General features: G+C 36.3%; 4 protein-coding genes and 1 pseudogene across 6 annotated transcripts in view; 1 reads left to right on the forward strand and 4 right to left on the reverse strand.

Annotated features, from left to right (window-relative positions):
• Positions 1-6,675, reverse strand: part of LOC141659469 (ankyrin repeat protein SKIP35-like) — a 6,819-nt gene extending 144 nt beyond the window's left edge. Inside the window, exons 1-4 of one of the 3 annotated variants that reach the window (XM_074466354.1) lie at positions 6,543-6,675; positions 5,285-6,102; positions 3,415-3,847; positions 1-786 (exon numbers count right to left, since the gene is read on the reverse strand). The exon at positions 1-786 is cut by the window's left edge and continues 144 nt beyond it. In XM_074466354.1, coding sequence (XP_074322455.1) covers positions 1-786; positions 3,415-3,847; positions 5,285-5,904 — 1,839 coding nt within the window. In that variant the 5' untranslated portion in view covers positions 5,905-6,102; positions 6,543-6,675. Of the gene's footprint in view, positions 787-3,414; positions 3,848-5,284; positions 6,103-6,244; positions 6,492-6,542 lie in introns of those variants that run through there. The other 2 variants (XM_074466356.1, XM_074466355.1) reach the window with 2 other exon arrangements.
• A 1,155-nt stretch (positions 6,676-7,830) lies between these two features.
• On the reverse strand, positions 7,831-13,680 carry LOC141659470 (ankyrin repeat protein SKIP35-like; annotated as a pseudogene).
• LOC141659471 (uncharacterized) lies at positions 7,831-18,293 on the reverse strand. Its single transcript, XM_074466357.1, has 6 exons — positions 17,777-18,293; positions 17,225-17,431; positions 14,170-15,610; positions 13,024-13,892; positions 11,219-11,651; positions 7,831-8,804 (listed from the first exon to the last, which is right to left on the reverse strand). The coding sequence occupies exons 1-3, from the start codon at positions 18,242-18,244 to the stop codon at positions 15,467-15,469; spliced, it is 819 nt and encodes a 272-aa protein (XP_074322458.1). The 5' UTR covers positions 18,245-18,293; the 3' UTR covers positions 7,831-8,804; positions 11,219-11,651; positions 13,024-13,892; positions 14,170-15,466.
• Positions 18,294-21,314: 3,021 nt separating this feature from the next.
• On the reverse strand, positions 21,315-29,103 carry LOC141659472 (T-complex protein 1 subunit eta). The gene is made up of 14 exons (XM_074466358.1): positions 28,934-29,103; positions 27,686-27,946; positions 26,814-26,939; positions 26,519-26,722; positions 25,099-25,268; positions 24,884-25,019; positions 24,453-24,569; positions 24,176-24,295; positions 23,994-24,092; positions 23,812-23,901; positions 22,880-22,967; positions 22,305-22,393; positions 22,125-22,199; positions 21,315-21,659 (listed from the first exon to the last, which is right to left on the reverse strand). The coding sequence occupies exons 1-14, from the start codon at positions 28,946-28,948 to the stop codon at positions 21,573-21,575; spliced, it is 1,677 nt and encodes a 558-aa protein (XP_074322459.1). The 5' UTR covers positions 28,949-29,103; the 3' UTR covers positions 21,315-21,572.
• An 18,889-nt stretch (positions 29,104-47,992) lies between these two features.
• On the forward strand, positions 47,993-67,394 carry LOC141659473 (brefeldin A-inhibited guanine nucleotide-exchange protein 5-like). Its single transcript, XM_074466359.1, has 33 exons — positions 47,993-48,194; positions 48,547-48,691; positions 49,371-49,440; positions 50,038-50,287; positions 50,536-50,657; positions 50,741-50,799; positions 51,721-51,778; positions 51,860-51,944; positions 52,074-52,253; positions 53,167-53,225; positions 53,331-53,400; positions 53,483-53,551; positions 54,215-54,337; positions 54,433-54,486; positions 54,580-54,668; positions 54,881-54,977; positions 55,091-55,189; positions 55,276-55,464; positions 55,760-55,935; positions 57,542-58,168; positions 58,648-59,065; positions 60,000-60,239; positions 60,337-60,460; positions 60,755-60,903; positions 62,209-62,565; positions 63,536-63,702; positions 63,815-64,062; positions 64,205-64,377; positions 64,899-65,021; positions 65,166-65,302; positions 65,413-65,704; positions 66,304-66,399; positions 66,961-67,394. Exons 2-33 carry the CDS (start codon positions 48,580-48,582, stop codon positions 67,021-67,023), a joined length of 5,175 nt encoding a protein of 1,724 aa, XP_074322460.1. The 5' UTR covers positions 47,993-48,194; positions 48,547-48,579; the 3' UTR covers positions 67,024-67,394.
• The last annotated feature ends 4,695 nt before the right edge of the window (positions 67,395-72,089 follow it).

The following is a 72,089-nucleotide window of genomic DNA, read 5'->3' on the forward strand; positions in this document are numbered from 1 at the left end:
CAAAAAAAATTGAGGAAGATGATGCTCCAAAACGGCCAAGAGTTCTTTTTCCTGTCCAGCTTCGTCCGATATTTTACCTCCCAGTCTTCTTGCGGCTTCCATGAGTTGTCCCCTCAGTCTCTGCGATAACAAACAGCCTCCGGCCTTAACACACACCCTATACAATGGCAGGTACGCTATAGCCACCCTCAGAGCTGAAGGAAGATCTGGTAAACAAATCGGAGATTCACCCCACTTGAAAATCCTGGCTAGATTTAAGTAGTTATCTTGACCTTCTCTCAACCCGTCCAAGAAAGCACTTTCTGACCAGTGTTCCCGGAGAAAGTCCCTGAGCTGAGGTGCAACTCCGTCATCATCAGATTTAGAAATATTCTCAGCCACTGCGTATGTATCCTTAGCATCGCCAAGAAAATTAGACTTGAGGAGAAATTCTACCCCGTCAAGCGACCCACTGCTTCTTTCACCAGCAGCCTTTAAAATTTCAACACCAAGAGCATCGAGCACATTATGCGGGACATGAGGAAGGAGATAGGCAGCAATCTCAACTTGACTACTGGAAGTGGCAGCTGTGAGAGCAAGACAAAGTTCCATGTCTCGGCACCCTCTCTTAACAAACCATTGAACAACCAGCAGACAACCCCTCTCAGCTGCCCTCATTAAAGGACCCAGAAATGTCATCGCGTTACCTTCTTCAACCAGACATTCCATAGTTCCAATCTTGCCATAATGGGAAGCAAAGCCTAAAGCCAGGTCAACATCAACATCCAAACTATTCCTTTGAGCAATCTACCAAATAGAACATCAACCAAACATCAGGCAAAATATTCAACAGAGAGAAAAGGAACAAAAACAAAACGAGTGCAAACATTTTTTCTTTTATTTTTGCTAAATAGTGCCCACAATTTAAATGTTTAAATACTAAACTCGTCAATATCCTTAACCTAAAAAATAAAATGACAGACTCTTATGATCTTATCCTTATATATTGCATATAACATCTGGCCAGGCACCTTCATTACCAAAAAAGGGTCAAAACAATCTTAGATTTTGTGCAGGGTGACAAACTGTGGACCTCTTTTGGGGGATGATTAAGCTATATCAATGATACTTTTCATATTTGGCCATGATAACTGTAATCACGAGAAAGAGTAACACAACAGTGGATATCACACAACAGAATTACTTGAAAAAAATGAAAGTGCACTCCATCCTAAATTCTCATTTGCACTCTCTGCATTTGGTCTGAAGCCGCTTCAACCAAGGTGTTTCTTCACCAATAAGTTTAGAGATGGCAGCCTAAAGTAAATCATTTTTCTACTTTTTTGTGATTTTTTTCTATTTAACTATTTGGTAAAGGGCACTACAGAATTTTAACACTCAAGCACCCTATGTCAACTGAGATTCGACCTCTTGAAGGGAAAAGTGGTCAATTACAAAAATTCAACCACTCACGCATGATGCACCCTACATCTACTGAGATTAGAATCCTCAACCTATTGTAACAAAGGGAAGAGGGATATGAAGTATCCACTGGCCTAAAGTGATACTCTATAAAGCAATTACTTGTAATCCAGGAATAAGGAAGAAAAAGCAAAGTATGTACATAACTGTCAGAATAGCTACAGGGCAGTAGTAGCAATCATTAGTAGTGTTGCAGACAGGGGTACTATTTATTAGTTGTAGTCTTTCAGTCCGTTAGTTTTATTACTAGTATTAAATAGTATGAGAGTCTGTATTTTTGGGTATGTTTAAACTATTAACAGATAATGGAAGTTTTTTACCAATACTTTCTGTCTCTTGTTTATCTCTCGATAACTGAATTTTTTTCTTCTTCAAGCTACTTCTCTCTATTCATTTCCATCTCGAAACACACTAATCTCTGTTAATCTCTTCATTTCTAGCTTAGATCTACTGTTTCCTCTCATAAAAAAACACCAAAAATACTTGCATTTACATTTCTGCATATTAAGTTCATAGTTCCTGACAATAACGTACCACCATAATTACAGCTATCTAATTTCCACTATTAGACAAGGTTCATGACACAAATTGAAAAGTCACTCTGCCTTGTCATGATATTTATGCAAGAAAAATAATACCGTTGACTTGTTCTCTAGCAGGTTCAAAGCATGCAAGATACCAAGAGATCATGTAGACAAACAGTACAAAGAAAATTTAAGTTGTCCTAATTGCTTCTATATAATGAAGGTTATCCTCCAATCCATGCTCAAATATTTTAAAGTACTGCTCTTTTCCACTTTTTCCATCAAACATTAGAACTTTGTTTTAGTTCCTACCATCAGTAAGAGGAAAAACTTTATGTAATCGACTGATAATCAAATTTGCTACTTAATTGATAGTGCCAGAACACAGGTTGCTCTAGTTAGTTGTTAAAGGATTTACCAATTACCATAATGTCGCATCACTTTTAGCAATGAGGAAAACATCACAAGACTAGACATGGCTAAAAAATCAGATTGAATAATACAAGAAATGGATTAAAACTTGACAGGACAAACAAGAAGTTGATTTCCTTGTAATTACTAATGGTGTAAGGAGAATAAAGTTCCTGAGGTTGCCTCAGTAAATTTACTTGAGGTGATATCAAAAATTTAATAAAAACATGACACATGTCGATAGGTACACTCAAATGTATTTGTTCCAAGAAAAAAGGGAATAATTAAATGTATGTACTATGGAAAGTGAATAATTATTTAACTAAATATGTACACACAATTACCAAATATAAGATGATTTGATTGTGTACCTAAGATAAATTTCCTGAGGTAATCTAAGGAACTTCATTCTCATTTAAAAGTATTATACTTTCAACATCTCACTCACTTTCTAGTACTAGATTTCATATGTAATTTGTAATCTGATAAAGTGCCACAATCAAGGTCAGTAAAGTGAAGAAAGAAGTCCATCGTTCTCAAATTGCAGGAAGCTACGTTAGTTGCCCTCTGTCAAGGGCATAAAAAGACCTCCAAATAGGTGGTAATTGGTATTATATGTTGACCATTCAGCCCGCAATTGCTACAGTTAATATCTCATAATCTCCCGTTCAATACTGTCTCGAATATTAAAAGTTTAAATAACTGCAGATGCATGCAAAATGTAGATAAAATATGACATGGTTTAAGCAACAGAAAAATACAATGCTTGTGCTTTTATAGTGAAACTTTATTCTTGTTCTCAAACCTCGAATATAATGTGTATAGGACATTACCCAAAGACTTCATTTTTTTCAAAGAGGGAAAAAATGATTTGGCATTTTCCAATTCTGTATTACCAGCTGAAGGGGACTAAATAAAAGATCTAAATTCGACTTCAAGAAGAATTTCTTATTAAACTTCGAAAGTATTAAAAAAAATACAAAAAACACACTTTCGAGAGCCTGAGAAGAATGCATACCTGCAACAGGATGCGGACAAGTTCTGTACTCCCAAAACGTGAGGCTTCAAGAAAACATTGATTGACATTGTCTGCACCCCCATCTACCAACATGCTCAGCAACCCTTGGATGGCAGTCGCTGATATACCTGATGCCCAACCAGGATCAAATGAACTAGAGAACAGAGTAAGAGGGAAACAAGCTGCATCAAAGGCTTCTGTGAAGTCCTTTCCAGAAAGATTGTTTCCCGCCAGATCAAGAAAAATTTTGAATGCAGATAACTGCAGTTGAATCTGAACGGGTGAGTTTTGACAGATGTCGTCTCCACTACCCTGGCAACGAGAATGAAAACCTATACATTTCAGAGCCCATTCAGTGAACTTCTGGACCTTCGCACCAGCCTCAGCTTTCAAAACCTCATCTCCGTTACATTCCTGGAGACGTTCGTGCAACCTATTAAATAGGAAGACAACCTTGCACATTAACTTTTAACCATAAACTTTCATTAAAAATTACAACTAAAAAATCTTTATCTACATAACAAGAGCTGGTAACAAGCATGTGCATTCAAACAGCTTTATTATTGAAGTAGCATTACATGACATAACTAAAGGACTGCTAGATGAAACTATATAACTAAAACATTCAATTAAACGACTACCTAGTTTGGGAATTTTGTTAGGTGGTTCAACAAAGGAAAAAACAATCTTCAATTTTTTATGTCTTCTTTCAGAGTAAGGAATATGTGGATTCTAGAAATTGAATTGTGGATTCAGTTTCCTCCCATGATCCACTACTAAACAGAGAATTACTGAGAGAATGTTGGTGTTCCGCCAATTACTCTAGAGACAGATATTGAGAGTATAGGAGCTATATAGAATCAAATGTGTTGATAATTACTCTAGGTGCATTTAGTTGATGGTAAATGAACAACGGGAATCAGCATCTTAATCCCATGTGCTAGGGATTGGATTAGCAATTTGATTACTTGGAATAGGAACATCATTACCATTAACTGGGTAACTCATCTAATTCATGAGCCAGAGAATAAAGACACTACATAAGGTGGAAAGTCATGATAAATTGTGTTGATAAATTATAAAATAACCACCCACCTTAACTTGGGAACCAAGGAGAAAACACAAATTGGTAGAATAAATGATAGTATCATGAACGGATCTAAAATTAACCAATTAGATTTTCTAAAAGCTTGTTGTGAAAAAGTGACAAGACTACATGCTACTTGTATCAAGCGAGTTCAAGAAATTTAATACCATGGAAACTATCTAAGACCTCAAACCTATCATATCTTATATATTGAAATCTTGTTAATATGACAGTTCCTTTAATGGTATTGTTTATATAATTAAAGTGCCAACCAACTGGGCAGGCATTAACTGCTTAGTGCTTAAAAATCTCTAAAGGATTTAAGGAACATTTGGTTTTAGGTAATGGATCCGATAGCCAAAAATATTTGGTTAACGGTTCGAGTTATTCTACAAAAATTTAAATTATGTGACCACATCACTAAAATCATCACCCAAATTTATTCCCATTAATGACAGATTGGTGTTTGGTTGAGCAATTTTTAATTCAAACGGGTAATATGTTCCTATGTTGAGTAATTTGGTTCAAAGTAATGTGTTTACTTGTATCGGGTAATAATTTCAACACAAATAGAAGTTTAGTGTCATTTACAAGATCAGATCATATTCTTATTGCACAAAATTCATTTCCTCATATGTATTAGTATCTAGTCAAAGTAAATTTATTGTCAAAAAACCACCATTTGATACGACGAAAAACAGACAAAAGGGCTAAAGTTTCCTGAGAAGCTAATTGTATCGGAACAAAAGGCAGAAAAAGTAACATATATTTAAATTTTATTACCGTTCTGCCATCACAGAAACAGTATCAGCCAGGCTCATTGTTCGACTTTGGCAAGCAGAAACACATGACGCAAGGAACGATGTTCTGAGAGCCGCTCTACTAAAGTCATAAGCACCATTAGCAATAACTTTTTTAATTATTCCTGTTATGCCAAACAGTTCGTCCTCTGTACTCAAAAACCAAACTGAATCAAGCGAAATGCACAAAGAATCATTAAGTGTCTGCGGATCAGCCAACAATATCAGACTTTCAGCATGTTCCCAGTCACGACAACTCACAGCAGCCTGAAACATTTTCCCCAGCTCAATCCTGTCTTGCCTGCTGAGTTTCTTCTCAGCCACACCATTATCTGTACCTCCAGGTTCAGAATCTGAAGTCGCCAGTCTAGATTTCATCTTTTTGGATGCTCCGCAAGTACAACTATCTTCAACCATTCCCATCTGTTCATCACTTGCCAGCGGACCTTCCCTCGAGAAAACTACATCGCCATCACTCGCCTCTCCTTCTTCATTATTCATCCTACCATTATCATTCTCATCAACTTCCATGTCAGTACATTCATCAAGAGGCATTAATTCATTTCTCAAATCAAGCTCCATCAAGGCTTTCTTATCCTCCATTCCGGAACCGTCCCAAATCAAAATACTCAGTTCTTCCCAAGTACAATAATCAGATCTCCAAAGTCAAAATCTTTGTGCCAGACCAAAAAAATATCCAAAAAAAACAACACAACCACCTAAAATCTTCAAATTATCCTCTTCACCCGAAAAACGCAACAAACCCCCCACCACTATCAATTCACAAACAAGCCCTTGAATCTGAAACAACAAAATACCCATAAGTAAAACAATACAAAACAAAGAAATCAAGAAAATAAGCTTGAATTGCTCTATATCAAAATCAACAAAAATCACACAAATTCACAAATGGGTATTCAAATTAACACAAAAATCAACATACCCACCAAGAAAAAAAGATCAAAATCCAATCTTTATCTATGCATACACATGTTCATACATACATAACTGCTGAAACCCTAAAACCCCAAAATGAAATTGGGAATTAAACAAGACCCAAGAACAGCAATTACATACATACAAACATGATGCAGCTACAGATTCAACAAACCCATATGACAAATTAATGAAATTTATTTAAAAAAATCAAGAAAAAAAAGGACTAAAAAAAGAAAAGTAGTAAAAAAAAGGATGTAATAAATATAGGAAGTGTAATGAAAGGAGAGGAAGAGAAAGCAAACCTGTTGAGAGACGAATTAGTGGGGGAGAAAGGTGCTGGTGGTGTATTGAGTGAGAGACAAAAATGAGACCCACAATGTCTTCTATGTCCCTCTCTGGCCCTGATTAGAGTATTTTGTCATCTAAATTTATTTCTCCTCCTCTCCCTTTTCGGGTTACCGAAATCGGAAATAATCGGCTACGGATTTATAATTTAGAAAATTTATCAAATTTATTTATATTTTTAAAATTATTTACAAAAATATAATCAATGTTATAAATAAGCTTATAGAGAAAATTACTCGAAATTGTATAAAAGATTGCAAATATTACTGGGAAGGAAATTGTTACGAGGTTGGAAGTGTTTGAGATCGTATTTTTGAAAATGTTTTACGTGATATGGATATTTTAGAAAAAGACCCCTATAATTTACCAGTGTATATTGATAATTAATTTGTTCATTTTAAAAAAAAAAATTGACCAATTTTAATAATTGTGCATATATGTCGTAATATAATATATTTGATTTGGGACAATTGTAAGTAATAATGAATTTAATAAAATAATTTTATTTGTTTCGATGATAGTTATTAAATATGAATAGCTAATATTTCGCACCTAATATTAAGTTAATATTTTGCGCCAATTATTTTAGGTTATTAAGTGCGGATAATTAATATGTTGCTTTTGTTATTTTTCATCACCGATTATATGTAATAGCGACTTTTAAAATGATTTTATTAATATCAATAGTTAGTGAACGTTAATAATTAATATTTCCCGCTTGTTATTTTTCAATAGTTAAGCTCGAATATTTAATATGTTATATTTGTTATTTTTCACATTTGGACAAATTTGCCTAGTTAAAAGAACGTTTGTACATTTGTAGTATGTAATTTGTTTTAAATGATGTTGATAATTATTTATGTAACTCAATTATATCTTAAATACTATTAATAAAGCTTATATTTTTTTTGGTTTGTAAATCAATTTTAGTATTATTGTTATTGACGGGCCGATTATTTATATTTAGTTCGACTTTGATAAAATTCTAGCATTATATGTAAATCAAACAAAACAAATACGGGCACAAGGACTTTTATGTTCTCGGAATTTTTTAAGAACAATTAATTTATGTAAAAATAAAATAGAAAATTAAATTTAAGATACTGTTTTATTCCTATGCCAGGTAATGCAGAATAGAAAAAACACAAAAATAACTATTTTTTTTTAAAATTAACAAAAATAAATATTCCAAAGAAATGGTCAATTGTTCCAATTTATAAAAAAAATTGGCAAATTTTAACAAACTTTTAAGAAAATGATCATTTTTATTAATTTTATATAAAAAAATAGGCTAGATTTATTTTTCACCTAAGCAAGTTACAAAAACATGAAGTTTACTTGTATTCACAACATGTGAAGCATTTACATCAAGCTTAAGAAAATTACAGCAGTGAAGTCATTTTTTCATTTTTCGTGCATCACTAGCAAGATATATGCACACCGGGTATCGATTCTTTAGACAAAAATCAGTTTCATGTGTTCTTCTGCAATTTGATCTGCAGGATGGGGTTGAGCAGGTGGCAATGTTTTTATCAGAAGGTTATGTAGAGTTCTTCTGCTCTGATCGGAAACGTCTCGGGCTCTGGTCGACGAATGCAAAGCTTCATCCAATCTTATACCTCAATCTCTGTGATACAAACAGCCTCCGGCCTTGACACACTACCTATACAATGGCAGGTATACTATAGCCACCCTCAGAGCTGAAGGAAGATCTGATAAACAAATTGGAGATTCATCCCACTTAAAAATGTTAGCTAGATTTAAGTAGGTATCTTGTCCTTCCCTCAACCCGTCCAAGAAAGCACTTTCTGACCAGTGTTCCCGGAGAAAGTCCCTGAGCTGAGGTGCAATGTCGTCAGATTTAGAAATGCTCTAAGCCACTGCGTATGTAGCCCTGGCATCTCCAAGAAAATTAGAGTTGAGGAGAAATGCTACCCCGTCCAGCGACTTACTGCTTCTTTCACCAGCAGCGTTTAGAATTTCAATGCTAAGAGCAGCAAGTATATGATGCGGGACGCGAGGAAGGAGATAAGCAGCAATCGCAACAATCATTGAACAACCATTGAACAACCCCTCTCAGCTGCCCTCATTAAAGGACCCAAAAAAGTCTTCGCATTCCCTTCTTCGACTAGACATTCCATAGTTTCAATTTTGCCACAATGGGAAGCAAATTCCAAAGCTAGATCAACATCAACATCCAAACTATTCCTTTGAGAAATCTACCAAATACAACACCAACCAAACATAAGTCTAGTAATCTAACAGGGAAAAAAAAGCAAAAACTGAACTAGCACAAACATATGTTTTTTTTGCTATGTATTGTGCACATTTACACACTAAACTCGTCAATAACCTTAACATCAAAAATAAAAAGGCATACTCTTATGATCTTATCCTTATATATTGCATATAACATCTACACAGGCACCTTCATTACCGAAAAAGGTCAAAACAATCTTAGATTTTATGCAGGGTGACGAATTGCAGTTACTCCTTTGGGAGATGATTAAACTATATCACCGATACGTTTTACATTTGGGCATGATAACAGTAATCACGAGAAAAAGCAACACGACAGTGGATATCACATAACAGAATTACTTCAAAAAATGTAAGTGCACACTTTATCCTAGATTCACATTTTGCACTCACTGCATTTGGTCGAAGGCCTTCTCATTAAGGTGCTTCTTCATCCAAAAGTTTAGAGATGACAGGCAAAAGTAAATTCTTTTTTCTTTTTTTTTTGTATTCTTTCTTTCTCTATTAATTTATTAAATCATGGTCAATTACAGAATTTAAACACTCACGCACTACATCAACTGAGGTTCGTATCCTTGGAGGGAAGAGTGGTCAATTATAGAAATTTAAACACTCACGCATGACGCAGCCTACATCAACTGAGATTCGAATTCTGAAGTTATATTCTACAAAGCAATTACTTGTAATCCAGGAATAAGGAAGAAAAAACAAAGAACGTACATAACATACAAAATAATAACTATCTAATTTCCACTAATAGATGTAGAAGAGGACCCAATTGTTCATGACACAAAATTTAAAAGTCGCCACTGCCTTGGATGTCATGAAAAATTATGAAAGAAAAAAAATACTGTTGACTTGTTCTCTATCAGGTTCAAAGCCATGCAAGATACCAAGAGCTCACGTGTACAAACTTGGATACGTGGATCATATCATAGGAAAAAGAGAATAGAAATTCTCCAGCCAAACCCGTAACCACAAAAAGAGAATAGAAGACCGCCAGCCAACCCATAACCACATTGTAAACCTTAAAACAGTCGAAAATCATTTAGCAAAAAACAGTCGAAAATCTTTTAAATTGTAAAAGTAGCTACAAAGTGGAAAGTATAATACTTCCTAATAGAAAAGGCTTTCTTACAGCTACTTAATGACCTGGAAACATGGTTAAAAAAATAGATAAAATGGCCTCATGCAGTGAGGAGCTGACCTCTATATGCGCAACTATAAGATTGAAGTGTTCATTTACTGTTTCTATGACATCAATATACAAAATTTCGCATATTTATATTATCTAGCTGAGGTACTTTTTAATAGCAAATGATACAAAGAAAATTTAAATTGTCCCAATTGCTTTTATAATCTATATAATGAAGGTTATCCTACATGCTCAAATATTTTAAAGTATTGCTCTTATCTACTTTTTCAATCAAACATCAAAATTTTGTTTCAGTTCCTCCCATCATTAAGAGGAAAAACTAAATTTAATCGACAGAAAACCAAATTGGCTGCCTAATTGATAGTGTCCAGAACACATGTTGCTTTGGTTGGTTGGCTAGATTTACGATAATGTCACATCACTTTTGGCAATGAGGAAAACAACACAAACTAGACAAGGCTACAAAATCAGATTGGAATTTGGATAATACAAGAATTGGATTAAAAACTTGACAGACAAACAACAAGTTCTTGCCTTGCAATTATTGATGCAGTAAAAATACATCGCCTACACAATTTTCAATGTTTTACTTCCAACATCTCACTCACTTTTTATTACTAGATTTCATGTGTAATTTGAAATCGGATAAAGTGCCACAATCAAGGTCATTAAATTGAAGAAAGAAGTTCATTCTCAAATTGAAGGAATCAACGTTGGTTGCTGTCTGTCAAGAACATAAGAAGACCTCTGAACAGGTGGTATTATATGTTGTTGACCATTCAGCCCACAATTGCTACAGTTTTCTATCTCATAATATTTATTGACCCGTTTAAAATTGTCTCCAATACTTAAAGTTTAAATTACTACAGATGCATGCTAAATGGAGATTAAATATGACATGATTTAAGCAATAGGGAAATACCACGCTTGTGCTTTTAATGTCTAGTGAAACTTTATTCTTGATCTTACACCTCGAATATAATGTGCACTGGACATTATACAAAGACTAATATTTTTTAATTGGAAATTTCCAATTGTGTTTTAGAAGACATTATACAAAGACTAATATTTTTTAATTGGAAATTTCCACTAAATAAAATATTTAAATTCAACTACAAGAAGAATTACTTATTTAACTTCAAAAGAAATAAAAAATATACAAATATAATTAATACAAATAAAAAAACACACTTTCGATGGCCTGAGAAGAATGCATACCTGCAACAGGATGCGGACAAGTTCTGTACTCCCAAAACGTGAGGCTTCAAGAAAACATTGATTGACATTGTTTGCACCCCCATCTACCAACATGCTCAGCAAACCTTGGATGACAATCGTTGATATACCTGATGCCCAACCGGGATCATATGAACTAGAAAACAGAGTAAGGGGGAAACAAGCTGCATCAAAGGCTTCTGTGAAGTCCTTTCCAGAGAGATTGCTTCCCGCCAGATAAAGAAACATCTTGAACGCAGATAACTGCAGTTGAATCTGAACAGGTGAGTTTTGATAGATGTGATCTCCATTACCCTGGAAACAAGAATGAAAAACTATACAGTTCAGAGCCCATTCAGTGAACTTCTGGACCTTGGCACCAGCCTCAGCTTTCAAAACCTCATATCCACTACATTCCTGGAGATGTTCGTGCAACCTATTAAATAGGAAGACAACATCGCGCATCAACTTTTAAACATAAACTATTATTAAAAAATTACACCTACAAGATCTTTATTTACAGAACAAGAGCTGGTAACAGGCATGTTCACTCAAACAGCTTTATTATTAAAGTAGCATTGCATCACATAACTAAAGAACTGCTATAGATGAAACTATATATCTAACTAAGACATACAATTGAAAGACCAGATAGACGGGGAATTTTGGTAGGTGGTTTAATTAAGGAAAAACAATTTTCAATTTCATATATCTTCACTCTTCTTTCAGAGTAAGGAACGTGGGTTCTAATATGTGAACAGTGGCCTCAGCTTCCACCTATGATTCACTACTAAACAGACAATCATTGAGGGAATGTTGGTCTTCCACCGACAACTATATAGACATAAATTGACAGAAGAAACGCTATATGGAATAAAATGTGTTAATAATTATAACTAAGGGGGCGTTTCGTTCTTGGATGACCAATTTGATTAACTGGAATAGGAACCTCATTACCGTTAACCGGCCCAATCAACCCCTTGGAATCACACTCTAATTCGCGAGCCAGAAAATAAAGACACTACACTACATGGAACGACAGGACAAATTGTGTTGATAAATTATAAATATAACCACCCTACCTTAACTTTGGATCCAAGGACAAAACATAAATAATAAAATCAAAGAAAGTATCATGAACGAATCTAAAAGTACCCATTAAATTTTCCACAAAAAATTGTTGTGGAAAGGGAAATAAGGCTACATTCTACTTGCATCTAAGCAACTTCACGAAATTTAGTACCATCGCAAATTGTCTACGGAGTACAGCCTCAAACCTATCATATATTATATATTGAGATCTTGTTTTAATATGACAGTCTTCCTTAACTGGTATTAATTAAAGATTTAAAGTGCCAACCAACTGGGCTGGCAATTGGCATATACCGCCTAGAGTTTTCCAGAGGATTTAAGGCGCGTTTGGTTTAAGGTTAATGGATCCAGTTAACAGGAATTGAAATCTTATTCCGATGAACGATTAATTGGACAATTTTTTTTAATTCAAATGGGTAATGTGTTCCTATTTGTTGAGTGATTTGGTTCAAAGTAATGTGTTCCTATGTATCTGGTAATGACTTCTATATTAATAGAATTTTGTTGTCATTTAAAGGATCAAATAATATATTAATATTGCAGATAAATCATTCCCTTGCAACGTCGTATGTAAGTATCTACTCAAAGTGATTACTCTTGTTAAAAAAACACCATTTGATATGACAAAAAAAATATAAAACAAGGGGTCAAGTTTCCTCAAGAGGTAATTGTATCAGAACAAGAGCGGAAAAGAATTATAGATTAACTTTTATTACCGTTCTGCCATTACAGAAACAGTATCCGCTAGGCTCATTGTTAGACTTTGGCAAGCAGAAACACAGGATGCAAGGAACGAAGTTCTGAGAGCTGCTCTAGTAAAGTCATAAGCACCATAAGCAATAACTTTTTTTAATTACTCCTTTTATACCAAACAGCTCGTCCTCTGTAGTAAAAAACCAAACTGAATTAAGCGAAATGCACAAAGAATCATTAAGTGTCTGGGGATCAGCCAACAATATCAGACTTTCAGCAAGTTCCCAGTCACGACAACTCACAGCAGCCTGAAACAATATCAGACTTTCAGCAAGTTCCCAGTCACGACAACTCACAGCAGCCTGAAACCTTCTACCAAGTTTCTTCTCAGCCACACCATTATCAGTATGTCCAGGTTCAGAATCTGAAGTCACCAGTCTAGATTTCATCTTTTGGGATGCTCCGCAAGTACAACCATCTTCAACCATTCCCGTCTTTTTTTCATTTGCCAGCGAACCTTCCCACGAGAAAACTACATCACCATCACTCACCTCTCCTTCTTCGTTATTCATCCCACCATTATCACTCTCATCAATATTTATGTCAGTACATTCATCAAGAGGCATAGATTCATTTCTCAAATCAAGCTCCATCAAGGCTTTCTCATCATCCATTTCCATTCCTTTCTAACTTCGGCAACCATCCCAAATCAAAATACTCAGTTCTTCCCAAGTACAATAATCAGATCTCCAAAGTCAAAATCTTTTGCCAGACCAAAAAAAATAACTATCCAAAAAAAAACCACAACCACCTAAAATCTTGTAATTATCCTCTTTAACCGAAAAACACAACAAACCCCCACCACAAACAATTCAAAAATAAAGCCTTCAATCTGAAAAAACAAAATAACTATAAATAAAACAATAAACAACAACGAAATCAAGAAAATAATCTTGATTGAATGATTGCTACGTAACAATAAAAATCACACAAATTCACAAATGGGTATTCAAATTAACATGAAAATCAACATACCCATCAAGAAAAAAGATCAAAATCCAATCTTTATCAATGCATACACATGTCTATACATATATAAGTTCTGAAACCCAAAAACCCCTAAATGAAATTAGAAATTAAGCATGAAAGGAGAGGAAGAAAAAGCAAACCTGTTGAGTGAGAAAGAAAAATGACACCCACAATGTCTCCCTCTGGACCTGTTTAGAGTATTTTGTCATCTAAACTCATTTCTCCTCCTCTCCCTTTCCTTTCCTCCTTTTTCCTTCATACATACATGTAAATATGTAATAATACACTTTGTGATAAATTCTACTATTATATAGAAATCATGCAAAATATGGGTATGTGTAGTTTTACACCATCTATAATTATATGTATAACAAAAAGGGAAATTAAATTGAAGAAATGTAGGACTCTAGACATTACAAAATCTTCAGTTAACTTGTTTTCAGAGCATGTAAAGCACTGACATCTAGCTAAAAAAATTGAAGTCGTTTTGCATTTTCCGTGCATCACAAGCAAGATATATGCACATTTGGTATATATTCTTTAGACAAGATCAGTTTCATGTGTTGTTCTACAGGTTGATCAGCAGGATGGGGTTGTCCATGTGACAATATTAATCAGAAGGTTTATGTAGAGTCTTCTGCTCTGATCAGAAGTTTTGGGTTCACAAATGCAGAGCTTTCTCATCGCTGACATATATGGATTTGGATCAAGAAGGGGGCAGGGTTTCTAACATCGGAACACTGATCTGAATATTGTAACATAGGGTGTCTTTCAACATATTTCCACCTATATCGTGTGGAAGGAAACAGAGTGTACTGCAAACTACGCATGAAGTATTAGTATTACTTACTCATCATTCTTAAGTGGTTAGCTATCCTCGGACTTTTTTTACTACATTCTGAAGGCAGGGATCGCTATAAAGACAAAGTATAAAGAGTGTACTCTTTTCAATAGCATCTAGGAAGCAAAAGCTGGAGAGGAATAGCGTCTAAAAAGGAAGAGCTGGAGTGTTGCATGGAACTGAAATTGATAAATGTTACCCAAAAAAGGAGTACAAGTCGCTGTAAAGTCATTAATAAATGGACCAGCATATTAGCACATGGAAATTTAAGTAAATCTGATTATACGACAAACAAAATGATTGTACAGTGCACACACTAGACAGCACAGAGCTTCAAACAGAGTTCGACCATTGGAAGCTATTGAAAAATATTTTATTTCATTATTACCAATGTAACCAAAATATGGAAAACATTTGGAACAGTACTTGACAAGCATGACAAGCATGACGAGCAGAACAACCACAACCATGTTTCTGAATACTTCACAAAAAAAAACTTTTATCCTGTAAAAATACGGTAATACATTCTAAAAGAACCTCGATGTGGCAATATGTTCAAAACTAATAATGAGGGTGTTACATGATCAGGAAATTGATCAGGATATATTTGCGTTCTTTAAAGATCCAGTTTCAACAACACCTGCAGATGAGCGCATCAAATGAATGCCCAGTGTAGCAACACAAGAAGCATCTGACTTCAGATGGGGCTGCACTGATTCCCAGATCTTTTTCTTTTGAATCTGTATTCGGTAATATATAAATATATATCAGAAGGGAACCTGGGGAAGGAAGACTTAAGCAAACAGTAAAAATTATCAAGACAAGTACATATCTTTATTTCTTAGGGAAGAAAGCATAAAAAGAAATTAGATAGAGGAGCATTCTGTACTTGAAAATGGCAGGTCTCAGAGGCACACACAACATAAATAGAGCCTTAAGGAGACCTAGTTGCTCTCTAAAGTGGTATATAGATGAGAGAACCTACTTTATCGAAAAGAATCAGATATAAATAAACTGATAGGAGATGCCAGTTTTTGCCGCCTGTAGGTTTACAAATTGCTTAAAACTAGAATAGCATTTAAGCTTATGTCCACGCATTAAAACTCGGACCATAGATTTCAGAACACCATTCAATGACACTACAACAATTTCTTTTAATATCAATGCATCCCATTCCCATAAGCTTAATTTGGTTGCACTCAGTAGATTGAAATAATTTATTGTTGAACTAAGAAGCAATATTATAACCGCATACTCCAAAGTCCAAACCCACCGACCCAAGCATAAAGTAGACCCACATTCCCTAAAGATCCGCCATAGAATTCAGACACCCTTCAGTGACACTGCAATAATTTTTTTATATATATCATTGCATCCCCTTAAGCTTAATTTAGTTATACTCAGTACATTAACATTACTTATTATTTAACTTAAGAGTAATGCTTCAAACATATACTCCAAAGTAGACCAACATTCCCTACAGTTCCTCCACTAGGTAGCAATTGACCTTGTTCCAAATCATTTTGGAATTTGATTAGATTTTCCAACTCCAGCAACCCAAAAATGAAATTATTTTTTTTTAAAAAAAGAGAAAGATGAAGAAAGAGAATATGGGAAAAAATATCACAGGTTAATCCAAAAGAAAGAAAAAGCTTTAAATTTGGGGATATAAAGCTAGAAACTCTAGATCAAATCTGTAAAAAAAGTTTGGAAACACACAAGGTGGGTGATGCCTCGGTTTCGGTGCTTGGACTATATAATTCATCACTAAAAAGGTTTAAAGACACAGCAGGGAGATGGTAAGCTATCTAAGGTTGTGACTCATACACTAAGTCTCGCATACATTGATTGATTAATTAGATGTGCCAATTAATGTACTCTTACTAAGAAAAATATGCATATATTTAATTTAGCTTCACTGGCATATTGATTGTACTCTGCTTTGGTTGAGAAGGATGAAATGAGGTAGCAATAGAATGAGAAACTACATAAAAATTAAAGGTGGAAAATGGAGGATTAGAGAGTGAAGAGTAAAAAGGGATTGTGAAAAGAATGAATAAGAAGCAGAATGGATCATTCATTCTCAAATCAGCAGGTTTGAGCTCTAGGTTGAATTGGTTGGGATGGATTGATCAAAAAGAATGAAACTTGCAAATACTTCTCTAAAAAAAAAGTTCCATTCCCATTCCATCCGATATGATTGCTCCCAATCAAACGGAACATAAAGGTACTCCTACGGAAATGTGACCAATATAAAGTGTGATCCACCTAACCATTAGCATACTATCAAACAACATTACTAAAAATCATCATGGTATAGCATTAAAACGTAAACTCTAGAAAGAACAAAAGACCTGATTAGGCGAGGCAGCATCAGGCAAATTCTCAACCTCGTCTTCAGAACCAAACCAAACACGATCGCCTGGAACTGAACCCTCGGGAGGGACAAGAAGCTCCACATTCTCATGTAAAGCATCAGAAGCAGCCATAAGCATTCCAGACGACTTGACACCGCGCATATTCCTCGGTTTCAAATTAGCAAGCACAACAACCTTTCTATTCTGCAACTCACCACACACCCACAACACAAATTAGCAACAAACACACACAAACAGATAAAAAGACAAGGCTAAATATCAAATTTGCCACTACTTAACTAGCAAAATATCAAATTTACCACCGATAAATTCAGGACCTCAAAGTTACCACTTTTCAGGCAACATTACTGATGATTTTATTGTCTGACCAATTTGAGACAACACGACTTTAAAGTGACTAATTTGAGACCCCGAACTTATAATCCCCAAATTTGAAACTTTGTTAATTATACATTTGCAAACTTGATTAATAATCCTAAAAACAGTAAAACACACACGAAACTACTAAACAAGAAAATGTGGAAAAACCTCGAGATTTTCGAGAGGAATGTACTTGACAAGGCCACTACAAATGATTCTTGGTTCAGCTTCACCAACATCAACTTCCTCAACATAAAGAGAATCAGCCTCTTCATGTCTCCAAATCTTGATAATTTGGCCTACTCTTATGTCCAAAATGTTACCCAACCCCTTCAACTTATCATCCTCGGAAACAACATCATCAGAATCAGGAGCCTTAGACACAACATTGTTATCAGTAACAGGAGCTGAGCCTGAGGTTGTGCAAAAACACACTTTACTAATAGTCCTAATAGTATTAGGATTAGTAGTAGTAGTTGTGGTCTTTAAATGGGGAAAGTTGAAGTGACCCTTTTGAGTGGGGAGGGAATAGGAGAGACCCTTTTGACGGCGGAGCGAAATGGCGGCGGTGGCGCCGCCGCGGCTTAGGTAAGATAGGAGTAGAGTTCTGGATAGATTTGCTGCAGCAACTGCCATTGTGATTATATGTGTTATTATGGATTTTTTTAGAGGTTTGGTGGGTTTTGTTATTTCCAGAGTTTTGTTTTTAAACTCATTGTGTATTTTTTTTATTTGAGAAGATTATTAATTTATCGAGATTAAAAAAGTACTACTTGTATTATTAGTTGGATAAAGTAATATATTTTGATAAATAATTCGCTTATCAAATATTTATTTATCGAAATTTACTGTGTAGAAACTATTTTGATGATTTGAAGATTAAATTTGTTATTCTTCGGCACGGTTGGATAATTAAAGTAGTTAAAATTTATCCTCTATCATGTCTCACGTCCTAGATTCTATCATCGCTCATCCCAGAAATTTATGATTTATGAGAATAAATACTCAATTGTAAGATTATAAGCCATATTTGAAAAAAAATATATTATTCCCCAACTTCTGCAAGGATATTGTTGAAGGAAAATAAAAGATATTCAAATTATAATTTTTCCAAATTTAAAGCAGATTTCATTAATGACCTGAAAAAGATTCAATCGGACTTTGTGGCGGCGTCAGAAGCACGCCGATATGGAGAAGGGCTTTGTCGGATAGACACGTGGGGTGACTTCAAACAGGAGCTTAAAAGGCAATTCTACCCTGAGAACGTGATTTACATGACAAGGAAAAAGTTAAGGGAGCTCAAACATCGGGGCAATATAAGGGACTACGTGAATGAGTTCACTGCCTTGATGTTGCAAATTCCAAGCATGTCGGGTGAAGATTTCTTGTTCTACTTTGTGGACGGACTACAAAACTGGGCCAAACAAGAGCTTCAACGAAGGAACGTCAAGGATGTAGATGAGGTTGTAACCGTGGCGGAGTCCTTGGTGGAGTTTCAAAGGGAGCCTTCCAAATCAAATACGCTTCAGGAGGAGAGCGACGAGGGAAGTGATGAGGAAGATGTTGGTTCAAGGAGTGGAAGTCCATGAAGGAGGCGTGACGCGGGGGCATCATCAAGCCATGGCCCAAGCGAGGGAAAGCCTAAGGGCTATGTGTCGAAAAAGGGTTGCTACGTATGCGAGGGGCCACACGTGATGGCGAAGTGTCCGAAGTTGGGGTCATTGAGCGCAGTGATCCAACGTGAGGAAGAGGAGTCGAGGAGGTAAGGGAGGAATCACCACCGGTATCTCCAACAAAAGTCGAGGGGCGACGCGAGGTGAAGGAAATACTTGGTGAGCGACTCGTTAAAATCAAGGGATTAGCACCGAGTAGGCAATACTTGGTGAGGTGGAAGGGTGCGGCACCAAGCAATGCAACGTGGGAACTGGAGCGGAACTTGGAGCAACACCAAGAGGCGTTGGAACGTTATTGGGAGTCGACGGCGTCGACGAGGGCGTCGACGAATTTGGTAGGGGAGAGTGTCACGCCCCGCCAAAATTCAGTCTCTTTGTGCGCGGAAGATTTTAGAGAAGACCGGAATTGTCCAGATGACTCTATAATATAGTGGAATATTATGAAAGTTTTTGGAAGGCGCTTGGAATTTCAAGAAGGATCTGGAAGATGGAGGAGTTTGGTGGAACTTGGTGGAACCTTCCGGAACCTTCAAGACTTGGGAGCTTTCTAGAGATTTCCTAGGAATACTTGTGTATATTCTAGATAGGTAGATTATAGAATAATCTTGTATAGGTAGTTAGTGGAATAATCTAGAAGCATGTGGGATGCACATGTTCTAGAATTCTCTCTAAGTGGTGGAGGAGACTATAAATAGGTGAGACCCCTCATTTGGAGAGGCATAGAGAGAAATAGAGGAAGTGATGACAAAGTGAGAGCATTCAAGAGTAAGGCAAGAGGGATTGTCTACTGAGGGTGAGTGCTAAACTTTGTAATACTAGTAAGGGGCTAGTGTGTGGATCAAGGGGATCCAACTTTGTAATATTGGGTTATTAATAAAGAAAGGGTCTTTTTTAGTAAATTTGTGTGTGCCTTCTCTTACTTCACTTATATCCGCTGCATAAGTGTTAGGGAGACACTTGAGGAAGGCTGGTCTAGTAGTTCGTTTTGAGGGAACCAGGTTGAAAAACAAATAGAGATAAATAATTAGCCGTTTTGTTTCCAGATTGCTTAACAAATTGAATACAAATATTCTGAAAATTAAAAATGAAGGTAATGGTTTCCCGAACAATCCAGCACGCATATCCCCCGAAAACAGTAGCTTCACAATTGACCCTCACATTAATTCGATTGATATTGCAATGTTCAGAGGACTCAGTTGCAACAACTGAGTTTAGAGGCCTCATATTACGAACAAATATTTTTTGTGAGAGGTGAGCACATGTGATTTTCACCACCGTTCCAAACGCACCCCAGCTATCTACCTGCCGGATACCAACTATAAACATGTCGAAAGTGTTGTTGATGCGAGATATCTATATCTCCCAATACACCATTCAATTGATTTTCAACACAACCACCACATCGCACAAAGCGAGACACATCGCATAAAACGAGACAATCAAACACAAAAATAATAACTTAAACAGAACAATACGAAAAAAACCTAAAATTCAAAAATCTCAGAATAACACCAAATTGTAATATGTTGTTAGACCAAAGATTTTGAATTCAAAAACTGAATTTTATTATAAAATTCAAGCTCTTACCTTAGTAGGTCTGAAAACTAAAGTGAAGAACTGTAATGGATATTTCGAGTTTTATAAAACGAATCTCGATTTTATTAAAAAAAAGTGAATAAAAGGAAAAGATGAAGATGAATATGGAGATAGAGATGGGTAGAAATGGTGAAAAAGAAGGTAGAGCGGCTAGGATAAGCTGAAGTTAGGTTAGGGCGGACGACTCTCATGCGAGAGAGAATTGTAAAGATATTCAAATTATAGTGATACATCAATTAACAAATGAAAAGAATAAAATGTTGGGTGAAATGATAATAACCCGCAACACTATTAAAATTATATAACTCTTTTTTGCTACGTAAATTATATTATTTATGTGTTCCACATAATTCTTGATATTTAAGGTTGAACTATTTTTCTTTTTTCAACTGATAATATGATTGGTCAAGCCAGTCCACAACTCCGCACAATATGAGTATGCAAATTAAAATGTTCAACTTTTAACAATCAAAATTGGCTGAAGGCATACAAGTATTAAAACATCATAACCAAAAGTGGACTACTAGGAGATAAATCACAATAACAATATAACAAAGACTTGAATCTCTAATTAGAATACAAAAGGATAAATAACAAGAAAAATACAAATGGTTGAACTCTCAAACAGTCGTGCCGAGGAGCTTAGAACAGTAAACCAACCAACCAGCGAGTAAGTAAATATACATCTAAGAAACCTATCTTCTGCGCATCCCTCTTCCACGACCGCCGCCACGCCCTCTGCCCATTGCACTTGCAGCAGCTTCACCCTGTGCACTCTCAGACTGCATAGTGAATGTTGTCAGAAGCCATCAGAAGTACAGCAACACACAATTAAGGGTAACAAATAAAGAAGCGTGATTTTGATGTTAAACTAAGTTTGAAAGTGTGGTAGATACCAATGGCATTCTTAATGCCACCTATAAAACACTACACTATTTTATCTTAAAACCAAGACAAATAACAACTACATTACTTTTTGGCACGCTTTTCAATGCTCCTTTAAAGCATAATTCTACAATATTTTTTTTTAAAAAAAAATTCTGAATAAAAGTTTTATGTTTAAACTTTTATTCAAAAAAAAAATTAAAAAAAAATATTATGAAACTATATTTTATAGAAGCCTCGAAGTACGTGTAAATTGTAAACATATACTACCTACCGGGACGGAGGTAGTATGATACTAAGTAGTTTGTTTTTTTAATTCTAACAGTCTACTATTAACTATGACTGCGATTCAAGTCCATTACCTTTGGGTTCTTTACTGTTTCATCCACACTTAGAATTAGACAAGCTGCCTCTGTAGCTGCATTTATCGCATTGATCTGGAGAGGGATAATTTTAAAATGATACATTAAATAATCGTACTTGCAAGCAATGAAACAGAACAAATTATTTAATTCAAGCAGTATGTGAAAACTTTAATATACCTTCACAACAGCTGGCTCCCACACAAAGTTCGCGTACGAATCAGCAATTCCACCGGTATTAATATCTACTCCATAAAGTGCACCTTCACCTACACATAATTTTTCAACAGCGTTAATAGAGTTACAACCACAAATATCATAACCCAACGACTAACGGTTGGTAACATCAAAACCAAAAAGACAAGGAAATCCATCTTTGATCTTAAACTAGTTCTTTTGAGAAGGGGTGCATACAGCAACGAATAATAGAGCTAATCAATCTCAAAATGGACAATTTAATCCAGGGCACGACATATAGTATACAAGTGTCCAAGATTTGGTGAAAGGACAGATCCACCGCTTACAGTCCAGTGAAAATATATGCAGGACCCAAACCAATACACTCACACACACACACCACTCTTTGCATATCCACCTAAACTTTAGGTACACAAGTACATCTAAAGCATATAAAGAAACGAGCACCTAGATTTTGAGAAAAGATATTAATTCCAAATGCCAACATGTAAATGGCCAAGAATCTAAATGATGCTACAAATATACATGTATAGAAATAAAACAGAAAAGCAGCTAACCTGATGCTAACGCATGTTTCTGCCTCAGCTTGTTCAGCACATCAGTTGCATCAAATCCAGCATTGTCACAAAGTTGACGAGGGATAACCTGTAACATAATATTTACAGATATAAAAGTAGAACATATATATATATATTGATTACCACATAATATTTACAGATATAAAAGTAGAACATATATATATATATATATATTGATTACCATCTTAGATGTAAAAAATTACCGTGTCATATAGGAGAAGAATAAAAAAGCAGCTTATAAAATTAAGACTAATTGGCTATATCCTAATTCACATTATGTAACTTGGATTTAGGTTGTCAAAGATGACTTGGATTTACTGTTATACAGGAAGGGTGGTTCATGCAATGGAAATTTCTAATAGGAATTAATCCCCCTAGGATTTAAGTCTGGACTGCACAGCAACTGTAATCAACGAGCAACTTCACTGGTTGATACCGAGATTTTCACTAAAAGCTAGCAACTGAATTGTTTGCATATATTCCACCGGCACATTAATAGTAGAATGTAACTGCTTGCACTGATTTTTCAAAAAACAAGGAACTATAATAATTATCCAGAAGGTACATCCAATAAAGTTCAATCTTCATGACTTATGTCAAAGATGCATAGCATTGGAGGATTTCTACCCTAAAATATACATGCCACAGGTTAAACCGTGTCTCAATCTTTAAATAATAAATGAAAGACTTCTGATTCGAACAATCAATTCATACTCCAAGTATCTGATGAATACTCAGTACTACCGCACACAAAAAAGGGGAAGTAAAACTGGATATAAACAAGTGGAAAACAAAATTGCGAATGCACTTGCTCCTAACAGTAAATTGTACTCGCTCTATTGGTTCGAAGGATGACCTTACTTTCGCAAAAAAAAATGCAGATAACCTTCTTGGAAATCTTGAGATCATACCTCGAGAGCTTTGGCGTACGAGTTTATAAATAGCTGGGACTTTCCAGCTATTGTGCGTGCATGCTGCCTCAAGTATCGGCTTATCTCCATCTATGAAACAACAAAACATTACAAGTCATAAAGGTGTTATGATACATGCAACAACAAAACAATAGTATGAGTACAAAAAGACGAATTCATACATCGATAGCACCCCCACCAGCAACTACAGTAGAGTTCTTCATAGCCCTCCGGACAATCATAATGGCATCATGTAAGCTGCGCTCTGCTTCCTCAATGAACTGATAGAGACCATTAAATCTTTTTGTCAACAATGTAATAGCTAAACATATCAAATAATATGTCAACGTTAATAAATAAAAACCTGGTCAGCTCCCCCACGGAGAACAATGGTGGCTGTCTGGCCAGAAGGGCATCCACTAAATATATTAAAACGCTCATTTCCAACTTGCTTCTCCTCGAAAATTTCACAGGATCCAAGAACCTATTTGACAGACCAATCTTAACAACTTTGCCAAATGAAAAGGACAAAAGAATTTAACCTAATAAAGTATCATATATTTCTAATTTCTAATGTTGCTTGTACCGATACATTTAAACAATAATGGCAAATATATTTTGAGCAAATTTAAAGAAGATACCTCATCAATGACATTGTTGACTGATGTCTGTACAGTTCCACCGGTGGCTGCAGCAACCCTCTGCAAATCCTCTTCAGCAACACGGCCAGCACAAAAGATATCTCGGTCTGCAAAATACTGAAGAAAAAAAGCAACTTACTAGATGATAATTGTCAATTAGTTATTTATAATAGCAATTCTTAAATGTTACTCATGTTAAAGAACAAACCAAATAGTCTAAACTGCAGTACTAAGCACAAGAAATGTCTCAATACTGCATATTATACCAAGCAGACAACTTAGATTGGCATCAATAACTTGCACGATAAAACTATCAATGAACTAATAAAAGACTTCAAGCAACTATAAGTACTTCTTCAGGCCATCAAGTTAAATTAGGTATAGAAATATTTTGGTTGTCAATGCTCAAAATAAGTGAAAGAAGATGTCACCTGTGTTCCTAGATCACCAATAGCCAAACGTGACAAAACAATCTTGGCTCCACTATTCACACATTTATCCAATTTATCGTAAATAATATTCCATTCTGCATCAACAATTGACTGATACTGCAATGGGTCTGATAGCCTGTGGTGTACGAGAGCAATATTTTAGTAAGGTATGTACTGCTTAAAATATGTTTTTCTAAGACCCTAACTAATCTAACCTTATTTCAGCATTCTCTTTTTCTGATTTCAGCTCCAATTCAATGTTAAGTAATAGTATCTTAGGATTCTCAAATTTCTTTGGTTGCTGTTCAAAACCAGCATATGAGAATGTCTTTTTAAACGCAACACCATTCACGAGAAAAGAGTCGCGCATTGTACCTCCGGGAACCTGTAAAATTAGTTTAAGGGGATAAATCGTCAAGTAACTTAAACATATAATAGTCTGATCGATACATATGCACATTAATCAAGCTTATTCAATGGGCCAATAACCAATTATTACCTCGAGATGTTTTATTTCTTTCTAATAATCTATTGATGATCACCGTTACCTAGTTTTTAACATATATAAGTGCAGTTTTTAGACAACTAAACTTTAACTTAAAAGTTCTCTATTTTCGTCAATATATTCCCGACACTTGTGCTCATGAGTGTAACCGAAAAAGTAATAAATTACCAAGCATAGTAGAATTGTAAGGATTAGCTAAACCGCCAAAATCTTACAAGCACATGTTAAAAAATGAATTTGTTTATCCAAACTATGTATTACTTACAACCAACAGGAATCTAATAACTGATAAGGTCCGCAAAACAATAAACCGGTCTTTTATTGACACAATACGGTGCTTTAAACCAGCTTTCTAGATCATTACACTGAAAAAGTAACTCCGGCTCGACATTACCTTCATAACCGTTTCTATGGTTGTATATATTGTTGTTACATGTGACCAGAAAAATGTATATATAAAGACAGTAAGAAGAGTAAGTATCCTGTACAAAAACTTGTTTACTTTTGTGCTTCAGAGTTGAGAAGATATGAAAGAAAACAAAGCATAATTATTCTCTCCTGGTTGTGCCATGAAGAGCAAAACAAATTTTATGAGTTAAAAAGAGTGAGAAAGTAAAATAAGGGTGAAGAAGTTATCTAGTGACCGTAATTTTCATTTCCTCCAATCCTGCCCTTTCCTTTTTCTCCTAAACAAGATCAGATCAAGAACACGAGAATCATTTTTCCTTGCTCCGCTAAGCAAAACAAGGGATTGGGAAAAACAACATGCCACGTCCAAGATACGTGTTGACAAGATGTGCCCCTTCAAATATTAGTATAAGCATAGAATAACTAAACAAAGTAACACATAAAAAAGAAAAAAAAAACGCACGCACAAGTGTTGCAATAATCTTGCTAAGGACCATAGTCAATGTCAATGCAAGGCTATCAAGCAATAATCTTGCTAAGGATTATATAGAGTCATCTACGTAAAGAAGTCAAGATACAAGGTTATTATGCAATAAACATGGTTCAATCATCAGTCACTTGTCGTCTGAGGTATGGTCTGTATGGTATACACCAATGTCCATGTGACAGAATCACTCCAGATAGCTTAAAAATACCTAAAATTTGGTACTGCATAGGTTTACCTTCTTTATTCCAATCATGTTTAGCCTATCATCATTTCCAATTGCAAGGACAGAATCAACAACCATTGATGCAAAGAACTCCTTCTCTCCGCCTATGAGCTTTGATGAGAGGGTGGTAGCAGCACATTTAGCTAATAGACTTTTCTTTTCTTCTAAACTTTTCCCCTCTATGCTAACTGCTAATTCTTTAATCTTCTCGATTGCCTGTTAAAAAGAACATATTACCAAATACCAAGGCTTAATGCAACAGAATAAAAGAAGGCACAAACATTACAAAAAAGCTCAGATCCTCTACCAAATAGGAAGCAGTTCGATAACTGCGAATAAGATTTTGTGGGTGGACACCATCTTCAATGAAAGGCTTTGCCTCCTTTAAAAACTCTCCTGCGAGCAAAACCACTGTAGTGGTTCCATCACCCACCTGTTAAATTATGAGGAGTCAAGACAAAAAGTTTCACAGTTAAACAGCAGCTTGACCATTTGACGAGTGATCCAGAGGGTATGACATAACTATTCTTTTTCAAACACTCTGTGACAAACTGACAACTACTAGTTGCTAAATTACATTTTCTCACGTCCAGAAACATGATGCTTTATGCAACAAGCATACAGATTTCACTTTATGCAACAAGCATACAGATTTCACATGTTTTATAATGTTTCACTTTGAAAAATAAATCTCTAACACTTGGCAAATGCATTTTTAATGATCACAAAATTGGAGCCCCGGTAGACTTCTATTAAGCAAGAACTTAATATAAAACCAACAAAACACAGATGGAGAAGAGCTTTTGATGATCAGACTGTTTTCTTTCCAAACTACAAACCAATAATGTATCATTTCCACAGTAAGTCATATTTTCAGCATGATGAGATGAAACTTATCTAAACCTAGGGTCATTTAAACACACTGACAATTCTACCTTGGCTGAAAAAAATCAAACTACTACTGCAGGATAGTTCCTAATATCAATTGCTCTTGTTAGTAAAAATCAGTGTATTAAGCCAATTCTCTCCTATTTAAGAGAAAATCGGGCGGCTAATTCCATACAATTTACAGGGCTAATAGAATAAATCTGGAAATTCTGACCACGTTATATAATCTTTGAAGGTACATAATAGTTTAAATGGACATAGAGAAAAATCAAAAAAGACAAACAAACTCACCTCGGAGTCTTGTGACTTGGCAATATCAACAAGGATCTTAGCTGCGGGATGGACAATGTCAAGAAGCTTCATAATCGTTGCACCGTCATTAGAAATAGTGGTGTTTCCCTTATCATCATGGATCAACTTGTCCATACCCCTTGGTCCAAGAGTAGTACGCACCACATCCGCCACAGCCATAACTGCATTAATGTTGCTCACCAACTGCGCCTTGCCTTGAGACGTATCTGTCCCTTCTTTCAGCAATATAATCTGTGGTTGCTGTTTTCCCAAAAACAAATCGCATTTTTCAACCAAACAAATCAAAACAATCACAACTTAAAAAACTAGAATCTGAAAACAAAACCTACAAAAACACCATAAATCACAATCATAAACATAAACACAAAGTTTAGTCAGCACTCGAAATAGGTTACTGTTAGTGTTATTATCTAAACATAAACTAGCTGGAACTTAACAGCAAAAACTCCTACTAGTTAAAAAAATTAAATAAATCGGTTCTCTTCAGAATATAATCAATCGACAAACAAATGAAATTTGAGTACAAGCAATGAGGTAACTACTATGATCTATGTATAATTACACATCTCTACATATATCACAAACTTAAAAACACAAATAAATGATTAAAATTAATATTAGGTCACTCCTGTTCTCAGTCTGAGCAATTCGTTAAAAACAAAAAGTCAGCATTCGAAATACGCTAGTGTTAGTGTTTTTATCAAAACATAAACTAGCTGGAACTTAACAACAAACTCCTACTAGTTAATTTTTTAAATATATCGGTTCTCTTCGGAATATAATCAATTGCAATTAAATCGAGTTTCCGTAAGGCAACAAGGCAAATAGTCCGATCTATGTATAATTACACATCTATGCATATATATATTACAAACTTAAAAACACAATTACATAATTATAATTATAATTAGGTCAGTGTTGTTTTTCAGCTTGAGCAATTAGTTAGTTACAAACACTAACAAAATGTAAAGGGGAGGGAGGGAGGGAGGGGGGGAGAGAGAGAGGGAGAGAGAGAGAGAGAGAGAGAGAACGAGAGAGAGGGGGGAGAGAGAGAGAGAGGGAGGGAGGGAGAGAGAGAGGGAGAGAGAGAGAGAGGGAGGGAGAGAGAGGGAGAGAGAGGGAGAGAGAACGAGAGAGAGAGGGGGAGAGAGAGAGGGGGAGAGAGAGAGGGGGAGAGAGGGGGAGAGAGAGGGGGGGGAGGGAGGGAGAGAGAGAGAGAGAGGTTACCATCATAGTAGACATCGTGAATAGCGACGCGTATGAATATGTGTGTGTGAAGATTAGAGAAATGGAAGCTTGGGTAGTGTGTGTATAGGCAGGAAGGAACTAGGGTTTTAGAAAGATTAACACTCTTCTTCTCGCGCTACTCACTTCACAACAATGTGCGACTGTTTTTAATAGATCTCTCTTATTCTTTTTCATCTCGTTATTGTTTTTTATTACCTAAATAAAGTAAATAAACCTTAATCAATTATCAATATATCAGTTTATTAATTTTAGACAAAAATAAACTAATTTTGTACCCGTGGCAGGGATGTTTTATAAATTATCTTATCTTTTATTTTCTCATTTTTTAAAACATTTAACCTTTTTCTAAAATATTATTTTTAATGTTATTCGAGTGTCAAATTATATTAGTTTTTTTTTACCAATGATACTAAACTAATGTTTTGTATCCACGAAAACACAAACATTAATGCATTTGTTTAACAAAAATGTTAAATCTAGAGCTTATATTTAATTTTCAGAGCAAATTTTTCTAATAAAACCAATTTGCCCTTTGATAACTCCGGTGAGCGGGCGGCTCCGTCCGACGGCGTTCATGGACCTTCTGTGCGTGGGTGAGGTGTAGCTGCTGGTTGGGCGCCTGCAAAACAACACCGGAAGGGGGGTTTGACTCCCACGGCGCCTCCAGTGTGAGAATAAGAACAGAATTTGGAGAAGATGAAGGTATGTATATTTATGTAATTTAGAGGCTGCTGTGTGTGCGTGTGTATATGTGATGGCTGCTGCGTGTTTTTGAATGTATGGGAGTGTGTAAGAGTGAATATTTTCCAACCCCTAAACCCTTCGGTCTTGGGGGTATATATAGCCCCAAAGTAGGGTTTAGGGGTAGTTACCTCTAAATATGGGTCGTTGGATCTTGGGAGCGGAGGACGATTGGCTTGGGCGGATTGCTTACACGTGTCCAGAGGAGGACCACCTCCAGAGTGTCCTAACGGCCTCTGACACGCGCCGTGCTTGTCTGGCGTGTTGGTTGTTGATAGCTATCATAGTCACGTACCCTTCCTTGGCGGGTTGTGGGATGTGCATGTGCTTGCTGGGACCCCCCTCATGGTGGTTTGAGTCCAGATCCGGATCCGGGTAGGCATTAGGTCCGGGCTCCGGGCTGGATCCGGATCCAGGTCATTGGATGGGTCTGGGCCTGGTCTCTCCATTTGATTGTTTTGGGAGAGGGAGGTCTCGGTCCATCAATCGAGCCTAGAATCCTTTAGATCCAAGTTGAATCCTAGTCGGGTCTCTTACACCCTATCATTTGTCCCCCACTCCCTTATGCAGATTTTCTGGATGAGGGAGTAGATTAGAATTACGTAGTTGTCTTGGAGAAAAATTTATGCTCCTGGTTGGCCCCCGATCCGGATCTGGTGTAACGGTTACCAATCCGGATTAAGGAAGAATAGTTGCTTTAGAAAAATTTCTGCTCCTGGTTGCCCCCCAATCCGGATCTGGTATAATGGATACCAATCCAGATTAAGGTTGAATAGTTGTTTCAGAAAAATTTCTGCTCCCGGTTGCCCCCCAATCCGGATCTGGTGTAATGGATACCAATCTGGATTAAGGTAGAATAGTTGCTTCAGAAAAATTTCTGCTCCTGGTTGCCCCCCAATCCGGATCTGGTATAATGGATACCAATCCGGATTAAGGTTGAATAGTTGCTTCAGAAAAAATTCTGCTCCTGGTTGCCCCCCAATCCGGGTTAAGGTTGATGGTTGCTTTAAAAAATGTATCTAGCTGACAATGATCCGGAGCAGGGCTAGTGATCCGGGTCTTGGGCTGTGGAATTCGAAAGGTTTGGGAATTCAAACGGTTTTGCTCTTTTTCCCCCTTCGAATTTGAATTTTGGGCAGTTATTTTGCTTGATAATCGGACCATAATGATGATTTGATTTAAATGTGGTTAATGTATATATATTAATATACGTATATATATATATGTATTTTTTATAACTGCTGGGATAACCAACCCCTGGCTGCCACGTGGCAGGGGTGGTTTCTCTTCCTCTTCTCCTATAAAAGTCGCAGCCCCCTTTCTTTTTCTTTTTTATTCTCCCAAAAAACGAAAAGGCACTTCTTCTTTTTTTTTCTCTCTGAATTCCACCGGGGCTTTGGGGTTTTTTCTGCTCGATTCCTCATCACTGTTCCTTCTTTCCTTGCTCTCGTGTTGACAAATTTGTAAGCCTTTCTCTTCTTTCTTTATATTTTTCGATTTATTGCGCTTTAATTTCGAGTTTTTGCATGTTTCGATTTGGTGGTGGAGTTTTTGTTTCTGATTTGTTTATGTGGTGGGAATGTTTGTTTTGCGGTTTAGTGTGTTTAGATCTGTAAATGTTTGGGTATTTTGGTACGTTTTTGGTTTGATTTTTGCTGTTTTTGTTCGGAGTTTTTTGGGATTGATGGGTTGTTCTTCTTGTTCTTGATAGAATATAATTGTGTTTATATGTAAAAAGGGTGGATTTTGCTGTTTGATTCTTGTGATAAATGTTTATGGGTAATTGTTTTGATTTTGGCCCGGGTTGGGGTTTTAGGATCCGGATTTGGGGGAGGTTTATGGTAGGATTGTATGACTTAGGTTTTTTAATCTGTTTAATCTGTTTTTGGTTGCATTTGATCCGGGTATGGGTGTTTGCTGTGAGGATAAGGGTGTATGGGTGACTTTGAGTTTTTGGCTGCTATGGATCCGGATTCGGGTATTTGCCACCAAGATCCGGGTCCAAGGTTGCTTTGTTGTTTATTTGTAGTTAACATGATCCGGATCGTTGATGTTTTTCCGGGTTGGACTTGCATTGGTGGTCCGGATCATTAGGTTATGGTACAACTAACATAACGTACCTGATCCGGACCGCTTAGTGAGACAAATAAAATCTGTAGGACCCAGGCTAACTGACCTTCATTTTAATAGGTATATGGTCCGGACCAAGGAGCGAGCTAGGAAAGTCTATAATCGCTATCCCAACTTTTCTGACGAGGAGATTGATCCGGATTCGTCTGGTAGAGAACAGATCCGGGGCGAGATGGTGAGAAAGGGGTCCGGGTCTGTGGGAACGATTACGAGCTTCCGGTTCAAGAGGCTTCCGGAGAATTTGGTTATCTTCACTCCGGACGGCCGTTGGTCCGATATTAAGTATCACTTCGTTAGGAAGCCACCCGGGTTTGAAGATAGCATTTATTATACCCGTGTCAGATATGAGAGGCACGAGGACGGCCACCCGGGCGTTTATGATCAAGGCGCCCTGGAGGCAGCTTTTGCTTCGTTTGGTATCAGCATGGATCATTACCAGTTGAAGGATTTTTATGCCGAAGCTAATCCGGGTGATATGGACAAGGCAATCCGGGCTGCTTTTCAGTTGACTCCTGATATCGCTTGGAGGTGGCCCGAGCCGCATGAGAGGATTTTTTATCGTCCCGCTGATGGTTTTGTTCCAGTCTGGCTGGAGCATCTGAGGTCCGAGTGGAGCCCCCGCTGCCATATTTTTATTAAGCACCTGTGCAAGTACGTCTACATGATATCCCCCATGCAGATAAGCCCGAACGGAATCAAGTCTATGACCTGGTTCATAGCTTGCTGCAACAAGGCGAGGCTCATGCCTACCTTCAAGTTGTTCCACCAGATATTTTATCTTTCTAGGTCAAGCCAGAAGCCTTTTTATGAGCTGAGGTTCCGGGCAGCAGAGTGTGGATTTGGTCCGGGTAGGTCCAAACCGGTTATGCACCAGACCTCTTTGAAACATTAGAATGAGGAGATATTGATGCTGAAGGGGTACGATCTGGAGTATCTCCCTTACTTCACAGCTGGGGAAGTTAAGACGAAGTTCAACCCGAAGATCTTAGAGGGGGAGGCTGTAGACCAAATTAGGAAATTTTGTGGTAGTCTCGGGTTCCAGCCGACCCGGGATACCTTTATGAACCATAAACTCCTGTTCCAACTTGGCTGTAAGTTCTTCTTAACATATTTTGTTAGTGATCCGGGTCCCCATCCCCGCTTGGAGATCCGGATTATGTTCCTTTTCCTTTTAACTTGTAATTTTTGGGAAACTCTGTTTGGTCTTTGATCCGGGTCTCTCTGTTTTTCCTGATGATCCAGATCAACGTCTATTTTTCTTTTTTACTTGTAGCTAATTTGCATAAAACGTCTTTCCATGATCCGGGCTTACTGCAGTATTTTATTTCCGGATTTGGTAGTCTTTGCATATATATCAATCCTGTGATGATAGTTTTCTTTTCCAATTTTTCAGGTTTGCCGCATTAAAACCCTGCATCCCGAGCGATAATGTCTTCTTCAGCTTACGCAGCAGCTTTTAACTCCCTTGGGTTGGCCTATAAGACAACAAAAGGGGCTCATGGGACTGGATCCGGGTCCGCCGACGCAGAGGGCGGAGCCGATTCTTCTGCCCCCCGGAACGTTGCTGATCCGGCTAGTCCACCATTGACCGAGGGTCTGGACGTCCAAGAAATTTCAGAGGATGATCCCCCTTCGAAGAAGAGGAAGTCTGACTCGGGAAAGCCTCCCCTCGGGAAAGCTGTTGTTGCCGACCGGGTCATATGCGATTCGGAAGGGAAGGGCCCGGATGGGGTTCCTATCCGGATAGGGACAAAGAGCCTTATTGACCTTGTCAGGTTCATGTCCAGTATCCCCTCCGAAGACGACTGGGAGGAGGTTGAGGGTTACAGTATGGCGGCTGCCTTGAAGAGGGTCACAGGTCAATGGGGGCAGGTGATTTCTGAATTTTTATGCTCTTAGTTCCGGATTATGCCCCCTAATTCATTTTGTGCTTTGCTCATAAATATGTTTTTTTTCCTCAGCTTGGGAGTGCAATATCCATTTGCTCCGATGTTGCTTTCACTGAGATCAAGGAGGCCAACAACCGGACTAAAGCCGAGAAGATATGTTCCGATACCTTGAAGGGAGAGCTGGAGGAGGCCCGGGAGGGGTTCCGTGTGGTGGAGTCCGGATTGAATGAGAAGCTGAAGGATTCCGAGGCCCGGGCTGAGGGGCTGGCCAAAGAAGTGGAGAGGCTCAAGGCCGAGCTTGCTGCTAAAGAGAATTTGAACAAGGAGGTTATCATTGCTGAATTCAAGGCTAGTGATGTTTATGACTTCGAGGTTGCTCAGGCCGGGGTTCCCGAAGTGCGCAGGTCCTGGGTTGTTATCGAGCGCCACAGTAAGACTGGCCCCTTGGCTTCCTGGGAGAGCTTTATCGAGGAGTTCCTTGCTGCAAAGGCCGTGGTGGAGCAGGGCCAGGGGGAACCGGAACCCTACGACGGCCCGAGTCCCAATTTCCTCTAGATCCGGACCAGCTTGCAAAGCTTCTCGGGCCCAACCCTTGTAATTTCATTTTCTAGGATTTCCCATTCTCGTACTTTGATTTGAACTATTTGTAATATTTGGATTTGTTCCGGGTTGATGGCAATCCGGATCTTGATTTGAAATTTTCTTCCGTTTTAGAAAATACTTGCTTTTCTTCCATCTGTTGTTTTTTTTCTTTTCTGAGCACTCCGGGTCCTGGCTCTATTGCGCGAATGATCATGATCCGGGATGTGGCTATTTCCCCTAACCCGGATTGGGTTTATATCAGGGTTGGTCCGGGTATGGAAACGTATCCGGGTTGATGTAAGTACATAATGGTTGCTTGCAATCCGGATCTGACGGCTTCTCCGGGTTGATACCTAATTTTGTGCTTAATGTACTTAGAAAATGTAAGTAAACGATTGTTGTTTATAATTTGCTTTCAATCCGGGTATAAAACCCACCCGGTTTGATGTTTGCTTTTTTTGCTGTATGTACTTGGAAAAGGTAAGTACATAATGGTTGCTTGCAATCCGGATCTAACAGCTTATCCGGGTTGATACTTAATTTTATGCTTAATGTACTTTCGAAAATGTAAGTACATAATTGTTGTTTTTAATTTGTTTTCAATCCGGGTATGAAACCCACCCGGGTTGATGTTTCCTTTTTTGCTGTATGTACTTGGAAAATGTAAGTACATAATGGTTGCTTGCAACCCGGATGTGAATGCTTATCCGGGTTGGTGTTTGCTTTTTTGATTTATGTACTTAGAAATTTTCTAAGCAAATAGTGGTTGCTTCCATAACTGGTAATTTAAAAGTAATAACTTTCTAAGAAAGGAAAATTCTTTTCATTGATTTGCAAATTTTTTCATACAAAATATAGGATCATAGATTGGTTGCTTGCCATAGGCTACAAGTTCTGGTTGCTTTTTCTACTGGTAAAACTTTCTGAGCCTGAGTCCATGCCATGTATTTGGTATCTAAGACTCATCCATGTTCATAAGCTTGTATGTTCTTGGCCTTAGAATTTCCTTGATTTTGTATGGGCCTTCCCACTTTGGCATTAGCTTCCCAGTGTTGGTGGGGTCTGAAGCTTCCGTGTCTCGAAGGACCAGGTCTCCAACTTGAAAGTTTTTGACCCGGGACTTCTTGCTGAAGTGTTCTCTTATTTTCTGCTTATACTTTTCCATTCTTGCCACTGCCTGGTCTTGGACTTCGTCAATTAGCTCAATACTCGTTCTGAGCCCCTCCTCATTTGCTATCTCATCAAAGTTTATTGCTCGATGGGAGGGGGATCCTACTTCAATTGGTAGCATGGCTTCAGTTCCATAAGCCAGTTTGAAGGGGGTTTCTCCTGTGCTTGTTCTTGGGCTTGTTCTGTATGCCCAGAGTACATTAGGCAATTCTTCTGGCCATTTGATTTTGCTTTCCCTGAGTCTCTTCTCTTTCCCCTTGAGAAGTATTCGATTTGTTACTTCCACTTGGCCGTTTCCTTGAGGGTAGGCTACATATGACTTCTTGTGCCTGATGCCCCTTTCTTGAAGGTAGGATTCGAATTCTGAACCAACGAACTGCGGACCATTATCTGAGACCAGTACTCTCGGGATCCCAAACCTCATCAATATGTTGTCCATGAACTTGATGCAGTCTTGTTGGTTTATTGTTCTCATTGCCTTTGTCTCTACCCATTTTGTCATATAATCAATTGAGACTAGTAAGTACCTGAGGTCTCCTCTGGCCCTGGGAAAGGGTCCCATGATATCAATGCCCCATACAACAAATGGGATTGGTGACAAGACTGAAGAAGGTAGGACTGGGCTCATCCGTGTCACATTGCTGAAGAGTTGGCATTCCTTGCATTTTTTCACAAAGTCTATTAAATCCTGGTGAATAGTAGGCCTGTAGTACCCCTGCCTTATGATTTTGTGAGCTAGTGTTTTTGCGGACATATGGTCCCCGCAGATTCCTTCGTGAACTTCCATGAGGCAGTACTGTGCCTCTCCCGGGCCTATGCACTTGAGGATCGGGGAGGAGAAGGTCCGGCGATAGAGTATACCTTCTTCGATGAAGAATTTTGAAGCTTTGGCCTTTAACCTTTGAGCCTTCCCTTTATCCTCCGGGAGCTCTCCCTTCTCCAAGTAGTTAATGAATGGAGTCATCCAATTCGGACTGTTGTCTATTTCCATGACTTCTTCAGACTATGTGCTCGGTTTCTGCAATTCTTCGAAGTAGACGGAGCAATCCAAATCTGATGAATTTTGAAAAAGCTTAGATAGTGTATCAGCTTCTGAATTTTCCTCTCTGCAGATTTGGATGACTTGTATTTTTGGTATCAAGGCGAGGTAGCTTTGGACCAGAGCCTGGTACTTGGCTAGAACTGGATCCTTGGCTATGTACTCGCCATTTGTTTGCTTTACGACGATCTGGGATTCGCTGTAGATTTTGAGATTCTGGATCCTGAGTGTTCTTGCTAGCTTCAATCCTGCGATCAAGGCCTCGTACTCTGCTTGGTTGTTTGTTGCTGAGAAGCTAAAGGAGATTGTTGTTTGGATTGTGAACCCTTCTGGGCTCTTTAGGATGAGCCCGGCTCCCGATCTTTCATTGGTTGAAGAACCATCAACTTTGAGAGCCCGGGCTTCTGTTTCTTGATCTGTGTTTCTCTCAGGGTCAATGCTCATAGGCACGGACTCTTCTTCTGGGAAATTGCATTCTATGATGAAATCATCTAGAGCCTGAGCTTTGATTGCTGTCCTAGGAATGAAACTCAGATTGAACTGACTTAGCTCAACTGCCCAATTTACCAACCTCCCTGAGACATCTGGCTTGTGTATTATCTTCCTTAATGGTTGATTGGTTACAACTCGTATCTCCCTTCCCTGGAAGTAGTGTCTGAGCTTCCTGAATGTTGTGACTAAGGCAAAAGCAAACTTTTCTAGCCTCGGGTACCGGGTCTCTGCATCTTTTAGCACTTGGCTCACATAATAAATTGGTTGTTGTTTGCCATTCTCTTCCCTGATCAAGGCTGCTCCAACTGCCAGGGCGCTGCTGACAGGTAAAGGGATAGGGGTTCCCCAGGTTGAGCTTTGGTTAACACAGGGGGTTGAGAAAGGTACCTTTTTATTTCTTCAAATGCGCTTTGGCATTCCGGGCTCCAATTAACTTCTCTCTTGTTGGTTGCTCCTTCCAATTCCAGGTTCCTTCCAATCTGGTCTTTGAAGATTTTATTCATTGCTCTTTGATATGTTGTTCCCGCATTGGTTAATCCGAAGGGCAGCATTACATAGGCATAGACCGCCCTGTGGGTGATGAAGGCTGTTTTTAGGATGTCTTTGGGATTCATCTTTATCTGGATGTACCCCGAGTAGGCGTCCATGAAACTTAGCATTACGTGCCCAGAAGTTGCATCGATCAATTGATCAATATTTGGCAAGGGGTAGGGGTCTTTGGGGCATGCACTGTTCAAGTCTGTGTAATCGATACACATTCTCCATTTTCCGTTTGCTTTTTTCACCATCACTATATTTGCAGCCATTCCGGGTACTTGACTTCACATATTATTCCAGCTTTCAGTAGTTTCTCAATTTCTTCATCGATTGCTTTCTACCTTTCCGGGACAAAATTTCTTCTCTTTTGCTTGTCTGGCTTCCTCTCTGGGTTGACGTCCAAGCTATGCATCGATATGGATTCATCCAACCCGGGCATGTCTCTTGGTGTCCAAGCAAATATGTCAGAGTACCCTTGGAGTAGCGAAACCAGGTCTTTTCTGAAATTAGCCTCGAGCCCGGATCCTATCTTTATCTTTTTGGAAGGATCGCTTTTATTGATCAGAATTGTTTCCGTTTCAACGGCTGCCTCTATCTTTGATTGATCCATGTTTGATACCATCTGCTGTATCCGAGCCTATGTATTCTTCTTCATATAAATCTGAGCCTGGGCTGTCATCTCTTTATTGTTTCTTTCTTCAATCATTTCTGGGTTGGTTGCTTGCACAGTAGGGTTGGTTTGGCCAAGGCCCAGGCCCAATTCAATCCCTTCTGTGACTTGGTTGCTTTTTTGCTCTTCTGAGCTTTGTTTGGTTGCATTTGGGTCTGAGAGGGGACTCTATGATCTGAACTTCTTTTCTCGCATCATCCCTCGAGTGTGGGCGATGTTTCTTAATACTTTGCTGTTTCCGGAGCACCACAACCTTTCTCTTGTTGTCTTGATGAGTTTCATCCATTACCAGAGCATGGCTATAACATCTTTCAGCTACCTCATAGTCTCTCTTGATTTCTCCTACTCCGGTAGGAGTTGGGAATTTGATTTTCAAGTGTGATATGGAGGTGATTGCTTGGATCCTAGTCAAGGCTGAGCGCCCGATTATGCCGTTGTAGGATGAAGGAGTATTGATCACGTAGAACTTTATCACATGGGTAACTTGGTTTGAGCCCGATCCAAATATAACTGGTAAGTATAAAGTTCCTTGGATCGGGACCAAGTTGTTTCCAAACCCGTGCAGAGGGTCCTCTTGGCATTCATTGGAGCGTACGCTCCCAAGCTTCATCATGTCCACAGTATGTTTGAAGAGTATGTTCATTGAAGATCTGTTATCAATCAGCATCCTTTTTACTTCGTTGTCAAAAATATCAAGTGTTACCACCAAGGCTTCGTTGTGATTCGGGTTGACCCCTTCATAATCCTTGCTGTTGAATGAGATGATCATCTCCGGGTAGGATTGAATGGAGAACACCTCATCTCCTGAGCCCGGGCTCCTAGGGGGACAGTGTGAGCCTCCCAGGACCACATTTACCACATTCTTACCTTTTGTTTGCCTTTCTTCTCTCTGATTTTTCTCCCTTGAGATGTATTGATTGAGGTTGCCTTTCTTGACTTGATCTTCAATGAAGTATTTTAAAGAGAGACAATTTTCAGTCTTGTGTCCATGGGTTTCATGGTAGTCGCACTGCCTGTTGTAAGGCCTGCTCTCTAGCGGAGTCTGCATTGGCTTTGGAGGATAGTAGAATGGCTTTCCCTTGATTTCCTTCAGTATCTCTTCCCGGGTCCTGTTAAGTGGTGTCCATTCTGGCTCTTGCCTAGGTTCCCTTGCCTGCCTAGGTGGACCGGGATCACTTTTGGATTCTGTTTTAGGGCCCAATCTTTGGAATATTGGTGTGTTTTGTACAACATTTGTTTGTTGGGTTTGGTTACTTTGTTTGAACTTTTTCTCCTGATGGTAACCCCCTTTCGGTCGGTCATCAGAAGATTTGTTCTTGTTTCCTCCATTCCGAGTCATTCTCATCGCCTGGAGAACATCTGTTTCTTTTATGAACCGGGCTGCCATAGAATAAGCCGCGGCCAGGCTTTGGGGCTCTTTGTTTATCAACTCCACAATATACCTCTCGTTGTGTTCTGGATCCAGGTTTCTTCGAAATATGCTTAGAGTCTCCCTTTCATCGAGATTCAAAACTTTGTTGATGGCTTCCTGGAACCTCCGCATATAGGCTGAGAGTGCTTTGTTATCATACTGGCGGATTGTCTCCAGGTGGCACATGTGCATTTCATGTGTTTTATTGGCTCTGAACCTTCTAAGGAAGGCTCCTCTGAATTCTTTCCAGGAGTGGATGCTTCTTGATGGGATTCTGCTGAACCATCTTTGAGCCCCCCCTTTGAGGGTCGAGGCGAAGAATCTGGATTTCATCAAATCATTGTAATAATATATCTGAGCTATTTGTTCGAAGTAGTTGAGGTGCTCTTCTGGATCCCCCAATCCATCAAAAGAGTCGAAGTTGTAGTGTTTGAGATTTTTCTGTCGAGGGATGACTTCTAGGGAGTGACTGAAGGACGTGAGGGTCTCCCCAACTTCCAACCCGGAATCTTTCTCCATTTTTCTCTGGAGCTCGTAAATCATGTCTTTGAGATCTTTCTGACCCTCCTCTTCGTCATCAGAAATGAGTTCGGGGGTAGGGTCCCTCCGAGTTCTTTTGCCTCTTGTTTTAGCTAAGAGCCTCTCCTCCTCCAGCTGCATTCTTTTCTGAATTTTTTGCTCCAGCTTTTCCTCTTCTTCCTTTCTTATATTTTCTTTGATTTCTTTTAACTTTTTCCTTTTGGTTGCTTCTGTCTCTTTCTTACTAGGCTCCTTTTGATTCTTCTTTGCCTTGGCCCCGATTCGGTCGAAGACAGATCTCCTGGATTGCTGAGAGTCCCCGGAGTCTTCTTGCTCATCATCTTGTTCAAATTCCATCTGAGCCCGGGCTTGTTCATCTCGGTAGACCCTGATTGCTTCAGCAAGTTCGTGGCTTGTTAAGTTAGCCATATGCTCCTCTGCAACTGGAACATTGGTGTACGTGTACTGATTGAGCTCTATGACATTTTTGGCATCCCTTACCGGGGTATGCTGCGTCAGTGGTTGCTCCTGGAAGATCTCTCTGTCTCCTCCAGGTTCTTGGGCTTGAGAGGGGTCTTGATCCTGAATGTGGGTACTGGCGGAGGGCCTACCAGCTGTACTTTTTCCTGCTCTTGCCATTATCACAAATGTACAAACAACTGACCAAGATTTGAGGCTACAAATATGGATTTGAGGTTGCTTTTTTGAGGATTACAAAAAATATCCAGAATAACGACAAGCAAACTTTTTGGGTTTTGCTAACAATAATACTAGACAAGAACAGCAGGCTCTTGAACACAAAAGAAAATATGCAAGCTAAAACAGTTCTGGGTTTTAAAATTATCAAGACTATCAAACCCCAGGCTTCAAAACTATCAAGATTATCGAACCCTAAACAACCAAAACTTAACAAACAAGAGTGGGCTCACACAAACGTGGCCTAAAGTAACAAGCTCACACAAACGTGGCTACAATGAAAATTCATATTCAAGAAAGGGTTTGGTTGTTTATGTTCTTACGGTTTTAAAAGTGGACTCTCTCAAGAGTTTGCTGATGAAGATGAATCCAGGGGCACCGAGACCCAAGGATGAAGCGCCCCTCCTTCTAGCGCCAAATGATAACTCCGGTGAGCGGGCGGCTCCGTCCGACGGCGTTCCTGGACCTTCTGTGTGTGGGTGAGGTGTAGCTGCTGGTTGGGCACCTGCAAAACAACATCGGAAGGGGGGTTTGGCTCCCACGGCGCCTCCGGTGTGAGAATAAGAACAGGTTTTGGAAAAGATGAAGGTATGTATATTTATGTAATTTAGAGGCTGCTGTGTGTGCGTGTGTATATGTGATGGCTGCTGTGTGTTTTTGAATGTATGGGAGTGTGTAAGAGTGAATATTTTCCAACCCCTAAACCTTTCAGTCTTGGGGGTATATATAGCCCGAAGGTAGGGTTTAGGGTTAGTTACCTCTAAATCTGGGTCGTTGGATCTTGGGAGCGAAGGACGTTTGGCTTGGGCGGATTGCTTACACGTGTCCAGGGGAGGACCACCTCTAGAGTGTCCTAACGGCCTCTGACACGCGTCGTGCTTGTCTGGCGTGTTGGTTGTTGATAGCTGTCATAGTCATGTGCCCACGTACCCTTCCTTGGCGGGTTGTGGGATGTGCATGTGTTCGTTGGGACCCCCCTCATGGTGGTTTGAGTCCAGATCCGGATCTGGGTAGGCATTAGGTCCGGGCTCCGGGCTGGATCCGGATCGAGGTCATTGGATGGGCCCGGGCCTGGTCTCTCCATTTGATTGTTTTGGGAGATGGGGGTCTCGGTCCATCGATCGAGCCTGGAATCCTTTAGATCCAAGTTGAATCCTAGCCGGGTCTCTTACACCCTATCACCCTTCATCTATTACATTAATATACATACATCCCCAAACGTCTTTCAACACATTTTTTATTTGGGAGCCCTAATTTTTATTCCTAATTGTATGCGGCATGGAAGATGAATCTCAAACAACTCCCGGTGATCTTCAAATTTCTGAAAATTCACCAATTGAAGGGAATTATACATCTTTAACTTTTGCACTTTAAAAATAAGTTTGGATTGCTTTTGATTTAATGTAATGGTCTTTAACTTTCATAATTCCATTCCAAAGCTTACGAAAAGATAGAGTTACAGTTACTTAGCACATCTTTCAAGTCTCGGGAATATCTTATTAGTTCTACGAAAGAGATTTACTTGTTACAAGGTTATGCTATATTCATCAAGTGTTCCAGAAAAAATAAGTATGTTGTTCTTGGTTGTGATAGGGGAGGTTGTTATCAATTGTAATATCTTGTTTTTAAGGAATTAAATACTAGGGTGTCAAATTTTGCAATGAAATAATTATTTAAGCAGTGGGGGTTGGTTAGATCTGGAAAAATGAGACCCGTATGTTCTGGCTAGTTTAAAACAATTATGGTTCTTCCTTGCGTACATATATTGAATGGCTGGAAAGATAATGACATACCTATCGATGCCATACATTCTCAATAGAGGATTGATAATAGGCAATTTATTCTTCCTGGAGATAAGGTTGGTTCCAACGCTGAAAAATTAAAGGTATTACGTGATACTTTTCAAGACAAATATCCAGACATGCCACTAACTCAGAAAGATAATGTTTTGGATGTCATATTTCATCTTGTTAATTGACAATCGTCCAAGCTCCTTGAGTTAGAAATTGTGCCACATAAAGGAAGACCACAAGGACCAGTGAACAAAACGAATTCTTCTTCTACAAAACGAATTATATCGGAATTTGATATTGTTGAGAAAACAAGAAAATGTAGTGTTTGTGGATGTACTGGACACAACAGTCGCTCCTGTCGAGGTAAAACAAACATGTCTGAATACATGGATTGTTATACTCCATGTCCAACAGAGGACGACAATATTGTTACTGTTATGCCACATTTTGGTATATCCTAATTATCTTCAAATTTCTAATATTGTTAATTATTAATTCTGATTAATAATTATCTTTTAATACTCAAATTTTATCCTCTCCCTGAAACAAGGAAAAAATCAATCACAATGAATAAATAACAAAAAATATCTCGAGACAATATTTTTCAAATCAAGGAAGATATCACAACGCCAAGATTTCTCGCGAAATTCATATGTTAATGTAAGTAACAGAATATATATTTTTTATTTTAATGTATGTTCAGCGTCAATATTTCTATAATTGTTTCTTACTTGATATCTTTAATTTTATTCCAGGATGAAGGAAGACTTGGTTTTTTCGATCTCTAGATGGAGCAAAAAACTGGTCGTGAAGATTGAAGCGTTATGATTTTGGATAAAAGCATCACGTTAGGATTCTGATGTAAAATTAATTTATCCTTGTACTTTAAGCATCAGCCTTGTAATTTAAATTTATATAAAAGAGGTTGTTGGGAGGATTTGAACCCAAGTCTTTACATTCACAAGCACATCACCTTATCACTACACCACACTGTTATTTAAGTTTTTTATCATACACATAATATGTAAGTGTCGTAAATATCGATAATTTATTTAACTTTAAGCATGATTACTAAATTATTTGTAGAGTTAGTTTTGAACAATTGAATTTGAGATATAAAGTTAAGCATAGTACATAAACGAATCATTCCCTTATTTATTAAACAATTTTTAATCTGGAAAGTATGTCTCATACATTTTTAATATATATTTTTTAATAAAAAATAAATTGTACATATAATTAATTTTTTTATATGTTGAAAAGAGATACACTTATATAAATAATATATATGTGTACTACATATTTAGATAAGTTATAATTAGCGTATTTCGATTTATTTCGAATTCAAAATTAGAACTTGACCCAATTTTAAAAAAATACTGGAAATTTGACTAAATGACCTACCCGTAAATACCACGTCACTACCTAGGTTTAATTTAAATTACGAGTTCGACTTGAAATCTTACCAACAAAGAAAAATTTTGTGATATCTTATGTTGGTAAAAATTAACATCTGTGAGGTTTTTATAGAATCGAGTTAATTGATAATATGTATCAAAATCACTAGCTTCAAAATCAGAATTTTACCTATTTTGAAAAAATACTTGAAATTTTACTACTTGACACAGCCGACAATACATCATCATTATCTAGGTTTAATAAATTTAAATTACGAGCTCGACGAAAATATCTTACCAATAAGGATAAAATTTATAATATCTTATATTAATAGAAATTAATATTTTTGAGATCTTTATACGATCAAGTCAATTGATATTATGTATCAAAATTACTAACTGACTGGTTTTACATTATTACATCTGGATCTTGATCCAATATTTAAATATATATTCAAAATTTGACATGAGATGTCACAAGCTCCGTTAAAACTATGAAGATATACTGCAACGACTGAGAATTTCACGACGTGATTAAGTGAATACAGTATAATTTTGTGTCGTAATTGTGAATTTATGTGAATAAATAAAAGGTTAAATGATTATGCGGATTATCTGTTATCGTTGTATAATAGTAACTGGGAACGTAAAGTAACTCGTTCCAGTTCGACGAGTCAGGTAAAATGTTAGGCTGTGTTGTCAGGCCGTCAAGTTGAACGTAACCCGTCTTAAAAAGGGATTAATGTATTTAAGCATATGAATACAAATTATGTGTTAAATAGAAATGTTTAAATGAATATTATGTTCCAATTTGATGTGTTAGCTAATATAAATGGTATGATTGTGAAGCGTAGTTTAAAACGCTCAGCGTCGGGCCGTCAGTTAGGACGCGACCCGTTACGCGAAAAATGAATATTAATAAAAAGGAGAAAATTTTATGCTTGAGCATATTTCTAAATAAGTCGTGATATGTGAGTTTATGTTGTTGCCTGTTAATGTGCATGATTATGTGATCTGAAAATTTTTAATTGATTTTAAGGGATTTATTTTGATTTAAAAGGTTTATTGAACCTTTATATATTTTTATAAAATTATCTGAGTATGGACAAGGCGTGAAATTTGCTTTATTATCTTCGAAATAGTCCTGGAGATTTTCTAAAAATGATAGATGAAATTATTTCGTGATCAGCGTATTTTAAAATGATTTTATTGGGTTATATTTCTATTTTGATCGTAATCTTGTAAAACTCATATAAAATAAACCTACGCTCAAAAATTATTTTAAAAATATGGCTAGAAAGCTAATTTCAAGATCTATATTCTAAAATTATTTTTTCATATCATTTTCACCTTTTCTGTGGGAGTTATGTATTATCCAAATCCGTTTTTGGGTTTTTGAATAAAAGAAAAGAAGTTTCTAGAATTAGTTCGCAAAAAACCATTTTACTCTTCCACTAACTTATAAATACACCCACTTTTCCATCATTCCTCCTCACCCTCTTCTTCCTCTTGGATCACTCTTTCTTTCTCTTTTCTTTCTCCTTCTCTGCCCGATTTTCTCTCTCTCTCTCTCTCTCTCTCTCTCTCTCTCTCTCTCTCTCTCTCACCTACATGAACCATTAAATTCTACTTGAAATTTAAAGATCTTGCCATTTAACTTCATCATTTTCAATCCTCTATCTATATACTCTTTGCATGTAAGTGTTTAAGAAGATTTTTGCATCAACATCTCATGGTCATATCTAAAAAAACATAATTTCTTAGTGTGTGATCTTAAGAGAGTACAGTGCACTAAATTATGTATTTTTCTATGGTTTTGTTTTGATGTTGGTTCGAATTTTGCTAGTAAAAATGGAGGGTTTGATTTTGATTCAAGTTATGCAAATGGTTTTGGTTTAAAAATCCAATTTTTGGTTCGGTTTTTCTTTCAAAATGATTTGAATAGATGAGTCGTGACTTGAACTTGAGTTTATACTTGATTCTTGAACTTGCATGTTGATCATTGTTAGTTAATAGTTAACTTTTGGGCTTGCATGTTGATCATTGCTAGTTAATAGATAATTTTTGGGCTTGTATGTTGATGATTGGATTTTGGTTCGATTTTATGTAAAAGAAAAAGAGTTTAAAGGGTTTTCTTGTTAAGAATTGAGTGAATAAGCTTTAAAGATAAAAATTTACTTTGCATGTTAATTTAAGAGTTGCATGTTGTTGGTTTGATTAGGGCCGAATAAGGCTTGGATTTGTAAAAAATAAATAAGTTTTAAACTACTTGATTGGTTGATGAGATTTGTGATTTGATAACTTGTTGTTTGTGACCTTGTTTTGATTCGAATTTTGTGGTATGAATGGATGTTATGGCAACATTTAATTAGTTTAAGTCCTAATAAAGCTAGGATAAAAAACTAGATTATGCATGATGACAATAAGTGGTTGCATGTTGATTTTTTGGCTTGGTACCATTATTTTGGTTCGAATTTTGGTATTAAAAAAAGGATGAGTCGTTTCAATATAAGGTTATATAAGTAAGGTTTGGAGTATTAAGGTATGGTATGTTATGTGATATTGTTGAGTCGTACTATGTGATTCGAAGATTACTTGTAAATTTGAAGTATACTAGTATATCGTAATGCATGCTATGAGAATATGGTCGAGTATATACTTGCTATATGTTATGTGAGTATACTATGATTATGCATGAGTATACGAGTTAAGTATTATCGCGATATGGGGTAATCGTTAGGCGTTCTGAGAAACGTCGAGTGTCGAGTAAGTTGCTGATTAGGGATTCTGTTTTGGATTGTAGAACCGGATAACGGAGGCATTCAGGCTAGAAAAGGCAAAGGAATCTTATGTGGCAGTAGTTCAGTTTCAGTAAAGCAGGAAAGCGATTTAAAGCAAGTAACTTTGTCTTCTCTTGTGAATTATTTATAGAGAGGAAATTATTGATGCCATGATTAACTAGAGGCTTTTTATTGCAATTGTGATACACCTGTTATTGATTCTGAGAAACCCTGATATTGTTCTTTTGACAATTTGATATCAGACCCTGTTCGATCCTTTGTAGTAACCCTGTTGATTCGTACCTTGAATATCGTATTGTTTCCTTTGTTATCTTATGATATCGTAAACCCTAAAATAACTTTTACATTATTCCTTACTTAATGTCTTGATCAATCCAAATTCTTCGTTGATCCGTGAACCCTGTCATGAATTGATTGTTGAAACTCTCTTGAATTGGAACTAGTTAACCCTGTTTATCATTTGATCCAGTTCCATTGATCCTTATTTACGCTTGATCCAGTTCCTTGGTATTGATCTCTGTTTACGCTTGATCTGTCCATTTTCCTTGAAATCTTGAATTGAACTTAAAAATGATTTTCGACTTGAATGAGTCTGAATGATTTCACATTCTTGGTAATGCTAAAATGAATTTCGTCAACTCTTTTCCTTCTTCTAATACAAGGTTTTTCAAACGAATTCCTGATGGCTTGGATAAAGACGTAAGAGGCTAGTAGAACTAGTCCAGTCACATAAGAGGCTAGCGGAGCTAGTCCAATATAAGGCTATAATGCCATAGGTACCATAACGATCAGATGGAGGTCGGTACGGGCTGATCACCCGTATTATAGCGCGACACAACTGTTCTATAGCTAATTGTGTGTGGAGGGTAGGAGATGTCTACCCCGATTTCCATTATGTTATGTTGAACGATTTAAGTTATCAATAAAAGTACGAAGAATTTTATGACACAAAAAAATATCGACATATGCGATATATAAAAGTTTGATTTAATTAATAAATCAAAAAAATTTAAATTAAACGGATTTTATTTCAACACCAAACTAAAAACATGATAGACATACACACTTAACCTAACCCGATTCCTTATTCCGAACCCATTCTCGACCAAACCCCCTTGCATATTTTCAGTTCTTTCTTTTACCCGTCTTTAATCTACCAAAAGGTCTCCAAAACACATGGAGTGACAGTTGAGAAGGACACTCTTTTGAGATCCGCAGATAATCCAATTCACACCTTCTCCTAATTTGCATTGGACATATATATAATTTTCAACCTCTTTTAGCTTTGATCTGCCATGCAACAACTTTGGCGCATCACAATTTCACGCAACCACCTGATTTTCTGATCCTGTTCTGCAAATTTTGTCACATTTGTGAGTTATGATTTTAATCTCCGATAACAAATTTAATTTCTTATATTTGTTGTTTCGATCATCGCGTAATCACTAATGCAATATATATTTTATACAGAGATAACATTTCCCTATTTCATAAACACAACATTTGTATTTGTTACTAATTTAAGGCTCACGTTGACAGATAGCTCAAGTGGTCAAGAATTTATCGATATATATTTTATAACGAGATCACATTTCCGTAGCACATAATCTCAACATTTGTTACTAATTTAAATATCAAATTTGTGATCAATAGGCAATGTGTAACGTAAAATTGACCTCGATTTAGTTTCGTTAATTAGTGTTAATTCTTGTGGGATGATTGTAGTTTAGTGATTAGGCATTTGAGTTGAATGAAAATATGGCTGGTGGTGCTGCGGGAGGTTTTCTTTCACGAGCATTCGAGTCGATGCTCAAGGAGTGTTCGAGTAAAAAGTATGCAGCTCTTCAGACTGCTGTCAAGACATATTTAGGTTAGTACTCATATTTCGTTTGATTATGTAATTAGGTTTTCTAATGGAAATCGTTAGAAGTCAATTTTTGTGAATGCGATGTAATAAGTAGTAATTTGGAATTGTATTTTGTATATGGCTACGAATGTAATTAAGTGCGATGACTGAAATGTAAAAATATGCAATATGTTTTTAAGTTGCATTACACTTCTCGAAAAGGTTTCAAGAATTATTTGTCCATACTTTTTCTCCTTTTTATAAACATGTCATTGATGTTTTAAAGTAATATTAGTTTGTTGTTTGTTAAAATCCCGATTTGATACCAACCTGTTACCTTTCATACAATGTGATACATCTTCTGGTATCGCAACTTTGTGTAAGGATTATATGCATTGTTCATACAGCTTTCTCCTCTCTTACCTCAGAATGGAACACCAGTAGTTTTCGAGAAGTTAAGAGGGAGTCATGGACTAATACCAACTGTAACTTCTATTAAATGATAATAAGATATTTTAAAACATGATTTCTAGTTTGTGCTAATTAAAAATATTTCTCTGGTTGATTATGCAACTTCAAATGTAAATCAAATATTTTTCTTCCTGAAAAATCCGTCTATAGATTGTTGTTAGTAGTTCCCACTGCCATTTTATTAATTTTTCAACATAGGAGGAGATTGAATCAATCTTTCTTCTTGCTTCAGATAGTACGAAGGAGGTAAACAAGAAGTCTACTGAGACTAATCAAGCAACAACATCGGAAGGAGATCAAAGGTAAACAACCTATGTAAGATAGTCATAAGTTTCAATATTTTAATCAAAATAATTGAGCAGCAGTCTCTAAGTCTTGATTTTCTATTTCATGTATCAGTAAAGTTTTTCGTGGCCAGTAATTTAGATCTCCCTGTGTCCTAACAATTCACCTCATTTGAGTTATGTGCATATTTTTCCCATGTCTCCAATGATTAATCATACGAAGATGTTATTGACGTAGTAAAAATAAAAGGGCACAATTTAGTATCGCTGAGTTTTTTGGTTTTAAAATCAAGTAGAGGTGTTGATATATCAGTTCTAGAACAATTAACTTAATTAAGGCAGGTGGAAAGGTATCAGCAAACAATAGTTCGTGATAATTACCAACTCTTGACTTTAGGATTACATGTCTTTAAATGTATACAAAGTTTTCACACTAGTATTATTCTTAAAGATAGAATTGAGACCGGCACCTTTGGATTGATACTATTTATCAATTTCCAAAATCCAAACAGAAAGTTATATTAGCATATAGAGTCTGTTACTGTATTTGTATGTCTTTAGTTCTTACATTGACTAGCCTTTGAGTTTTGATCTATTTCTTGATTCTTTTGTTAGTTCAACGGGAAGTGGCAGTGGACCTCCAAAAAATGGAGCCGGGCATGATACAGCTGCAACTTTGCCTAATGATAAGGTGGTTGAACGCCCTGGTAAACAGGTTGGCAAAAGCCCAACTATCACAGCTGCCTTGGCAAGTGCAGGACATGTTCTGGATGGAGATGATTCAGAGCTTATTCTTAATCCACTTCGACTTGCTTTTGAGACAAAAAATATTAAAGTTGTAGAGCTTGCACTAGATTGTCTTCATGTATGTCCTTTTTGTAATGATTCCTACCTTTAGTGTTAAGTTTCACTAATCTTGTAGTTTCCCTCCTAGTTTCTATGGATTCAGATGTGTATAGAAGGTATTTTGGTCAGGTTACTACAGTTTAAGGAATTTAAAATTGTAACAGTTGCTTCTTTTCATGTGTCGAGCGCCAACTGATGGCATAGTTCTTATAATGATCATGCTTCTCACAGTCATTGCTAATGTACTCCAGTTATTTTTATTTATAGAAACTCATTGCCTACGATCATTTGGAGTGTGATCCTGGTCTAGATGGCGGAAAAGATGCCGCAATGTTTGCAGACATTCTAAACATGGTCTGCGGTTGTGTGGATAATTTGTCCCCCGACAGGTATGTCAGGGCATGTAAATTATCTTATCATTTTCTTTGTTCTAAATTACAATGACTGAATTTTGTGTATTAATGTACTGCAGTACCATTCTCCAAGTCCTAAAGGTTCTTCTGACTGCTGTATCATCAACAAAATTCCGAGGTAATGCTGATGGAGAAAGATTTTCAGTTTCTTCTCTTCATATAGTTTGGACAAAATATACTTAATATAGATAAAAAAAAATCGGTTGTGCATTAGATCTATTGTTATTTTCTATCATTAAATTACCACTGGGTTGTTGTTGGTGACTATTAATGTTTATGAGCTCAAAAAAGCTATTCTTATATGTTCCTTCTAATTAGATTTTATTGTTATGAACTTGCTCCAGATTGACAGGGAAAACACTGCAGGCTTCAGTAAATACGTACTTTTGTTTGTAATTCATTTTACATGCACTCATGCAACAGAAATTGAACAATATTTATCATTTAAATCTATGGGAGATAGAAAGCTGTTGCTGCTTATGTTGTCAGTAGTTGCATTCTCAACGAGATGTTATCTATGTTTTTGACTTAATTTTGGGAAAAAATATGCTGGTCAGGTTATTTTAGAGTTAGACCAAGTATATTGTGTTGGTTTACCTCAAAGAGATGTGGATTCACAAATGCGAGAGTGTAGGATGTGTCCACTTTTAGTGTTCTCGAGAAGGTGTATAATTGGAATAAGGAAGCGAGTATCAATTAAGCTTCTACCAGTTGTTGAAAGTTGGACATGTATATCTCATTTTTGTAAAGAAACTAAATTGCATTTGATCTGAGTATCTGACATTAATCACGACACCCGAAATGTTGAAGTTCATCTGATTTGCTTGCTAACATATGTTTAATTTTATCATGTGAAGCTATATCAATGAGAAATATGACAGCTTTGCCGCCTTGGCTAAATAAATAAATATTGTTGGAAACTATATGCCAAACTCATTTAAAAACAAAACAAACCTATATGCCTAAATTTTTTACCTTATAGTTTATATGTAAGTTACGAACATTATTTATTTCACGTTTGGGCTTTTCCATCATGCAGTTCACGGGGAACCGTTGCTAGGAGTAATCAGGGTCTGCTATAATATTGCGCTTAAAAGGTACTTTATAATTTCTTTTATTTACATGGTTAACATGTCTCAGTTTCATGTAGGATTTTGAATGATTTCTTTTGTTTGCAGCAAGAGTCCTGTTAATCAAATGACTTCAAAGGCAATGTTAAACCAGATGGTCAGCATTGTTTTCAAGCGAATGGAATCTGATTTGGTGCACAATTAGAACCTTTTTAATCTCGAACTTTTACAATTATTGATAAGTATCATTGTAATAACTAGCCATATCAATTATATTCTTTTTCACTGTTGTATGGAAAGTAATATTGTTTAGCCAATATAGGGGTCTACATCCAGTGGTTATACTTCAGAAGCTATAAATTTCGACGAGACGGTTCCAAGTAATGAGAGCAGGGAGGGAGCAACTTCTGCTCCAGATACATTTTCTGTGAATGAAGTAAAAGACAAGTCTGTTGCATCTGTTGAGGAAATTCAGAATCTTGCGGGAGGTTCTGATATACAGGTGTCGCTTATCCACCTCCCCCCCATATATATCTATTCTTTTCTGGAATTGGTCTGGTAAATTTCTGGACAAATAGTACAGAAAATGCAGATATTCTAAATGAGAGGCAATGTGATTGCAGCATGCAATAGGCTACTACCTGGGATTATCTGGAGAATTATATACGAATAAATTGATTTACTTTAAAGTTTTATGGTTCCAAAAATATCTGTCTACCTACTATAAAACTTTTATACTGTTGGAGTTATTCATTTGACAACTTTCAAAACATTGAATTTGCGCGTGTATTTATTTATACTGTTATATATACTGATATACATGTCGCGGAATATAAGAAATGACTATATGTCAATAGCAAGAAGTTTAGCATGTACCAAAGAACATATCCCCCATTCATCTATATATCACCTTCATTACATCCACATTTCAACTCATCTTACATTATAGCTTATAAAAAAATACATTATATCTTGTTCAGCATCTGTAATATATAAATATATCACCTGTATAATTTTACAATGTATCCCTCTGTTACTACAATTTGTTATCCTGTTTTATTAAAAACATAAATTAGGGGAAAGTAGCAAGTATGTTTCTAGATTCGGGTGCATCTCATCTGGTAAATAGCCAAGAATATACCTGGCTATGGTCTTCTTTCAGTGATAGGTACTGTATTATATATTAATATATTAGTTATTACTTGTTTCGTGACAAGCATGGAACTAAATTTACACCCATCAACTTGATTAATTATCCATTCAAGTGTCCAACTGAAATTGCCCCATCAGCTTAAGTAATCATCATATCATGTAAACAAAAAGGCATGCATGGTTTTAAGGAGAGCACAGCTCCAATCATAGTTTTTATGTGGTTAAAATATTCATAACACCGCCATATTTAATCCTTTTATTAGGGTCTAGAGGCAGTTCTTGACAAGGCTGTTAATCTCGAAGATGGCAAAATGACAACAAGGTATTGTTTGAGGTTGTTGCATTAGCTTCCAACTTTAATATAATGATGAGTAATTGATATGCATTTTTCTTATATTTTATTGCAACTTGTATCAACAATTTGAAGAGGAATCGATCTCGAGAGCATGAGCATTGCTCAACGTGACGCTTTATTGCTCTTCCGCACTCTATGCAAAGTTTGTATCCACCATCCTTCTATATTTCAGCTTTAAGATGTTTTTTTTTTGTTTTTGTTCATCTTATTTTATGTTGATGCAGATGAGCATGAAGGAAGAGAGTGATGACGTTACCACCAAAACACGGGTTTTGTCTCTCGAGCTTTTGCAGGTTGGTTTTAGTGTATGCTGTTTTTCTTACGCCCTCTAGTGGTTGTATGAATTCTTTAACTCAAATTTAAGAATATATACTCTTAGTCAGCTATATTTCTTTTAAGCTGGATTTTTCAGCTGTCTAATTAATGCCAAAATTATCTGGATCGTATAGATAACTTTTTTTCCAAATAAATATTAAAGTTTCAACTTGTTTTTTTTCTTAAAATTTAAAGACCTCACCACAACAAGATGAGGCCGAATGTGAAGCACATTGTTACCAACCTCAAATCCGAAGGCTGAAAATTGACAAATACTATAATACATCCTTTTATTAGTAGAGTTGAAAGCAGATAAACTTTTTGATATGGGAGTCTAACTTCGTATTATAAAAGTATCGTATTTTGTAGCATATTGTCTCAGCTATATGTATTAACCTCCTTAATGTTTCGAAACTGGAATAAAATAGAATAATTTTATTAATAATCCGATATTTATATAATACAACCCTGTTGACTGTTACGTGTACTGTTGGTATTTGAGTTATGTATATGGATCAGACTGGTTGTAAATGTTTTGTTCTTGCACTTTTAAACTAAAAATAAAATTAGTAAAATCTTACGAGCATATATATGTTAGACATACCAGTTGCAATCATATATGTATATCTCACTTTTTACAGGGCGTACTGGAAGGAGTCAGTCCCTCATTCACGAAAGACTTCAACTTCATCGACTCAGTAAAAGCCTACCTTTCATATGCATTATTGCGGGCTTCCGTTTCTCAGCCCCCCGCCATTTTACAGGTTTTAGTTTCATGCTTTTAATTTTCTTCGTTTCATATAAAGTTCTGAAGTATAAGATGGACTTATGAATTAACTTTTTTTAATGGGCTTGGCAGTATGCAACAGGAATCTTCTCTGTACTTCTGTTGCGGTTTAGAGAATGTCTTAAAGTATGAGAAAACCTTTTTAATTATGATGCAGCAGTTTTATTTTAAAATTGTCTACTTTCTCTTTAATTTATTCATGCTGAATGACTATTTCAGGGTGAAATTGGTATATTTTTTGCGTTGATCATATTACGATCTTTGGAGGGCATGGAATGCCTCCTTAGCCAAAAACTAAACGTTCTTCAGTAAGTAATATGTTTTGGGGTCATTTATATTCTTAGAACACTACCCCTCCAAGTTCATATTTTAAGTTAATTAGAGAAGCTAAATTCTTTACTCATATTGTGTAGTTTATTATTTTTTATGAACACTTTTGAGCTTGTTTATATTCATAATTTTTTAGGGCTTATGTGGTTGGTAAATAATGTTCAGCATCCACCACAATAACTTTGTGCAGGATGCTAGAGAAAGTCTGCAAGGATTCCCAGATGCTTGTTGACATATTTGTCAATTATGACTGTGATCTTGAGGCACCTAATTTGTTTGAGCGAATGGTATGAAGAGATTAGTGGTTTCAATTTTTATTAGTGGTCGTTATACTTTGGCCAAGGTTTTCTAGTATGCATGTTACTTGTAAGCACCGTTGTCTTCCTGTTACCTCATATAGGTTGTCACTCTATCTAAAATTGCTCAAGGGACTCAAAATGTAGATCCGAATTCAGTGAATGCTTCACAGATGGATTCAATCAAAGGATCATCTGTTCAGGTACACTACCACACATATTGCGGTCCATATCATAATCAAGTGCATGTGAGCATCAGTAGTTGATCTCTTTTTCTTGGTTCCCTTAGTGTCTAGTGTGCATCTTAAAATCACTAGTTGGTTGGGAGGAGTCACGAAGAAAATCAAATAATCAGGGCCGCAACCCAAGTTTGGAAATTGGTTCGGCTACAGAATCTGATGAAGTTAGGGAAGATTTGCAGAACAACTTTGAGAAGGCAAAGGCCCACAAATCCACCTTGGAAGCCTCAATATCTGAGGTATCTGACAAATTTGTAACTTGCAGCTCATGTTTTTGTTCATCTTTCTTTAATAAAAGCACATGGCACATGCTAGCTGAATATTTTTTGATTCCATGAACACCTTGTTTCTTGCAATTGCTAAGGCTGCTGCAGCTAATTTTCTTATATAATACAGTTTAACCGAAACCCTGAGAGGGATATTGAATTTTTTATCGCCAATTAGTTAGTGGATAACACCTCTGGTTCAGTAGCTGAATTTCCGCGGAATACGCCCACTCTAAACAAGGTAGAACTGCTTTTTTTTTGTTACTAGGTTTTAATTCGGGGCCAACCAGAGGACTTTCCACTTGCAGTCATGCATGCTTATGTTGATTCTATGAAGTTTAGTGGAATGAAGTTCGAAACTGCAATTCGAGAATTCCTCAGAGGATTTCAATTACCAGGAGAAGCACAGAAGATAGACCAAATGATGGAGAAGTTTGCAGAGCGGTAGGTGTCTTATACTTTCATGGAGGTGTATGCTAAATCCATTTTTTACAACACTGTGACGCTAAAACTTTGAACTAAGGTTTTTTATTTGTGTTCAATAACTTACATATAGGGATGTTTAGAAATTCCTTGACCTATCCTCACTTATTTTCTTGGTAAGGGGTCACCTAGAAAACTGCATTGTTAAAGACATGTCTAGCTTGTAAATAGGTGAATAGATGAGTTCTGTAACTATTGCATTATCTGCTGATTTCAGTTGAAATCCTGCCTGCAATTTCTATATCAATACAACAGAACAACTTCCCGCTTGTGAATTTGGTATGCTAGGATTAAAATAATTACTCACAATTTGTAGGACTAAAAATCAATGAACGTAACCTTTTAAGTCATCTGATTATAGTCTATCCATAACTTTGTATTAAACTTTAAATGAAATCGAAAATGAGGGGTGGAAGTATGAATCAGTTCAAGGTGATCAAGGTTGGTGGGACAGAATCCCAAAGTGATTAAGCGGGGAATTGAAAAGTGATATTGACATTTTATAATGAACGTGACATCCGAAACAGAAATTGTTGCCAAATGCAAATGCAGTGAGATGAAAAGCTAGCACCGCTGTGTATCCAAAGCTTGATATACAAGATAAAATTTTGAATTTTTTCACTGCGTATCAGATTTGTTGAAGCACTGTCTAGTTTTCTTGGCGTCTCCTACGGATTAATTTTGGGAAGGCCTCCAGAACCTTTTGGATTTAGTAGCTAGGCAACACCTCTTGGGAGCTCTGCGTCCTTGGGCGTCTAAGCAACACCCAGGTGTCCTTTGGTCTTCAAAAAAGTTTTCTTTTGAACTACTCTTTTCATTCTTTTCTGCATTTCATCGATTTTATTTTGGGTCACAAATGATTCTTCACATCTCATCTCAATTTTTTTTGGCTCTTTTTGTTCGGGACGAATTCTTCTAAAAATAACTTTTGCTTCCTTTTCTGTCTTCTTTTATTTACTTAAGGGCTCATATATATATTTCTTCCTTTATATATGGCCACCTTTATATACAGTGACATATTTTTCTGTAATAGTATATGTCAGCTGAATTATCAATATATATATATAATTTATCGAATGCCTAAGTTACCTAAAGGACGCCTAGCGGCCAGGAGATTCTTTGGCGCCTTGGTTCACCATTAAACCTCGACAAGTTTGAAGCACTGATATAAAACTTGAAATCCAGCAATGTTAGCTAGGATTATTCTCACCATTACAGAACAGACGAAATTTATGCTTCAGTTAATGATTACTGTAATGTTAGCATTGCTCAATATCTCACATGAGTGAAGTTGCACCTTTGTATTGCAAAGCATTATATGTCGGCCATATGTCTAGGAACAGTTACTAAGAAATTACTGTAATGTTCACATTGTTTACTATCTAACCACTTAAGTGAATCTAAAGCTTAGTACTTAATGCCAGATTACTGTTATGTGCCAGCATATCATTTTGTTGCAGCCATTATCTGTAGTTGTGCTTCCTTTTAGCTTTCCCAGATTACATTACATTAATATGCTAACTATTCCTTAATTGTGTTTGAATCTGTGACTGGTTTTTTTTTGCAGATACTATGCAGATAATCCAAATTTGTTTAAGAATGCAGATACTGCTTACGTTCTTGCATATGCAGTTATAATGTTGAATACTGATGCTCATAATCCAATGATGCGGCCTAAAATGACGAAGGCAGATTTCATACGGATGAATACCTCTAATGATGCTGAAGAATGCGCTCCTACTGAACTATTGGCGGAGATCTATGAGTCTATTGTTAATGAAGAGATTAAAATAAAGCATAATTCGGATGATTTTGGAAGAAGCAGCAAACATAATCCAGAAGCAGAAGAGAGAGGTCGCCTTGTTACTATTCTTAATTTGGCCCTTCCCAAAAGCAAATCTTCATCTGACAATAAGTCTGAGGGTGAGGCTATTATTAAAAGAACACAAGATCTTTTTCGTAATCAAGGACCAAAAAGAGGAACATTTTATACGTCACATCAAATTGAGTTTGTAAGACCTATGGTTGAGGCTGTTGGTTGGCCTTCACTTGCCACTTTTTCTGTTACCATGGAAGAAGGAGAGAATAAGCCAAGGGTTCTTCTCTGTATGGAAGGATTTAAAGTAGGGATACACCTGACCCATGTTCTTGGGATGGATACCATGCGCTATGCTTTTTTAACTTCTCTGCTTAGGTGAAGTACTTATATATAACCTTCATGTCTTTTACTGCAATAGTTTACCAGGCTACTTATTTTTAACCTATATGTTTTCACTGTACAGGTTCGTTTACCTTTAATTCTGCGATAGATACCTTTCCCATTTGGTTTTAATATACTTAAATATAATCTTTAAAAAATGATACACAACTACAGGAACCTGAAGCAGGGTCCGATAAGTTCATACTCTTGAGTTCTATACTTCCAAGGAATGTGTACATCAGTATATTATCTATATATCTGAACCATGTACTAGTGGAGTAGCTGAAGTATAGAATATTCTTCAGTATTAGCTCTAGTGGTTCTCATTTATTTACATCTTACGGTCATTATCCTTTCTATGGTTGGACCAAATTACCACACTACAAAAATTTGTACTCATGTTTGCTTATTATAGTTTGGTATAGATTAGTACAGATTCAGTTAACCTATATTCTTTAAAACTTATTTTTCAGATTCAATTTTTTACACGTGCCAAAAGATATTCGTGGAAAAAATGTTGAAGCATTACGTACTCTTTTGGATTTATGCGACTCTGACACCGCCGCTCTTCAGGACACATGGTTTGCTATTTTGGAATGCTTTTCACGTCTCGAGTTTCTTGCATGGACACCATCCCTGGCTTCAACTGTCATGCAAGGGTCTAACCAAATCTCTAAAGATGCAATCATTCAAATTCTTAGAGAGCTTGCTGGAAAACCAGCTGAACAAGTGTTTGTTAATAGTGTTAAGTTGCCCAGTGAATCAATTGTGGAGTTCTATACTGCTCTGTGCAATGTGTCTGCTCAAGAACTCAAACAGACGCAAGCTCGTGTTTTCAGCTTACAAAAACTTGTAGAGATTAGCTATTATAACATGACTCGTATTCGTATGGTAATTCCTCACCATTTAGTTTATGTTTACTCGTAATTATAATACAAGAGCTTATTATCGGTTTAGTAGCTGTTGGTTGCTTCTATTACTGCTGTAACTAACATGGTTGTTCAATTAGTACTTTCAGATCAGTTATTTATCATTACTTGGTTATGTGTAATGACTTTATGCATTTACATAAACTCTCTGGTTACTCTCTTTAATTGAGTGAGATATACTGGTGATCATCAGTTATTTCTTCTATTTTTTTCTAAGTTTTTTTTTGTTGTGGAATGTAAATATGGAGCACTCTACGTGCATCCACTTTTCATTTGTTTCTTTTTTTATAGTTGAGTTGCCTTGTATAATATGTTTTTAGTTTCCTTGTCAATTTATGATTCATTTTGTATCAGCCCCTCAACTTCTTAAAATTCTGCGTCATAAACCTGTTCTGTTGCACGACATGGGTGTGGTTATGAGATCTAAGTCTGATCATTAATATAAGAACTGGACAAGCCACTGGTCAGCGGTTTAGTCCGAATAAGAAAAAGGATAGGCTACTTGCTTTAATTCTTTCCTTTTGTTTTTAATAAACTTTCGTAAGTGCATAAAATAACATTGTATCAACACTATTTTTTAAACTGTTCAAAGCAGTCAAATGCGTATAAACATTATGCCGAGTCCACAGATCCATCATACCCGAGTCTTGCTCCTAATTCTAGGAATATAGTGTAGTATATTAGACTCTATTTACAAGCACATATATTGTTGTCAAAGATAGTTGCTGCATTCTATCAATAAATTTACTTAAATTGCCAAGCTGAACCTTTGAGCAATGGATATGAAGGTAGGTCTAGCGAAATTGAATGTATTTTGGTTTACATAATTGTTTTTCATTTTGAAATTTAAGTTTGGCACTTTTAAAGTTTAATTATCTGTTTAATGCTGCTTTCAGGTATGGGCAAGATTATGGTCTGTGCTGGCTAATCATTTTATCTCTGCTGGTAGTCATCATGATGAGAAAATTGCTATGTACGCCATAGATTCTCTACGACAACTTGGGATGAAATATTTAGATCGTTCTGAACTTGCTAATTTCACCTTTCAGAATGATATATTGAAACCTTTTGTCATTCTCATGAGAAGTAGTAGAAGTGAATCTATCCGAAGGCTGATTGTTGATTGCATCGTTCAAGTATGCCTAATTAGTCAAACTACTTGGCTGTTTCATAGATTCTGTATTCTTCCTGGTCACTATGTATACTTAAAGTATCTCCGTGTTTATTAAATAGATGATAAAATCGAAAGTTGGAAGCATCAAGTCTGGATGGCAAAGCGTTTTTCTGGTTTTTGCTGCAGCCGCTGATGATGAGTTGGAACCAATTGTCGAAAAAGCATTTGAAAATGTAGAACAGGGTAATGACGTGCTAAATACTCTTATAGCGCGTGCATACATAGAAATAGATATTGTCACTTGGTCTTGGGTGGCACTATATGCTATCAATAAATACGGTCCACTATAGTGTAGCTTTGTGGGAATGCGTTAAAGGTGTTCAGAGTTTCTGAAGTTATTGTTATAAATATGCTGTATCTGGCCACCACTGGAACCCTCCGATAGTGGCATTATTACTGTTTTTTCAAATATATATACATACTGATACATATTCATTCCATTCATGTACATTCTTTCCAATGCTTACAAAATTGCAGTTATATTGGAACACTTCCATCAAGTTGTTGGCGATTGCTTCATGGACTGCGTCAATTGTCTGATCGGGTTTGCCAACAACAAAACTTCTCATAGTATCAGTTTGAAGGCTATTGCACTTCTCCGCATCTGTGAGGATCGTCTTTCTGAGGTTTGTCCTCGGTTATTCAGTAGTTAATAGTTATAATATCTTTTCAGTTTGGGTGAATATTGTAGGGTTATAAATACAATGCTTACTTTTATAATCTGAGGTTTCATTAATTTGTTATCACAATTACTTATATGGGTAATGATACGGTTAGGTGTATATTGTCATGGACTATCTAAAATTAGAAATATAAAAATCAGAAAAGAATTTTTTGAGGCTCCAAGGCACACCCTGTATTACTGATAAGCGAATGTACAAGGGTATGCCAGCTGTCAAATCATTGAAATTATTTTAGTAATTTTCCTACCAACTCTATAGTTGTTGAACTAAGCACTCAGGAACAAAGTAGGCATAAAGAGTTTTAGAGGAATGCGTATAACAGATGAAGCTTGGTGAAAAGTGAGCTGTGAATGAGATTTAAGCGATCTTGGTGCTGGGTATATTTTAAAGAGGATGATAGGAACAAAGATAAAAAGATGAAAGTTCTAAATACACTGCCGTTCATTCACCTCCTTCCAATCTTCTGTTATTTCCTACGTTGTGGCCATGGCTATAATCATCATAATATCGACTTTCCAAATTTTCATGACCCGTTCACTCTCTTGCACCTACGTTCATAGTTTTCTATAATATTTCGTCATATAGGTGCAATTTTGATCTATTAGATTTCAGAGAGAGTGACCTGTGAGATCAATTTAATCACCAATTAATATGCGAATTTTCTTTTTCCTTATTTATGTACACATGTTTGTGCATATACTACATGAATATGCTGAGATCACAAGTGCATTGTTTACTATTTGACAAGTGTTTATTGACATGTTTCCAATTTTTAATTAATAAAGATGTAAAAAAATTTAGCACCAGCCGAGGACATGTGGAGACGTAGGATTAGAGTGGCTTATGTCCCTGTAAGGATGGAAGTTGCATCAGTAAGGAGTATTTCCGTATTGGGGTTAGTGATCCAGGGGGTTGATGGTTTAGGGGGATATATGCTTTTGTTCTTCCCTTGTTGTATAGTTGTTTCATTGCCTTTTTTGTGTTATTTTATGTGGTGTTGTGTATGATATCTTGTCTTTCATAACATGTTCTTTTCATTCTTATTGTCTCTCATCTTTTATAAAGTGATCCTATTCATGTTTTCTATATTATTCAAGGCAGGGATCTTTATGAAAAGTGCCTCTCTACTCTATTAGAGTAGACTTACATCTTACCCTTTTAAGACCCTGCTCCGTGAGCGGGAATATGTTGGGTATGTTTGGTTTGGATTTAGGAAGTTACAGGTTTTCCTTTTTTGGGTCTGTGCAGGGCCTGGTACCTGGTGGTTCTTTAAAGCCCATACATGCTAATACTGATAAAAATCTTGATGTTACGGAGCACTATTGGTTTCCAATGCTGGCTGGTTTATCTGATCTGACATCTAATCCAAGACCGGAAGTTAGAAATTGCGCACTTGAGGTCTTGTTTGATCTTCTAAATGAGAGGGGAAGCAAATTTTCATCATCATTTTGGGAGAAAATATTCCACAGAGTCTTGTTTCCTATATTTGATCACGTAAGGCACGCTGGTAAAGAAAATTTAGTCTCTTCCGGAGATGGGTGGCCTCGTGAAAGCATCATTCATTCACTTCAGTTGTTGTGTAACCTGTTCAATGCATTTTACAAGGTATGCTTGTAAATTTATTATGTGTAACTGATGAGCAGCTACAAGTTCTCTTGCTGATAGTTAAGAGCATTTTGTTCTAACATTTTTAAAAAAAAATAAAAAAATTGTTGTCCTTTATCTTGATACGTGTTGGACTGTTGGTACTCATTGCCTTTATTATCATTATTATTATTACTATGTTAAAAAGTATAAGAAAACATTTCCTCAAAAAAAAAAGTACGAGAAAACTTTAACGTGACTTGCATGTGTATAAGCTTCTTCTGAATTGATTTTTTTGTAGTAATTAAGTCGTTTCGAGCCTATACACCTTCATGTGTTCGAGTAGCAGGAGCTACGTCAGTGTGTAACCCATGCCTTGCTCCCATGGGTTTTATCTTTGTTCTCACTACTTTTTAGGCTAACTGTTAAATATTTAAAATCTAGGCAGCTTTGAACTTCTCTTAAGAAATTCGAATTTAAATAAGAACCTCTCGTAGAGAGGAGAAAGAATATGTAAGTGTATCTATCAGACTATTATAACTAAAAACTGCATATTATAAAGTAGGCAGCAGGCTAAATATGGAGGGGCTACAAAATTTAGAGCATGTTTTGCTACAATAGTTGTGACAATAAATAATGTCACTGGTGACCCAATATGCATGATATCATGCATTACTACTACTTAAATCTTGACATCGTTGTTATTACTAAACATCTTGCGGAGTCCTGAATTTAAGCTGCACTTTGCTTAGAGATAGTATCACTGAGCTCCAATCCTTTCCCTGTTAACCGAGAATGAAGGATCTTATATGCATTCTTGTCTGTTTTAACTCTGCTTATGATTTTTCTTTTAACACTCCTTTTCATCTTAATGTGGCTAAAGCTATTTATCTATTTTCTGTTATGGTTTCCATTTTAATTGGTGAGAAGTAGTCCTCTTGTTTCCTAGCTAGTTTTGCACTGAATCCAGATTTCTCTTTATTTCTCTCAGGAAGTATCATTTGTGCTGCCTCCATTACTTAGTTTGCTGTTAGAATGTGCCAAAAAGACAGATCAGTCAGTGGTGTCGATTTCTTTGGGGGCATTGGTCCATCTCATAGAAGTTGGAGGACACCAATTCAGTGAAACTGACTGGGATACATTGTTGAAGAGCATAAGGTGCATGCTGTTCATTCTTCAGATGATGCTTTCATCAATAATATTTACTAATATAAATTAATCAATCTGTATAATTTTTGTTAACTTGGCACATATTGTTGATATTTATTAGGGATGCATCATGCACGACACAACCTCTAGAGTTGCTGAATACGCTAGGTTCGGAAAAGCCCGAAAAGAAAACAGTCTTGCCACGGGACTCGGAGGTACAAATGGGAGATACCACAAAGGTTTCAAATATTGACCAATTGCATAATCAAGAGTCAACTGATAGTAGTGCAGTTGACAGTGCAAGGAATACTTATTCTTCTTCCACTTCAGACCAAGATATGGATATACGAACAGATACTGATGCTGAAGGTTAGATCTTCTGTATTATTAGTGCTGCAGTATATTCTGCTTCCAACATTTATTAAATTGGAAAATAGCATCTAAAGCATTTTCTATGGAAGTATTAAGGTAAATATCTTGAATAAATATACTCTATAAATTCTCTCTACAGGTCTTCCATTACCCTCAAGAAGATCTCATAAACATGCTGACGATAAAAAACTTCAACAGAGTCAAACATTTAGTCAGAGGATTATGGGAAATATGAAGGAAAGCCGCTTAGTTAGAACTTTTACTTTCAATTCTAATATGACTGTGCCAGATGTACCATCTTCTCCATCTAAGGTAACATAATCCATACACATCCTATTTACGGAAATCAATTTTCTCCTGAAATCAACGCTCTCTTGTTAGATTTCCACATTTCAAGTGAGAATGTTTCTCTTTCTTTTTTGACAAGAAGTGAGTATGTTTCTTGGATTCCAACTGCAAGTCATGGGTACTTTGGTTATTTTTATTTTCAAGAAGGGGTTAATAGGACCTTCACTCTTATCTCACTCAAACACAAGCATGATAATATTTTGGCACCTTGTATCTTTAAACATTTACTCATACATGTGAACAGACCTTAATTCTTGAACTTGGTAATTTTTATTGTGTTTGGTCGCATCATATATGTTCTTCTCATTGTAGCTGAGTAATAGGTGGTATGGTCTAAATTTTCTCTGATATGAATTCACCCAAAAAATATTTCTAGAATTAGTTGCACAACAGTTTTACTAGCTATCCTTCTTATTTTACTGCCTTTGTTTTTTGTCCTGCATCAAAGCTTCTTGTGTACTTTCTAATACCATCTTATTTCCTAGCTCTCTGATGTTGTGGATTCCATGGAGGTCAATATACAAAATGAAGAGTCTGTAACTATGAGGACGATTAGGAGCAAGTGCATAACTCAACTGTTGCTTCTAGGAGCCATCGACAGCATACAGGTACTTACTCTTATCTATATATTTATACTCTAATAAGCTAGAACAATGAGAGAGCACTAGTTTTAATAGTTTCATCTTGGGGAAAGTATAGCATCGAAAGAAAACTGAGAGTACAGTTTTTTAAATCAGCTCTAAAATTTGCAGAAGAAATACTGGGCCATGCTAAAGACCGCACAAAAGATCAGCGTCATGGATATATTGTTCTCTATCTTAGAGTTTGCTGCATCTTATAATTCATATACTAATCTCAGATCGCGAATGCACCACATTTCTGCTGAGAGGTATAAACTATAAAGAACTTCCGCACACTGATATATGTTTTCTCTGTCCCTGCTTTGATTTTGGGTATACTCCATAAAAACCTTGAGCATCGTACTTCACTATTTTACAGGCCACCTTTAAATCTTTTTCGCCAAGAATTAGCTGGAACATGCATCTATTTAAACGTGTTGCAGAAGTCAACTGGTGGAAAAAACTCTAAAACACAGCGGGAACTTCCTGAGAATGTAGATGCTTCACCAAAATATATAGATGATGAATTGATGGGCATAGCAGAAAACAAACTAGTATCTTTTTGCGCAAAAGTACTGAGGGAGGCATCTGATTTCCAGTCTGATTCGGAGGAGACTACTAATGTGGATATTCATCTAGTTCTAGAATTACGCTCTCCAGTCATTGTCAAGGTACGTAATCTACTTTTATTCAAGGTAAAGGGACCGCGCTTCTCAAGCTGATAAATGTTAATTTGAACGATAAATAAATTAAAGTATGACGGCTCACTTAATCCTCCATGTGGAGCACTCTTCATATACGTTGACTGTAACTATATTGCCATTTGCCACAACTAGTTGCTAGGCTTTCTGCTTGTCAACACTACGCTTCAGTGTCAGTTATGCATATCTTTTGGGAAAAGGAAGGTCATCTGTACAATGGCCTTTCTTTTTATAACTTCTTTTACTATAGTAATTTTGTTGTGTTTAACTTGTGCTTGAGAAGGTTGTATTAGCAATAATGTTGTGTAGAAACAAATTGAATATCAAATGACGGAAAATGTGATCAAAATTGTGTATTAGATAGCATGATTAACTCTGACATTAGAATTGACATGAACCAGAGTGCATCTACGGTTGATAACTTGATATCTGAACTTGGATTCTCGATTTTTGGTCTATGTGCTTCAAGAGGATTTATGATTTAAGTGTGCACAAAATAAGGAACCATGTTTGTTTTTAATGTACTTTACTGGCAATAACTGACAGTCGCTACTTTGTTGGTATTTCAGGTGCTTAAAGAGATGCACTTTATGAACAAACTGATATTCAGAAAACACCTTAAAGAGTTTTATCCTTTAATTACTAAACTCATATGCTGCGACCAGGTAATTACTATTCCAACAAGCTATAGGTTACTGTGTGTTAAGGGTAATTAGCAACGAGGTGTTAGGTCCTATCTAATGAGGGGTTCATAAAACGACAATCCACTCGACACGTTAGTCAGTCCATCTCCAGACTAAAAATTTAGTTCTATAGGTCTTTGTCCTTGTTAAATAGCTAAAGACTGTAGCTTATTGTTTTCTTGATAGGTGGTTTTATTATTAACAGCCTGACACTTTTCTAATTGATGCGTCATGCGAGTATACCTAAACTGTAAGTAGTTACTCATAAAGTGTGTGTGAGCCAGTTATTCTACCTTGTGTTTTTTAGTGATAAACATTAATTAGATGTTCGTGTACTACAAAAATCACACATTTTAAGATATTAGTACCAAATTTATAGTCTAGTGAGGAATTTAAATACAGTTTAACTGTTTTTCAAATCTTAAATGGAATCACATGAGTTTCGAGTTTGAATTGGAGGCAGAGAGTACAAGAATGCCACTCCCTTAAGGCAGTAATTTCCCTCCATATCTTTAAAAAATGTGATGACTTCAAATTGTTCAGATGGATGTTCGTGGAGCACTGGCCGATTTATTGAAGGTGCAATTGCAAGTAATGTTGCAGTAAAGGACCTGCATCTGCTAGCTTCTCTGACACTCGAGTTCACGTTCAAGCATGATCAGGTGGACGTCAGAAACTAATTCATAGTTAAGCAAAAGTCGACAGCAATCACTGCTCTAGAAGTCAATCTTAAGCAATAGCTGTAGTATCAGATCTTTCTGATAGTTTCGGTTCCCAGAATTTTGAAGGACGGTTATGAACCTATAGAATATCGGAGCCTAAAGATTAATGCCAAAGGTATGCCATGCAAGCTAAGTTAGTTGCATTGTTGCAGAGACTCCATCTCTGTTTTGAGAAGCATTATGTTTTGTCACTGTTGGTTTAGTGAAAGAATCACCTGCTTTGCAGGATTTAATTCTTTTTTCTTTTGGTTGCTACACTGCTTTAGAATATTAATCAATAATCTTATCAGTAAGATTGTTTTTTTTGACTAATTTGGCTTATATGCCTTACAATTGAGTATATGTCCCCACAAATCTCGGGGGTGAGCGAAAATCGAATCCAAAACCCGGGACGACAAAAGATAAATCCTTAACCACTTGAGCTATCTCATCGCGCTCAAGATAGTTATTTTTTAGTCATAAATGATTTCGGATTCGATATGTGAATCATTTTTCTAGCAAGTTATATGTCAGGGGAATGGCAAATTTAAGTCAAAATATTTGTCGCCGAAAACGAGCAATAGTAAAAATTGTTACACAATTTAAATGTAATGAACTTTTATCAGTTAATTTGTCATTTGGTGTCAAGCGCTTAATAAGACCGCTCAAATTTTGCAAGAGATGATGCTAATTAATTAGGTCCATATAATCATCATTTAATTTTTCAAGTGTCCCTGTACACATTAATTTTACAAGAATAGATTTAGATGATCTTTTGTAACGGTTACGAACTTATACTTTCACATTTTACACGAGCGAATAGATTTCGATAATCTAAATTTTCCATATCACCATAAACGTTACGAACTTATATTTTCACATTATACATGAGCAACACAGATCACACGATTCGGAACAAGCGAAGACTTCTAATAATTCATCAAAATACTTTTGCAAAAAAAAAATTGAATACTTTAATTGAATGCTCCAATTTATTATAGAGAATTTATCAAAAATAATAACTTTTGTAAGTTTTTTTGTAATTTTACTACCTTCTGATTTTTTTTGCAAAATTACGGAATCAACCAAAATCAACCTGAATGCAACTAGTTGAATAAAGTTTTTTTTTGGTTGATTTGAGATTGCATGTAGTTGAAAAACTCATCAAATGTTGCATGCAGTTGATTTCGGTTGCCAAAAAACCGTATTTTTGCAAATTATTTTTGAAAAATAGTATTTTTGCAAATTTAAAAGTATTTTTGTAATTTTTTTTAAAAAAGTGACAATATTTTTGCAAAAAAATTTTTAGCCTTGGCTATTTTTCAAAAAAACCCTTTGTTTTATTATAAAATTCCAATTGACTTGATTTGAATGATTAAAATTTCAAGAATAGATTTAGATGATCTCTTCTCACCGTTAAGAACTTAAACTTTCACATTTTACACGAGCGAATAGATTTCGATAATCTAAATTTTCCATATCAGCATAAACGTTACGCACTTATACTTTCACATTATACACGAGCAACACGAATCACACGGTCCGGAACAAGCGAAGACTTCGAATAATTCATCAAAATACTTTTGCAAAAAAATTTAAATACTTTAATTGAATGCTCCAATTTATTTTATTATAAAATTCCAATCGACTTGATTTGAATGATTAAAATTTCAATTAGAATATTGAAATTTTAAATTCCAAAACAATTATTTAGAATACATATGATGAGGATGAGTACTTCCCTTCCCTTGAAAAATAAAAATTGACAAAATTTCTAATTATTAACCAAAACTAAAAATAATTAATTATATTCCATTTCTTTCAAAAAAAAATTACTACTCCCTCCGTCCCAATTTATCTGTCTTGTTTGATTTTTGATGGTTATATTGACTCAACTTTAATCGTAAATAAAAATGTATTTGTTCATTATTTTGAAAAACTGAAAAATACATATCAAAGTAGATTAATTATACTTTCTAATAATATAATTTTTATAAATATTTTCAATAACGTGAAAATTTTGGTTAAAATTCGGTTAATTTGACCGCAAAAAGTCAAAGAATACAGATATAATATTCTCTACAAAACAGTATAAAAACAAAGCAAACCCCAAAACCCTAATCAAAGTCCATTCCTCCATCCTGGAGAGTTACATTACAGCCTCCTGTTCGTCGCGACGGCGTCGTTTCACTCTCCGCCTCGTTCAGAGCTGTTCTGTATACTCTCTATCTTTATTTCTCTATATATACAGATCTATTCATGTATGTATAAAGAACATACATGAATTTAGATCTTATATATATAAATTTTTAGAGAAATAAAAGGAGGATTGATCTAATATTTAACAATTAGAACATCTCAGAAAGCCGTTGCTGTTTTACTCAGTTCTTGGCTCGCTATGATGCTCACATCTTTTTTTTTTTAATTTTTGGTTTTGTTTTCGTAATGTCGGGAAATTTAAATACTCACGCACACGTGTTACGGGAGGAGTGAATGTTTTCGTGAGGTCGGGAAATTTAAATACTCACGAGCATATGTTTATTTACGGAATTAGTGAATGTTTTCGTGAGGTCGGGAAATTTAAATACTCACGAGCATATGTTTATTTACGGAATAAGTGAATGTTGTTGTGAGGTCGCTAAATTTAAATTCTCACGATCACGTAATTATATACGGAAATTAGTGAATGTTTTTGTGAGGTTGTTTATTTATGGAATTGATGAATGTTTTTGTGAGGTCGGGAAATTTAAATACTCACGAGCACGTGTTATTTTCGGAATTGGGGAATGAAAGGGGGGAATGCAGCTGGCCGAGCTGATTGGCTTAAGTAATGCCAATACAGGAAGTAAACAGCTGCGGAGATTATAATAGAGTGACACTACAACCAGCTCTTGACTGTTTGAGTTGAAACAGATTCAAGATTGACATGGTGTTGCACATTTTTGTATCGGTTTTAGACGTTGAATTGGACTAGTAATTTGAAATGGAAGGAATACGTAGTACATTTGCCCATTTTTGTATTTGTTTTAGACGTTGAATTGGACGAGTAATTTGAAACGGAAGGAATACGTATGTATATATATATATACATACGAGGAAGATTGATCGATTGTATGTTGCTCGAGGAAGAATGATCAATTGTATGTTCGAAGAAGATTAATCAATTGTATGTTGCTCGAGGAAGATTGATCGATTGTATGTTCGAAGAAGATTGATCAACTGTATGTTTTGAGACCTCTAAAACTTTCCACAATTAGATAGCTAAGAGCAACAATTTCACTTTCGGATGATGCTTATAGGTTTCTCGTTTGAGATATTATATAAGTAACTTATGAGTTAAAAATGTGTGCTAATTTAGCTCTTAGTACAGGATCGTCTAAATCATGTTTTTCGGCTTATTATGTTTTTCGGCTTATTTTAGTAGTCTTATTAAATGCAATTATGTTAAGGTGTGAGAGCTGATTTCTCAGCTGCTGCTGCCTGAGCAGTGGTATGTACTGATTTTAAGACTACTTTTATCGCGCTTATTAGAAGGCGATGAAAGGAGCGTAGGCTTGTTTGTTTCGACAACAGTTTAATTGATGCATATGCATTGGTGTACTGCTTTGGATTGAGCGCTCGAGGAAGATTGATCGATTGTATGTTCGAGGAAGATTGATTGATTGTATGTTCGAAGAAGATTGATCAACTGTATGTTTTGAGACCTCTAAAACTTTCAACAATTAGATAGCTAAGAGCAGCCATTTCACTTTCGGATGATGCTTATAGGTTTCTCGTTTGAGATATTATATAAGTAACTTATGAGTTAAAAATGTGCGCTAATTTAGCTCTTAGTACAGGATCGTCTAAATCATGTTTTTCGGCTTTTGGGACTTGAGATTTTTTTTTTTGTTATATTTTTTAAGAAACCAAGTAGGCTTGATAATTTGTTAACATCAGGCTCGATCAACAATAAACAGAACTGAATATGAATTGATTTACGGAGTTGTAGCTATGGATCAATGAAGCCAATGTTAGTTCAAAACCGTAAAAATAGGTGTAGTTATTGTTCTAATTTAGAACCGAAAAATAATTTTTGATTTCCGATAATTGGTTTTATATTTAACTAAATTGTTACTACCTCCGTCCCTCTCAATTCTTTACAGTTTTTTTCACATGCTTGACACGTATTTTAAGACAACTATAAAATATACTTCCGTAATTTATTTTTAAAATTTTCTTTTTTTTATGAAAGTTTGAACATTATATTTTTGTTTAGAAAAAAAAAATTTTAAAAATAATTATGCAACTACATTTAATAAGAGCATTAAAGTGTGTGCCGAGTCCCTGTCCCCTAATGTAAAAAATTGAGGGGGACGGAGGGAGTATTAATTTAACCAACAGTTCATGAATCATAACTTTATTCATTTTTGATTTATTCTCTATTTCCCTCTCTTTTTAATTCTTTTGTGACGTGATAATTATAGCAAGGTGCTATTGGGTATGACAACGAAAACTCAAATACTTCTAGAGTTCGGATCGGCTCGTTTACGAATTACTCTCTCCGTCCCACTGGGATGTTTACGTTACTATTATACACGCATTTCAAGACTTTTATAAAGTATAGTTTCATAATGTTTTTTCAAATTTTTTTTTTTGAAAATAAGTTTAAACATAAAATTTTTATTCAATTTTTTTTTTTAAAAATATTATGAAACTATACTTTAAACGAGCATTGAAAAGCGTGCCGAAAATTAACGTAAACAATCCATTTGGACGGAGGGAGTACGATTTTAGGACATACTCTGGTCCCTACTAAACTCTAGATGTGTTTCCATCAGCCATGGTCACTTGCTAAAGGTCTCATCTGCACACTCATTCAATTTTTTTGCCGCGTGCATTAGTATTTTCCGTGTCTACAATGATCTTCTGAAACTTCTACTGAACAAGTGATCAGTTTACGCGGTGATTAGAAAGTCTAAAAGTCTACAA

This window comes from Apium graveolens, chromosome 5, assembly GCF_009905375.1.
Source record: "Apium graveolens cultivar Ventura chromosome 5, ASM990537v1, whole genome shotgun sequence".
Taxonomy (NCBI): Eukaryota; Viridiplantae; Streptophyta; class Magnoliopsida; order Apiales; family Apiaceae; genus Apium; species Apium graveolens.

Coding starts and splice junctions, on each gene's coding strand:
- LOC141659471 (XM_074466357.1), bottom strand. CDS start 18,244: ATGGCAGTTGCTGCAGCAAATCTATCCAGAACTCTACTCCTATCTTAC. Junction 17,432..17,776: donor TTCCTCTCGAAAATCTCGAG/GTTTTTCCACAT, acceptor GGTGAGTTGCAG/AATAGAAAGGTTGTTGTGCT. Junction 15,611..17,224: donor ATGCTGCCTCGCCTAATCAG/GTCTTTTGTTCT, acceptor TACCGAATACAG/ATTCAAAAGAAAAAGATCTG.
- LOC141659472 (XM_074466358.1), bottom strand. Junction 24,570..24,883: donor TTGGTGATCTAGGAACACAG/GTGACATCTTCT, acceptor TTTTTTCTTCAG/TATTTTGCAGACCGAGATAT. Junction 23,902..23,993: donor CTGGTGGGGGTGCTATCGAT/GTATGAATTCGT, acceptor GTTGTTTCATAG/ATGGAGATAAGCCGATACTT.
- LOC141659473 (XM_074466359.1), top strand. CDS start 48,580: ATGGCTGGTGGTGCTGCGGGAGGTTTTCTTTCACGAGCATTCGAGTCG. Junction 49,441..50,037: donor ACATCGGAAGGAGATCAAAG/GTAAACAACCTA, acceptor TTCTTTTGTTAG/TTCAACGGGAAGTGGCAGTG. Junction 63,703..63,814: donor ACATTGTTGAAGAGCATAAG/GTGCATGCTGTT, acceptor GATATTTATTAG/GGATGCATCATGCACGACAC.